Raw genomic sequence first — 70458 nt, forward strand, 5'->3', positions numbered from 1 at the left:
AGAAGCCAAAATTCCACTGACATTTAGTATAACCAGGCTCAACCACTAAGTTTGGTAAGTAAAAGGCAACAATTTACTGTTCTGAAACAGGTAATACCTACCTGCCATTTGGGCAAGGGCAGCTTTCCTCAAGCTTTAAAGCAGGCAAATGTCAAGAGAGATATTGCTGTGCATATGCAGTTATATTAATAAATCAAAAACACTGAGACAATGAGCCCTGACAGTTAAGAAGACGCACTAAGCAGCTCTCTTGTATTACCAAGTGCTCTGAAGATCTGGTGTAGACTCAAAATTATCATTTCCATCCAGCTGTTTAACACCACACATTACAGAAATAGTACTGCTTTGTGCAGTACAATTTAAAAGACCTTTAGTTGAAATTACCCAGTTTTGTATTTTATTTTCAGTTTCTTTCAGACACAGTGGAAAGCGTTTAACATCTTTAACACCAGGACAGACAAGCACCTTCTGTATTTCTGACAAAAATGCCATCCATTCACTTCAAATCTGGTAGAAGCAAGGGATGAAATTCATGCCTGAACTGCAAAAACAACTATTACATACAGCAGCTTGAACTGTAAAGGATGTGACAGAGGTATTTCTACTTCAGTTGTACTTTTGTAACATTTGTAATGGGGCCTGCCCAGCCTCAAGTCAAAGTCATTAAATTCAGCATCCAAAAAGTACTTTTCAGTTATTTAAATGCAGCCAAACCGATGAACAGAAGGTATTAAAAAGCCATCAGCTATAACCAGCTTTACCTAGTAAACCTAGTGACTTCAGGAAGAACCTTGGAAAACCCTTGGAAAAACTCCAACATACTCTTGACTTGATAAAGCAAATCTAGACCTTTTTTATTTTTTTGTTTGTTTTTCATTTTTTTCCTTTTTTTTTTTTTTTAACAATTTGCCAAGACTGGAATGAGAGATAAATAGAAGGCACAACAATTTTGCTTTTTTTTTTATACAAATACAAACTAAACATGAAAAAAACTCCCTATCTCAATAAAAAATTTTCACAAGTTCAGGAAAAGTGTTTTAAGAGTCAAGTTCTAGACATTTAAAACCTATCCCACAATCCAAAATTTTTAAAGTGGTAAAGCAGTAGTTCCAATTCCTTTCCGTGATCACGTATCAAAAGAAATAAAAGATTCTATGGATAGCCATTATTCCACTTTTACAGCGCCACAAAGAGAAAGGTGAATGTCAATTTTTCAAGTGGCAGTATCCCCGGACCAGAGGATGTTCACATGACCCTCAAAGAATAAATCAATAGTTTTGTTTTTCTGCCCTCGAAATACTTGCCAAGTACTAAGTTTTCCTACAGGCTCTTGAACGCATGCACGTGAAATAATAGTCCACTGACTGAAATGCACCCAAATTCAGTACAAAGGGGGGAGGAAAAAAAAAAAAAAGAAAAAAATAGACATTCCTTTAGGAAAAACCACTGGTACCAAAAAAATCCAGTCCATAAGTTTGAGGTGAACAAGAAAATTCAGTTCTTTTTAAAATCCACTTTTCCTAAAGCGTTGTTCCACAAAGCTGGAATCTGGGACAAGGACTAGAAAAAAAAATAAATCACAAAACCATAACACAAACAAAAAGGGGCCAAAATAGTATCAAACGTAGCAGTCTATAACAGGCTAGGGCCACATTCCAAGATACCCAAGGCTGAAATTCACAAATCTGCAGGAAAAAGGGTTTTCGCCACCATGTCAACATCCGCGATGCATTCACTGGCGTTGCCCGATCCCCCTTCCAGCTCCAAATCCTGGCTTCTGGGACATTCCCCCACGTGGAGGCCCTCGAATCCCACCTCCCAGCCCCCCACGAGTGCCTCCAGGTCCACGTGGTCTGTTATCTCTGCGGTCACCCTCCCTGGCAGCTCTTGTTTTCTTCTCCTCCACATTCAGGCGCACCTCTCCCCTGAACATGATGGGCTGCAAGAAAAGTAGGAAAGGTTCTTTCAGTAATGACTCAACAGTAACTGTCCAATGTCAAGCAGATTCCTGCAACCTTGTCTTACATCCTCCTCTCCATGAGAGAGAACTGAAGTGCTTTATGATTGGTTACTAGAAAGTAGCAACAGTCGAACAGTCACCCAGACTTTACTGGAGAAGGTATAAAAACAGATTTGAAAGCGATACATACTTGAAAAGCAATCTCAGTTCACACTGAGTATTCTGACACCTTTTAGAAATGAAATGGAACTATTATTTGGGCTCTTATATTAGCCCAAACTCAGACCAAACCTCAAGGCTTAAAAATCTGCACCCAAGTTACCTTTTAGCTGAAGAACAGAAGTATGCTGCTAAATCTGCTGTACAGTAAGAAATTAAAGATGTCCCTGCCTGGTGAAAAGCTAGGCTGTAACCAAGGACAGCACACAGGTGTTGTACTGCATCCAGATTTGTTGCCTACCACACTCTACAGTCATGCAGTGCACATTTTGCATTAGCAGTTGCTGGCAACAAGCTAAGCAAGTACCTCTTGCCTTTTTTAGCAGAAATTCTTTTCAACCTGCACACTAGCATAGCTCTCCCTTTCAACCTCTTCTCAACCTCTCTGACAAACAGGATTCTACTTGTCTATAGGGTCAGGTTCTCTACCTTGCTTCCTTAAAGTTACTTACCTGCTTCCCACATACAGTTCAGCTGTTTCACATTGGAAAAACGCTCTATAATGAATAAATTCATGTTCACCTAAGCTGTTTTAAGCTACATCAATGATAAAAGACTCAACCTGTTCAAACACTGCACAAGTCTTGAATAGGAGGGAAAGACACCACATCTACTTTAATATGGTCCCTCTGGCCTTTCTTGAACAAGCAGAATCTTTTATTATTAATCTGAAGAACAGTGCCTGTTATTAACAGATCAAAATTCACTGACTAGAATTTTATTTACCCTGCTGCTAAGGATCTTCTGAACTGGTTCAGGATCATCAAACACCACAAACCCAAAATTGGGGAGCTTTCCACCACTGTTGATGCGGAGTTCAACAACATTGCCATAGCCTGCAAGAGAAAAGCCGAGTTCTTGGGTCATACATTAGAATGCTCTGTTGACCACACTGATGGCTACAACCCCCATACCCTGAGACACAGCAGAGAAACTAACTTACTTTGGAAAAAGTCCTTAAGCTCAGATTTATCCACATCATGGGGAAGGTTCCCAACAAACAGCTGATGACTGTCTGGGTATCTCACAATCCGTCTAGTTTCCACATCGCCTTGTTCACCCTCACGAACTTGAACGGAAAAGTAAAACTTGTTTAAGAAAAGCCAGTCCCCACAACAAACGAAAAACAAGCCATGGTCAGAATTAATACCTTACAAAAATCAGAATTCACACTGTATTTATCCGTTCTTGTATCAAAAATAAGCATTTTATACTAGCCAGTTTGTAACTGCTTGCTTTTTATCACCTGAACCCAAACACTGGAGTAAAAACCTAGATACTTTGAATGCCAGTGAAATTCAGCTTTAAAGCTTGCCAGATGTTCAGACCAAGCTAAAATAATCATATGCACAATAGTAGTAGAAATCATTCACTTATTCACAGAATTAATGAGATTTTAAAAGCTTTAATCATTATATTGCTTCCCCAAAATCATCAAAAGGCAAAAAAGATTACTCTTTGTAGTGTCTCTTACTTGGTCTAGGACCCCTCTGTGGTGGGATGCTTGTTCGCTGCTCCCTCACTCGCTGATCCCTCTGAGGTCTCTGAGGTGGGGTCTGAGATTCAGGCTTTGCCTCAGGGCGGGGCTGTATCAGACAATGGTAGAGTTCAACTTTTAACAGCCCACTATCAAGTTGTTAAAATAAATTAAAAATACAGGAAAAAACACAGTTCTTTCCACCCGTGACTAAAATGCATGTTAATGCACGTTGGCTTACACACTAACAGCAAACATGCCACTTGAATTAAACAGAGTTTCACAGTCACCCCATTCAGAATTAAGTACAATAAACAGTGTCTGCCCAGAGTGCAGAGGCAGGTACACAGACTGTGTTACGCAAACTCGTTTGTGACAAAACCTCATTCACAAATAGACAGTAATAGATAGGAAAGAAAAAGTTGCCTCTTTTGTTAAAAGGGTGCAATCATTTTAGATGGCAGGTACTCAGCACTCACATGGACATTCCCTGCCTCCATGAGAAACAATTCATCCTCAACACAAAAGCCAAGGAATAATGTTTGTATGAAGTCTATCAGGAAATACTGAATTTTAAGTTTAAATCATAAGCAAGTAGATTTCAGTGTTTTTCCCCGCCTCAGTTTACTGTCAGCCAGTTTAGCACTTCTACTTTTCCAAGTGCTGGATTCCTACCTGCGAGACTGGTACTTTCACAACATGAGGTGGTATTCCCGATACTGGAACAGCTCCACTGGGAGGGAGGTTCTTACTCGTTACTAATGCCCAGGAGAAAGTCTTAAAAGAAGATAAAATTGTAACTCAACTCCAGATGTTTTTATCCTTCTGAAATATGTTCCTGATAGCACAGCTAACAGACAGAATGACAGTAACAAATTTTAACTTGTCCTTGAAATTTGGATTTTAGCCACTAGCAGTTTCCCAACTTAAGCCATTGAAATTCAAAATGACATAGTTCCACCCCGTTTCTAAATTCTACATGGAATTGAAATAGGACTGTAAGAACAAGTATCACATCAATATTAACCAAAGTATTGATTTCTTGTACACTAATTTGTCCACTTTTGCCTCTTTTAACACTGAACAGTGGCAAAAATCCCCAGGTAGAAATAAAGCTGCATTTCATCCCTTTTCCCAATTCAGCATGTTGGCTGCAGTCTGCTGAGGATTTCAGAAGCTGTTCATAAACAAAGAATCTGAGCCTCTCACTGCTGCCACAGTTCCCATACCCACCAAATACACAAAGCCTTACCTTAGCTTCTGATATTCCAATCAACTAGTTACTAGCTAGAATTTTAACTACCTGTTACTGTATAGGAACTAAGGGACAGGAGGCAAGTGGTCATGAGAAGAGTCATTTGGGCTTGTGGGGAGGGGGAAAACACAGAGCATTTAAACACTTCTAATTCAAGCTATTTTCCCTCTTGCCAGAAAGCAGATCATGCTCTGCAAAATGACAGGAGCATCAAACATACTGATGAAACTACCACATCATAGTAAAGAACCACCCACTGTCATTACCCTGGAGTCCTCTTGCACTGCAGGAGCTGGATCAGCAGGAGCTGGAGAAGGACTTTTCTCCACAGTCTCTTCTTGAGCTGACTCCTCTAATACCGGCTCAGATTTTTCTTCCTGCACCTCTGGTTCAGCTTCCTGTTCAGGTTCTGGCTCTGGCTCAGGCTCTGCCTCTGCAGCAGTCTCTTCCAGGTGTTCCTCAATGTCATTGCTATTATACAGCACCAGAAAAAGAAAAGAAGAGGTGCTACTTGCTACATGCTACTTGCCTAGTACAGAAGTCAAGCACATTGCATTCAAGAGGAAGAATAATCTGTCTAAATAAGGCCACACTGCACAGAGATGCAAGTTCCTCATTTTTATACTACAGAGCAGCAAAAACATTATGTCTACTGGAAATCTCAGATCTCCATGATCAGCCTAACAGCACTTTGGTTTCAGCAGCCCAATAAGCAGAAATCGCTGGACTATCAAAAAGGAAAACTGACAGTAGCAATAAATTCCTTTGACCTGTTCTACAAGCACTCTGTCTTACACAACACCTGATTTCATACCAAGATATTACCTGACAGCCTGCTCGTAATAAGCACCAGTATCATTAGGAACAGCCTCAGGTGTCTGCTGTCTTTCCTCAGGTTCCTCCCCTTCTTCCTCTGATTCTAAATGAAGTTAGAAAAGGAAAAAAACAAAAGCCACACACACATCTTTAGTACTTGGTTCAAATGCAAGACATTTTCCACAACATGCAGATGAAAGATAAGCAGGCCACTGGAAGCACTATTAAGACATGACATGGAACAAACATTTTCTCATACTTCTGCTGTCATTTCAGTTACTCAGTTTTGCCACGTTCAAATACCATGTTCCAAACACTTCAGAGAAGCAGATTTATATCCTACAGATCTGACTGCAACTGCTAAAGTCAGTCTTATGGTTCCTTTAATAGAAACAAAATATATCAGAAAAATAATCATCAGCATGTCACAACTCCTTGTAGAGTGAGGAAAAAGCTCAGAAGAACGTGAAGCTTTATGCTGATCTGCCTTCTCCAGCAGGAAGATTTCCACTGGTCTGGGAATGTTGGTAGAGACCCAGAAACAAATATGAGTAGAACCATCCAACAATTCCTCCTACTTACCCTCTGGAGGTTCAGTGTCAGAGTCACCAAAAACCTCATCTTGGTAGCGGAAGATATCATTGTGGACATAAAACTTGTTTGCAACAGAACCCTAGAAGCAAATCAAAGGAGGAACCAGTTCAATTATATCAACTGCAGTAATGTATTAGTGCTTTTAATTCTGATAGCTCACAACACTAAAAAGGCAGGAGCAAGAACTTTCTGGGGTCTAAAGTATCAATTCTTAGCTCCAAGTAAAACTGAAAAATAAGTGATCTTGCAATACTCCTTTTTTCTATGATTTTCAAATACGTGATCTGTTTTGCTCAAGAAAGTTGTCTAAAGAGCCACCTCAAATACTGTCATCAGTTCATACAACAACAAATTCTGAAAATCATCTCTTCAAACAGGAAGCATCTTCTTCTTTGTACTAGGTTCTTTTCAAAAAGAGACCCAGTTGCTAGGAGGGCAAATCAAAGATAAAGCAACTTCAAAAATGCTTAAAAAAAATATGCATTGCACATACCTAGTAGCCACAAGTAAGGATATTTACAACTGTAATTATGATATCCAAGCTTAATGTATGACCATACAGCAGCATTGTATTTCCTAAGAAATCTGCAGAACTTTACTGCTGAATTTTGTAATAAATTACCTTCCAAGTCTAACCCTGATTTCTAACAGAACCAGAAAGGTCTCAATCTTGACATGGTATCAGAAGCATTGTAATAGCACTAGCATGCACTACAGCATACCTCAGGTGCAAGTACAAATGTTTGCATGAATCTGCGCACAGGCTGCATGTTGTTGGAGAGCTCTCCCATCACCTGGACTACAACACCATCATTGAGAGTAGCATGGGCATCCACATGACGAATCTTCGTGTGGCAATCCTTGAAGTTTAATGACAGCACCTTCTTGTGGATATCCTATGAAAGAATGGCATACAGGTTGAACTGCAGAAGCCATTTTTGCTAAATTAGCAGCTTTCAAAGAAAGCAAAAGCATTGTTTCAGAATACGCTAACTCTAGAGAAAAAGGCTTTGCAGCATGCTCCTTAAGTCTACTTTGCAAACAATTTCACATTATTAATTCCAATAAAGGAAGTATATCTTGCCTAACTAATGCTAAACAGAGTTGGCAGTTCTCTCCCTATTTTTGACAGAAAGTACTTGGACAAAGGGGTAGGAAGCACAGGCAGATGTGTCTCTTCTTAGCTACAAAGGTGACAAAAAAAGAAGGAAAGAACAGCAAGGTTTTCTAAAAGTACTTACAGATTGCCCATACACTGCATCAGCTGGTTTTCCATTGGAATCCAAGCCACCATGGACATAGGAAGAGTTCTTTCCATAAAACCTGTTAGAAAGAAATACTTTAACACTAATCTTTGTTATGTAAGAACATTGAGCCTCTACATAAGAGTGCACTACAAATAATACTCTCACACAATTCAATCTGAATTAATGAAATACAGCCATACAATTAGAAGTAGCAAACAATACACTTTCGATTTAATTCCACTAACAACCAGAACACAGATACTCAGCAAGACATAGTAATAAGCTTATTCACCAATTTTAACACACAAGCTAAAGCATTCACACAGAAAGCTAGCTCAAAGTGAAGCAGAGCTTTACCTGTGCAAATAGTCAGGTGCTTGGTTCAGCAGAGTATAGTACTGCCTCACGAACTCCCGCCCGACCAGCAGGGGACTTGGCTTCTCCATCACCATTTCTTTGGTCAACTGAAAACTGTGGAAGAATCAAAAGCTCCATAAAACACAAGCATTCCACATTGTTGATCACATAGTGACAGCATAAGCCACATAATCATAGTGGAAAGCACACACCAAAACCCATCAGCTGTTTTACCACAGTAAGCAATTTAACCAGTATGTTTTCAGAGTCATCAGTCTTCAGTGCTGAGAAGACGACTGCGGGGTACCAAACCAGTGGTGGGAGGCTGCATGGGTGAGGAAGGTTACCCCAACATGCCAGCGTTTAATCATCCTACACACCCTCAGTAAAGCAGGTGGCAAGCAAGTATGGTTCTTCAAGAGGATTTGCTAAGCAGCTAAGTCATTTAGAGTAGATCCAAGTTCTACTTACCTCACTTGACTTCACAATCAGAATTAAAAGTCAGATGTTCTAAGGCAAAGCCTGTGCTGGTGTATTAGGGGCATTTTTAAAAGGTCAGAATGAGTCCAATCTATTTTTATCAGGACTGCAGCACTCCTTGCTTGACAGTAACAAACACTGTAGAGAACTATCAGATTATATCAAAATTACTATGCTACAAACAAATACATGCTGCTCTTCTCTTTCTTCCAAACTCAGCAAGTCATCTTTTATTTAAATCCAGACAACCAGTCAAATGAACAGCACCACCCATACCTAGGACCAGACACAAAGCTATCTAGCTATCTTCTACCTAATTTCCACAGATCTAAGTAGCAAAAGGGAAGTTTTTGTAGGTGGATTACACAATTTGTGAATCTTCAGTCCAGGACAGTCAAAACTAAAGCACATACCCATGTTTCCTTACTTTCAAATGATCAGACACGCTGTTTAAACTCATACGAAACAGGTTCAAACTGGTAGGGAAACACACGGAAATCAGGCCATACTGTTGCTACCTAATTGAGAAGCAAAAGTAGACTTTCTGCTTCACACTCAATTATATCAAGATGTAGCAGAACAGGTGCTTAGTTTTGCTGTTGATGTATCACAGATAATACACAAGAGCTAACTTTCCTGCAACTATTCAGGCCCTGTAGTGCTGACAGTAAAGAGCGAGGGAAGTGCTATCTGCACCAAGTCAAGCAGACCTTAACCAAAAGGGTATTAAAAGGCCACATGTAGCAGCTGGAAGAACTTTCTCCCTGTTACTGACCTCCAATCCCTTCCTCCCAAACACATGGCATTCAAAGTCAATATGCACATAGTTCAGGCGTGTTATGGAAATCTAAACTAATACACTACTAACTCCACAAAACAATTCAGGAGTCATCATTTACTGATCTCTTTTCATATTTAAGCCTGTACAACTATAAGTAGCTCCAAGAAGTGGCAGCATCAACTGAAAAAAAAAAAAAATCCCACTGAAGTGGATTCATGCCTAGGGAGTTACACTGGGACAAGCTTTCTCACAACTATACATAACAGCATCCTGTATCCGGGTAAACAGTTGCCCACAGCTACCATCTAAACAAAGTAAGGGGGAAAGAAAAACACTCTGTCTCTCCCTTGAACTAAGCCTCATCCCAGTTCATCCAAGGCTCTTGCTTGACACTTTCATTACACTTGCTGAATTCCAGAGTAGTCCTTTAAATGCTAAGAACTGATAACAGACTATAGCTTCAAAAGACAGAGGTGAACTACTGGGTTAGTGTTATTACAGTGACAGTTTCAAATGCACACCGTATACAGGCCTGCAAAGAAAGCTACAACTATGCTGCTGGATGTACAAGGAATGCAAAGCAGAAGCTTCAAACCCCAAACAGAACATCATACAAACAAACAAACAAAAAAAAAGACTCCATGGAAACTAATCTTTTGGACAAAGCAAAGTTCAAATACACCTGGCAAATTCCTTACATCTCAAACTGTGGTTTAGCACCCAACATACTGCAATTACAACAGTGTTTAACCATACTGGCAAAACATATTTGAGGATGGGATCACACCCAGACTCCCAGCAATGGCCAGCATGCACTGCATCCAGCTTAGCTGGAGATACAGTACACAAATTCCTACCCTGGGAGGTATACAGCTTAAGGTTCAAAAAAGAAGCCTCTGGAATTGTAAGCATAATGCATTACAGGTACATATGTCCAAGAACAAACACAGTCTGAAGTAACAAAAACCTCAAGGATATGAACTTGTTTCCTTTCTAGTGCATGCTAAATTAGATCCCCACAAAATATTATCAGATGGTAAGAAAATACACCACAGGCAAAGTAAGGGTAAGTTGTGGGTACCACTGCCAACTTCCTCATTTAACTTTGCTTCCTGTCAAGCATTTGTGAAGCTCAATCATTACACTGGGCAGGATGACCCTAAAGCAGGAGGAGTAGAAGTGGCAGACAGGCAAGACCTGTATGTTTAGATCCAGTCAGCTTAACTGACACTGTAAAACTTAACTGCTCCACAACAGCTAGACCTGCCTGTGTGTTTTGAGTTTACAGTTAGGAAGCCAAACCTACCATATCCCCCAAGACCACCATTCAGAGTACAACAAGAGCACTACACAGAAGAGCATACATACTTGCTTGTTTACTTTTCTGCCTGTTTGGGGCTTGGAGTTTGTTTTTTTCTGAGGGATGGGAAGGGGGGAGCAAGGAAGGTACAGGGGGTACTTTTAATTTCTCTCCAAAGACTAGTTTCGCCTGCAAATTAAGGCTTATTCCTATAGATGTCAATAGTCAGGTCTTCCACTCAATTCTGTTCAGTGCTGCATCAAGCTCTTTTGATAATTATTTTCAATTACTTTTAGAATACAAATGTACAAAGCTTGACATCCTCACATAATGGTAAACTGTTACCTGCAGCACTTAAAAGTTCAGCAGCTCATTCACAGAAAGCTCTTCCAGATTTCCCTTCAGTGAAAGAGTCTTCACCTCTACTATTCCACTAGCACATCATCTTCAGTGCTGTTTTGGGGTTTCCCAATGCTGTACTGAAGACTAAAAGTGAAGCGTCTGGTGCTGCTTATGTCTATCATATTTACATCCTAATAAAATAATCAAAGGACTTCACTACTGATAAGGGTGACAAATTTATCAGAACTCAACTCTAAAGATGAAAAGAGGAAGAGGAAAGTGTCTAGATTTCATTAAGCAGACCTGAAAAGAAATGGGGAAAACCTTTACATGACCTAATCAGAGGACAACAGTCTGGTTTTACTCCTACTACACCTGCTGCTACATTGCCAGTTGCCATCTGTTCCTGTTCTCCAGCCAGCACAACCTGAATGATAGAAGCCAAGCACCTCCAGAGAGAATATTTGCTCCCTGCCACTCAGAAGCAATTTATTACTCCACAATTCCCTGACCTAAGAATAACTGTGAATATTTTATACTGCATTTCTATTGCATAGAGCATAATAGTACCAAATGCTTGAACTGTCACTGAATCACTTCTGACAGAAGCTTATCCACACGTTTTCATGTCATTTGAGGTAATGATAAAAGGGTGAAAATTGACAGGAAATGCTGAAAATAAATTTTTTAAGATTCATTTATAAATATGTATTTATATTACTCCATATATGTAAAACAAATTGGATAAATCAAATTATAACAAATACACTAGAGTAATTCTGTAACATCCCTTTAAGCCAAGAGACTTAAGGGAAGACAAATACCTCCTTTACAGTGGTTATCACCTGGCTAGTGGAAAATTCCACCATCTGTTACAATGCTCCTACTTGGCAGAAAATCAGTGCTGGGCACTGAATTTCTAAAGTCTGGTTATGTAAATTAGAGCCATTTATGTAAATTCCACATTAGCAAATCCAGATTTAGGGCCATAAAAACCTATCAGCATATTAGTATTCAAAAAAGGAATACTCACAGAACACCTAACAGCCAGCATTGGTTATCATTTTATCACCAAACTGTTACACAGTAAAGTGAACTAACCATTGATGTCTCACATCACTTTTAAAACAGACAAAGCATTTAGTCTGAATCTTGTTTTTACCAGACTTCCTACACAACAAAAAGCTTGCTACATTACACTGAGGCTCCCAGAACAACTGGTGACTGCAGAACCCCCCCAGTCTGATTTAACAAGCCAGAGGACCAGACCCCATTGAAACAAAACAGGTTAGAAAATCCCAGAATTCACTTCCTAAAGTGTGTGGCAATTGTAAACAACTTCTGTCACAACAATTCTTAGTACTAACAGAAAGACAAAGTTAATATTTACACTGAAGCATATTTTAAACAGGCCCTGGTTTGTTTCCAATATTATCCTTATGTCTTTGCTCTTTGCCATCTTAATTTCTACAAACTACAATTCAGATCTTTCATTTCTCACTGTAGTAAAGCAACTCTGAAAGCACCACTGATATGTTACCTGGAAGAAGATTTTTTTTCCCCCCCCTAAACCAGGGTGTAAAAATTCTCACAATGCTACTCCCTCGTTATGGTATCAGTGAATTCCTTGACACAACAAGGCTTTTTGAAAACTTAAAAAACAACCAGAGAAGGTGACATGGAAGAAAGGTGTCTGTATCTAAGGCACATCACATTACAAAGCTGGCAAACAGCAATTCTGGTAGACATTAAAGGTCTGGTCAATAGTTAGTAGGATTGTTTAAATGTCATTTGGGATTTCTCCAAGCTGCTTAGCAACAGGTGAGCATGTTCTAAGCCACAAACCATGTAACTATACAGAGTAACCAGCACTTGCAGCAGTTAACTACTGCTGCTTTGGACAAGAGAAAAACAGCCAGAACAAATAAAGTCCTGAAGAAAACTGCTAATATGGCTCCAGCAGCACGATACAGATTAGAAGCAAGAAAAACAATTCCACTTAACTTGAACTCTCCATGCATTTTACACGATGAGAATCTACTAGTGCTGCTGACTAAGCAAAACAAAGGGAAACCACCGTAAGAGAAGCTGGTACCTGTGTGTGAACTACGATACAAAACACTAGAGGGTGAACAATGAAGCACAAACAAGCTAAACTTGCATCTCTAGGCAAATTCCAGTGCCCATTACAACTGGGGATTTGTATCATTACACCAGCTTATCTCCAGTAAGAAGAGTACCGTTAACAGTAATGTTTTAAATATGTATTTCCTTGAAAAGGAAGCAGACAAGGTAGCAGACAAGGTGAGATGTGAAATACCCTTCTCATTTCAATACAGCCTTAACTATAGAAGGGGAACAGGAAAAAAAAAAGAAAAACAGAAAAAGAAAAAAAACATCAGTTGTTGACCCCAAACCTAAATTATGAAGACCTGAAAAAGCACCTCAAATAAGTGGGCAACCAAGCCTCAACCACTAATCTCCCTCAAAGAAATGGGTCTCGTTGCCTCCCTATGGATGCAGAAATAGACAATGTCCCAGGAAAGAGCATCACAGCAATACAGCCTGTGTTTTACTTTGACAGATTCAGGGGAAAGTAAGGTAGCGGTCTTTCACAGAAAGTAAGATATTTGGAAGCCACAGCCTGAAAACTAAGTGATGGGATAAGTTACCCAATGAATCATGAAATATTTGAAGATCAGATGGGAACAAGTTGCAAGGTTACGGTCACTCTCTTACTAGCATCTCCTGGAACACAGCCATTTCTCCATTCACTGTAGCAACTAGTATCTGCTGTATGACAACACAACCAACAAAAACAAGCAGTGCCTCAGTTCATAGGATACTTGAGGTTCTACAAAGAGCTGGATCCTAAACAAATTACACAGCAATCAGAATGTGCATCCCCTCAGCTTTCTTTGTACTTAGTTATCTCAATACTGCCGAAATGTATCTGCAGAAAGGCATACCTGAAGCCCTTTCTGAAGCTCTTTGAGACAAACTGATGAGGAACAAGAAAAGCCAGAAATTACACCAACATATGGGTAAGAAGAGTCTAATTAGAAGCTTAATTTTGTCATCAAAGTATCCAAGAAAACAATTCAAATTTAAGTGCAAAAAAACCCATTTTCATTACAGACTAAAAAATAATTCAGAATTGCACATTTAATACTGCTCATGCTAGTACTGAAAGCCCCTCTGCTTGTCAGAGGCAGATGGGAAGCCTTACTCAGCAACAACGTACACCATAAGAATACAAATAAACAAACCAGGAATTGCTGCAGAAGAGCTGTCACTGTAGAACTCAGCCTGTGTTTTTGCTAACAAACCTAAGTGTGATCCACAAGTTGATGCATGCAATGGAGTCTGCCAGTTTGTAGACAAAATTCAGCGCTTCTTGCATTGTTCAGCTGTGCCAAGAGACAAACTTAATATTTCTACTGCTACTATTCACAATTTAGAAGAACACTTCTGAGAAATACGATTTTTAGAGCATTACACAAAAACACAACCCAGGAGAAACAAAATACAAAGATGACCACATAAAGTCTTAAGGTAGTTAAGAGGACCCACACCTGTACACTAAAGAATGTTCACCAGGGGAAGGAAGAAGATACTAAATATTATTCCTATGCATAAAGGCCCAAAGACAAACAGCATATTAGGTCCTGTCTAAAACGGGAGAAAAAAAGAATCTAGCCTAGAGTAATCTTAAGAATTTAGCATTAAGTGGTATCACAAGACTCTCTCACCAAGTTGTTTTTCTTCAATTTTCCCCTCAAAACACTGGCTTTCAAGTGATGGGCCTATTCTGGTGTGGACTTGGGTTTCTTTTTCCCTATCTTCAAATTTTCTACTTCATGTCACGCAACCATCACATCCACTAAGCAACAGAAACAGGAGGACAGCATTTCTGCAGAAGCAGCAGAAGCATTTGAGTCCTTGCTTAGAACTAGCAACAAGAAACAGATTTTCTTGTATATTAATGTTTGTAACAGCTGCCCTATGCCCATGACCCTGCAAGTAGCCAAATATCTGGAGTTTCCCTTCAGAGAATAGCTAAGGTATTTAGCACTGCTTTCTGGAAAGTTCTGCTGTACTGTGTCACAGGAAAAGAAATACTCAAAGATAGAGATCTAAGTTTTCTTATGTTACAGATTAACATAACATGTTTCACATGCAGTTTATTACTTTTTTTTTCAATACGCTGTAGATCTATGATAGGGGAAGTGAAATATTTTCATCTGTTCTCAGATGTCTCAATACAGCTTTGCATCTCTCAACAAGTCACCAGAATTTCCTACTCATTACACAAAAGCAATACAGAGTAGGCAAGGTGGAAGCTTTAGAACTTCACATACAAATTTAAGTTCCTATTACTTTAGATTTATTACCTAACAAAAAGCCCACCAAAGCACCAAATTAGACATCTCCATCTCTGGTACTTCTTGATGTTGAAAAGGCAGAAGAGTGCCCTTGACCGACAACTCCTTTACTAAATTCCTCTTGCAGCAGGATGCATGACATAAAATAAGACTTGTGCACAGCCTCAGAAGTACAACCTGAAGCTCAATTACTATTTGGGGATTTATCATGAGACAACTTCACCTCCAATAGATGTTACCATACAGGTCATTTGAGCTGCTCATGTCCTGCTCCAGTTCAGTAGAGAAAAAGCAGGAAATAGTCTTGTCACTGCAAAAAAGCAATGCAAGGCTGCTGTAGAGGGACCTGCTGGCACACTGAGCCAAGATGATCTGCCCTGAGCCTAATAACACTTGGTATCATCACAAAAATATGCCTCAAGAATCCACAGAAACATTACCACACTTTTAAAAATAATCCTACATCAGATTCTCCTAACCAGGCTTTCCCCTACCCCTAGGTGAAGGACTTGCTCATTTCTAACTAGACCTATTCCAATCTCATTTACCCTACAACTAGAAGCAGTGGGGTTTTTTCTGTAAAATTACATTTTAACCATGCAAATTTAATCCTAAAGGGTGGCAGGATTAGTGCTAGTCTCAATGGTTTGCTTATTCAATTTTTTAATGAAAACTAAGTCAGCTTTATGCCTATACTGCTTTCCAGACTGCTTCATGATAAAGTAGCTACTTAGACCCTATGATTCTGCCATTAGAACAGGTTTTGTTTTGACATCCAAGAGCTGTTCCAACAACTCGATGAAGTTGGCAGCAAGTCCAGTCTTCTTCCCTCTTAGGTCTGCAATTTTTCCACTTGGCTCCACTGTAGCTTCTTAAAGTAAAAAGCAAAAGTTACTCATCGGCGGTCAGAAGAGGCAGGTTACAATACCTAGCTACACAAGCATTAACAGTGAAATTCAAGATCCCTCCTGCTTGGATTAAAATCACCAGGATTCAGATTTAACAAAATATTTCCTGCATGCCAAGCAACCTGGACCTGCAACAGATACCTGTAAAGTGAGACAACTCTTTCACCTCTACCCATTCTAGCCACAGAAGACTCTCAACCTTCATGTATTGACTGGATCTGAGCACTTAATACCGATCCATCCTGGCATTGTTACATTGTCAGACAAAACAGAAAGTGAACCTAATAGCAGTCATAAGTGAAACAGAAATCAGTACAGGGCAATGCAGAAGAAATGGAAGATGGCCACCAGCATTTTAGAATGCAGCATTTCACACTTGCCTCAGCAAGGTATCAGGCTCATAGCAGATTATTTGTGCTTAACTAACAGCTCACAATCTTCCAGCTCTGAAATCAGTACTCCATCAGCTATGTCTTTCTGGAAGAGATCCAGACTTAATATAGCAAAACTAGGACCTCATACCAGTATAATATTCACTGCCTGCAAAGTTTTAGGGATTCTTTTCAGTTACAATAAAATCAAGACTTCTTTTATTACTTGATGAGGTAGCTGAAGATTATCAAGTCTACAAGAAACTTCATGTAGAAATTTTGACTTAAAAGGTTTTAGAAAGGAACATATAAAGAAATTACCAAGTCTTCTAGACAAAACTATCGCTTTTACCTTTGGTTTGTTTCAAGTACAGCAGACTAAGGCCAGGAGGACAACCAGCACCACCCTGCTAGAGCCCTGCTCCACTTTGATTCTTCATTCATCACATTAGTCAGACAAAAAGGCCCGGGTTCTATTATTAAAACCTGGAATAATCAATTCAAAGGTTTCCTAACTCAAAGGCCATTTATACCAACCTTATGAGTGCTCTCTCAAGAGCTACTACTGTTATAAACAGAAATATTAATATGTATTTACAGTAACATCATTGTTGCTTTACTTTCATTTCCTCTGAGTATGTTCACCTTCCAATCTTCAAGGCAAAAAAAGAAAACAGTATCTTCCTGAGCCAATAAGGAGCTTGCCATTTCATCAGGTGCAGAAAGATTTCATGTTTAAAATTAAGACATTCAAACTTCTATCATTAGTCGTGTTGAACTCTACTGATGCTGTTGTGCAAGCAGCACTAACAAACAGTACAGCAGTGGTCTTATAATCACAGTACAAGCAAGTCTTACTATGCTTCTGTTGTTTCTTAGACTGCAAATGCAAAGAATCCCTACAGAAGATCCTGATGTTTACACTTCACCCACACAAAAGAAATCTTGTCCATCAGGTCTTCTACCTTTAATTAAGGTTTTCTAGCCTTCAACTTCAGGAGTTCACACCTAAAAGAACACAACCTAGCAAAAAACGTTGTTGCTTAATTCACACAAGTCAAAAACTGGACACCACTATGTAGCACCTGATGTATAGAAGATTCTTTTTAAAATAAGATTTTTAAAGAATATTGACATTTTAAAATAAATTCAAACATCTTCAAATGTCGATGATTTTTTCTAACAGATTTTGTATAATTACACTTTACAGCATGGTTTAACACTGCCTGCTGTGCAAACCAGTCCCTGGAACATGTGATGCTATCAAAAAAAATGATATTATAATCCTAAAGATGCTCTATGACTATTACAATGTAAGACTTTAACCATGTAAATACAGCTACCCTTGAGTTTAGTTATAAATTCCATCCACAACTTTACAACATGAAGCATACTGACTGAAACACTCCAGGAAAAGGCGAGTCCAGTGCACAGGATGTGAACATGCTACCACTAGCACCACAGGTGTATTGCAGAACTATCTATTTATCAAAGTCATTAGGCTTATTCTTTGCAGAGCAGGAATAACAGTGAACACTTGGTCAAAGGGAGGATTGCAGAAAAGGTCTGAAATGCAGTTTTTGTCTGTTAACTTTTGCACTACCTTCCCATTACAGAACCAATCTAGAAAGTCTTGGTAGCTAAAATCAGTCCAACGCACAGCACACTTGATTTACAGCACGTGAAAGCATGAGCTTCCAGAGCTCAACAGCGGTGTCCACATTTCCTAACGCTGTCACTCCTGGCTAAGAGAGCACAGGCTGGACAAAAATAGCACACACTGGAAACATGGCGGCTTGCTGCAAATGCTGATTCCAACCAGTGGTGGGGGGGGAAATAAGTATCATTTTCTTTGTAAAGAAAACTTACTGTATACATGCAATTCTTAGTATAAAAGGACACCAGGTAAGCCCACTGTGAATTAATAACACATTATACCATCCTGATCAAGACTAAAATTTATCTGGAAGACGTATGCTAGCCTTTTTCTGTGTTCTTCCTCTAGTAAGCATATCTAGGGCCTTACAGGAGGCTGGGAACTCTTCACATCAGCCCCTAACTAACATTTAAATCTTGGCTTAAACTCACATCCAGCCAAGGTCATGCGGTAAGTCAGAGCAAGATGCACGCTGCTCTTCTGCTTGAATTACAGCTCTCCATCTATAAAGTTACAACAAGGGAGACACCTACGATCTGATACACCGGTGCGGGCGACCTCACTATATAAGCACGCAGGTTCAGTCCCTCAAACAGCTATTGAAAGGAGCTGTCTCAGCTGCATGCCAGGTACTGGGTCACCGCATACCTAACCCCCATCCCTCTCAAGAAACCACTCAAAAAAAACCACCCCAAAACAGCGAAGTAAGAAACACCACCATGCAAAGCCGAGAACAAAGATCGCAGCTCCACATCTCGGCTCGCACAATGCAGGAATGGCCGATATCGCCCCCCCCCCCTCCCCCCGCCATCCCCCGCAAATAACGCTCCCTTTTAAGCAACTGCTCGCCAAGCAATGCACCATCGAGCCCCGCTCCCGCCACGGAAGCCCCCGAAGTCGGCGTGGGCACAAGAGGTCCCTCGCGTCCGAGGGCCTCGTTCCAGAGCCCCACAGGGGGGTACGAAAGCCCGGCCACGGGGCCGCTTGGGAGGGCGCTCGCCACAAAGCGCCGCCAGAACCGGGCGGGCCTCACTCGCGGGACCGGGACGGCGGGAGCCGCCTCAACGGCGGAGATGCGCCGGGTGCCCCCACCATCAGCCGACCGCGGCCTACCAAGGTGGTGGGAAAGGGGGGGTGAAACGGGAAGCCTCAGGCCAAGCCCAATGCGTGCCGCCCGCAGCCGTCCGCCGGAGAACACGACCCGGCCGGCGGGTCCCGCCCGGTCCCTCTGCGGCCGCAGGGGCCCCCATTCCCTCACCTGCGGGCTGAGCGGGACGGGAGCGGGAGGCGCCGCTTCACCACAGGCCTACCCGGCGGACGAAATGCACCTCACGCAACGGCGTGCTCTGCCGCCGGCTAAATATATCCGGCGCGCAGCCTACCCCAACAGGAGGCAGCTCAGCCAATCAGAGAACGGCGGTAGCCTCCGCTCGGATGCTAATTGGTCCATAGGGGAAATGAGGCGGGCGAAGAGGTGAGAGACAGCTCAGTCTACCAACCATACGGCGCTGCTCCGCGGGGACTGTATGAGTGACCAGCACAGAGCTCGACCAATGGGCGGCGGCGCTCCCTCTGCCGGGGCGGACGATAAGCCGATAGACCTCCCTTGTAGCCAATAGGACGACGCTACCCGCGCTGCCAGGCGCGCAGGGAAGGGCAGGCGTGACGCGCAGTGTGGTTGAGCCGCACGGCAGCGCCCTTGAGAAGGTGCTGGTAAACCCCGTTATGGATCGGGGCGGAGCCCGCCGAGCGACACCGAGCGCGGAGGCCAATGGGAGAGCGCGGCGGGCTCTGACGGACAGGCGCTCTTAAAGGGACAAGGACCCCCGCCACGCGGGGTGGTGTTCCGCGCACAGCACTGCCCCCTGCTGGAGGGGGGGGGACAGGGGATGGCGCCCAATATGGCGGAGCGGTGTGTGCCGGTGTCTCACCCGGTGCTTGTCCCGGGGGTCTGGCCATGGCCCTGTAACAGTGAACAGGCTGTCGCCATCCCCCTTAATGGCAGCATTAGGGGCGCTCACCCAATCGGAGGTCAGGGCACGCACAGTCCCACCACTGACCCACTCACCCAAGAGAAACCTCCGGTGTGGGTGGGTAAAAGGAGCCTTTCACACTCAGCGACTCCTGCCCGGGCTAGGGCCACCTCCACCAGAAACAGGCCCACCGCTCAGGTGAAGAGAAAGTGGTGGGCACCATTTCCCATCATGGGTTGGCATCCCCTGCCTGTCACCAGGGACCACAGGCAGCACTGGGAGACTCATCCTGCTGCTTTTCCTTTGCAAAGGAAGGAACAAAGCAGGCAGGAGGTTCATCTGCCCCAGAAGAATGGCGATCCAAGCAGTGATATTCTAACCCACCTGGCAACGCCCAGGTAGTCCTACAAAGGAGACAGGCCTAGATATTCACATTGAGATGCTGGTCCAGGGAGCCCCAGGAGAGCAAGAAGGAGAGGAAGCAGACAGCCTGAGCCAGCCTGCTCCCAGAAGGCCGTAGCTTTCCATTTGTGTCACATCCTATCCCAAATGTATCCCTGACATGAAGCACTCAAGAGATAGATTTCACCCTATAAAAGTGACTTCCTCCCCACCACTGTATCCCTAAAGTCTGCCCAAACCCCTTCCTGCTATGCCTTGCAGCTAGAGATACAGTCCGGGGACTGGCATGGGGCCATGCTCAGCATTAATATCGTTCCCCCCCTGCACACCCGGTTATTTATAGCCTAAGCCACATTGCAATCTGCCAGCTCATAAATCAGCAGCACAGACTTTTATGAAGTTTAATGTGAGCCCAGTGACCCAGCACAACAGCCACCAGAATAAACACTGCTGGGGGGATCCTTGACATCTCTTCCCCAGCGCAGCAGGGGGGGACAAGTAATTCCTCTCTTATGAAAAGGTCATTACAACAACAGGGTGCTATGCGTGTCAAAATGAACACCCTCCCTCCTCCCATGCAACACAAGTTAACTAGGGAAGGCATTCACATCATCTTCATCCCGGCGAGAGCTCAGCCTGTTCAGTATCAACGCAGGGCAAGGGGAAGGGGTCAGCAAGCTGGCCACATCCCAGGGTACCACTCTATTTGGAGTGGTAGCAAGTAACCAGAACACGCTGGTTATTTTTCCTGCTACAGATTTGCCTTCTTAACAGGAAGATACTGAAACCCAGCAAATGGTCAGGAAGTATCATCCCACACACAGCGCTGGTAGCACTTCTCAGCCCTTATGTACAGCCCTGTCTCCTTTCCTGGTTGCACACAGCCTCCCAAAGCTGCTCCTGGTCCCCATTGCAGTCATCTCCACCTCCAGTGTTTAAGAAGCCCATTCTCCTTCCGAGGGCCAAGCAGCCAGGGAAGGCCAGGTTGGACAGGGCTGGGAGCAACCTGCTCTAGTGGAAAGTGTCCCTGCCCACGGCAGGGCGTTGGAACTGGATGACCTTTAAGGTCCTTTCCAACCATTGTATGATTATATGCTTAGATCTCCAACAGACCAGCCCAAAGCAGACACACAAACATCTTCAGGGACCAGCATCCTTTCTCTCAATTTACCCCCAAACCTCCCTCATTCGATAATCCAGGCTATCCTAACCCAGTAAATCTCAAAGCCTCACAAGCCTTCTGAAGCTGCGCTGTCAACCCTCACACCTCACGCTCCATCTTAATGGCTCTTCCTACCTCCGCAGCCCCTTCCCTGTGCTGCTCCAGGGTGCTGAAAGCCGGTAGGGAGCCACACCAGTAAAAAGTTTCTCCATTGCTTTCTCCTTATCCCTTTTTGGCATCTCGTGCCTTCCGATGGCTTCAGACTTACTCCAATCATCCTATTGGAGATGGCATCACTGCAGCCACATGCCGGAGCAGCAGCCTTTTAGCATCAGAAAACTGGGAGGATGAACATAAGCGCAAGAAGCAGGGATGTGCTTCAGCAGCCACCGTCCCCGAAGGGCTCCTAAAAGCGGTTCGGTCAGTGCTGAGAACAGGCCTGAGACGGTTCCAGCGCTTCCCCGGGGAACGGGGCGGGCTGCGCGGGGCCGGGGGCGCTGTGCGGGGCCGGCGCTCAGAGCCCGGCATCGGCCTGGAGGAGCCGGGCGCGGCCCGCCCCTTCCTCTGCGCAGCGCCGCGCCGGGAGCCGGGAGAGGGGAGCCGGGAGCCGCCGCTCCGCTCCGCTCTGCTCCGCCATGCCGGTGGGTGCCGGGCCTGGGGGCGCGGGGCGGGTGATTGCGGCCCGCTCCGCACAGCGCCTGGGCCTGGCGCATCGGAGCAGGCCGGGGTCGGGTAGGGCCTGTATGGGGCCGGGGGACGTGGCGGGCCCGGCCGGGCAAGGAGGGAGCTGGCCGGTACCGGAAGGAGCCACCGGGTCTGGTGGGGGGGGGGACGACTCTGCGCTGGGACCCTCCTGCTGCTCCGATCCGATCCCGTGTTCCCCGGGGCACGCTGAGCATTAAAAAGCAGGAAAATGCTGGTTACACAGCAAAATTCCAATGGGAACCGCCATTCCCGAACTGCTTTTCCGGGTGGATTGTGCCACTGAGGGTTTTTTAACCTCTCGATGAGAGGGAGCAGAGGGTAGTTTGGAATAGAAAGAAATATGGGTATCAGGTAACAAGAAGAATATAAAGACTTTATTTTTATAAGGAAAGTAAAAAGCATGTGCAAGAGAAGGGGACTGGGACCTGTCCGGTGCCAAAGGTTGAAAACAATGGTTAGTGTTACAGGCAAGCACGTTTCTGTTAACCCAGTAGTGACCCAGTGTTGACTGGTAGTGAAGATAACCCTGGGGGCCCGCTGGAGTGAAGGGGTGATAAAACAGCACTAACGGTCCTTAAATTTCAGGTTAGTTGATATTTCTATGAGTTTATTATGTTGGGGACAAGAGGCCTTGAAGGCACAAGAAGAACAGGATGGGCAAGCACTGGAAACCTTGCAGACCAGATCAGGTCAGTGGGTCGCTGGAGGCAGGACACTTGGTTCTCTGGAGCTTCCCAAAGAAGCTTTCAGAGACCCACAGAGGTGGGAACCTGAGCTGACCCTGAAGGTGGCCCTGCTCTGAGTGAAGGCCAGTCAGTCTCCAAAGGGTCCTCATAATTATCACTTGATGAAAAGCACAGGGATTCCATAGGGAGGACTACCAAGAACTCTCGATACCCCTTAGTGGCATGTGTGGACCTTTTGGCTGGGGAGGATCTACGCCCATCTCCCCCAGGGAAAAAGGCTACTGTGGAGGATGAGTGCTCGTGGTGTGTTGCCAGCTTCACCCTCCCTGACCCCTCGCTTGTCTCTTTTCAGAAACACGAGTTCTTTGTGGACATGACCTGTGAAGGCTGCTCCAATGCAGTCACCCGTGTCCTGCAGAAGCTGGGAGGTGAGTCCATGCTGGGTGTGTGACAGCACCAGCTCTGGGGCAGGATATCAGTGCCCGGGGATCCTCCGTCTTGCAAGGGTAAAAAGCTGAAAGTGGCAGGTTTGAAACCTCTGCCCCCTCTCTGCTCTGAGCCTGCAGCTTAGTAATGAGTCACTGATTGTTGGCAGGACTTGTGTGACCACTGGGGAGCTGTCAAGGGAAGGAGAAGCTGCCATGGCTGCAGGGGGCTCTGAACCACCAGAGCCTCATCCTGAACCCTTTGGGAATGATACTGGTGGACCCCTACTCAGGCTGTCAGAAGACAGTGACCTTCCTGTATGTCCTACCAGGTGGTGTTTCCAGTGAAGCCTGGGGTGTCTGGGGTGCTTCCCTAGATGTGTCATCAGCAGTCACAGTGAAGAGCTGCTGAGCAAAGTGTTTGGTGGTTGCCTGCATAGCCTGTTTTTAATACCACCTGGAAAATTATAGCCTATACCTCCTTTATGCTGACATTACCGAGAGAGGGATCTAGCCTGTACTCACCTGTTGTAAGGACCGGTCCTCCTGCACCCCTCTCCTTACTGTGTAGAAACAGCTTTCAGTCACAACGTGAAGGCCTTGCAACTTCTTTCAGACCTCGTTACCAGACTGTAGTGATCCCACTTCCTCTGTGTGTGGTTCCCAGAAGCTCCATCACTCTTCAGACATGCTGGCCAATACCAGCCTTGTGATAAGAGACTTCATGTCCTTTCACTGTGCTGAGTGTCTCACCCTTATTAGCCACTGGGAAATCCACATGTGAAAATGTCTTTTCCGTCCTCCTAGTTACAGCTGTTAGCTGATGCCACCACTGAGGAAACCTGTCCTGACCCTGTCCTAACCCTGCACTATTAGTTAGTCCCTATCCATGCTAAACCACAGCACAGGTTGAGCTAGTTGGAGGTTGGTTTAAACTCAGCTCATTCTGGTTATTGCGTGAGTGATTGTGTTGATCCAAGGTGGAGTGAGCAGATAAAAGCAGTTCAGAAACTGCAGTGGGCAATGCACATCTGCAGGAAATCTGGCTTCCTTCATACCATTGCTGGCAGGGCACCAGTTTGGTTTTGCCAGCTGGTGGTGGCATCAGGGTTTGCTGGCAGGAAGCATGTGTACATTTGACTGATTGCCTTGGGAGCACAAATGAAGGTGAGTTTTCCCCGTGCTCACACCATTTGGCTGCTTCTAGCTGTGCAGAATTGTTTTCCTTTGTCTGTAGGTGTCCAGTTTGATATTGACCTGCCCAACAAGAAGGTGTGCATCGACTCAGAGCATAACGTTGACACCCTACTGGAAACCCTAAAGAAGACTGGAAAGAACACTTCCTACATTGGGGAGAAGTCCGCGTAGTAGCCTTGCCTGGTGTGAGGAGGCTAGGTATATAGCAGGTGTATGAAATGCTGGAGAGAGAGATCTGAGTTCGTTCCAGTTCTCCCAGTAAAACAGGCTGCTTCCTGGGAAGCACAAGGTAGTAAAGACCTGCAGGTCCAGCTTCAGCAAACCCCTCCTTATCAGAGATGCAGCTGGGCCATATACAGCCAGCCCCCCTTCTGTGTGGGACCACTTAGCTGCAAAGAACACGTGATCCCAACCACGGCTGTAGTGCAAAGGTAGAGCACAGCCTCTGTGCCATGCTCAGTTGAACCTAGAGTTTGACAGAGCGTATCATGCATGAAAACAAATCCCAAAGACATTCACCAGCTTACCAGAGAGAGTGGTGGCCTCCAGCAATACCAGGGAGGGTGATGAGACACAAAGACCCCTGTGGGTACACGATGCAGGGGGTTGGTTGATAGCACATGGACCTCCAACATCGGATTCTGTTGATACGGCGACTAAACTCAAGAATAAAAAAAGAGCAGCACCCTGCTACCCTCAGGGATGTGAAATGTTGGGTGTCAGAATAGCTCCCAGTGTACACAGTCCCTGGATATCTATCCCAAAGACAACCTGATCGTTGCAGTGTGCCCATTTTCCAGAGTCTCAGCACTACATCTGGAGAGGGACTTTTTATGAGGGCATGTAGTGACAGGACAAGGGGGAATGGCTTTAAACTGAAAGAGATTAGTCATTAGGAAAAAATTCTTCACTATGCGGGTGGTGCAGAGAAGTTGCCCAGAGAAGCTGTGGCTGCCCCATCCCTTGCAGTGTTCAAGGCTAGGTTGGACAGGATTTGGAGCAACCTTGATAATGTAAGACTAAACTAGGTTGCTGCCCATTGCAGGGGCTTGGAACCAGATGATCTTTAAGGTCTCTTCCAACCCAAACTGTTCTGTGATTCTATATACGAAACTTTCGTGACCATGAAAATGTTTTTGCAGACAGGGTTCAATTTCAGTGGAAAAGACTGAAGTGGGAAGAGAGGGCTGTACTGTTCTTTAATGTCCAAGGTTATTATACTGCATCTCTTAAGAGCTTGTTTGTGCCACTGGAGCTTTCTAATCCAACAACATTGTTTTAAAATAGTCTACTTTGATCATCACAAATACCCAGCATGGATGCACTGAAACCAGTTCATGCTGATTTAATTCCCAGTCAGTAAATTAAATCAGGGATTTACACCAGCAGGAATTAAACTGATACAGAAAAGAGTTGAGCTGAGACTGATATGCCTGTGCAATAGAGCTGCATTTTTTCATAGACTAATGTAACAGATTTAAAGTCTAATTTGTATCATTAGAGCAAGCTCTCAGTACTTAGAAATAGTTTAAAATCATAGCTATAATCAGATAACACTGCTATTTGAAACAGAGGGAGAAGCATTCTCTGAATTGATTGGTGCCTCAAATAGTTTTGAGCTCACAGTACTGCCTGCAAGAGCTGTTTTCAACTTGCAGAGACTTGTGGACTATGTCTCAAATGCCTGCAGAAGTTAACCATTCCAGCAAACCCAGACTCAAATCATGTGGATGTGGCCCTTTTTTTCCCCAGCCCTGTGTTCTCACCACTTTCCTTGTATTCCATCAAGGCAGCTATGTAGTTCAGCTGATCGATCTGGCAGAACATTTCTATCAGTGCTTTTGGTTTCCAATTGGATTTTAACTGAAGCGAGTTGACTTACCCAAGGACTCTGAGATCCAAACCAAAGTTGAGGGCTGGCTGAGCTGTCTTTGCTAGTAGTCTGCTGCCGGATCACTTCAACTGTCATGGGGAAAAATACCAAGCTTAAGTTTTACAGCACATTTACCTCCATAGGGAATATTTTTAGGGCTTCCTCTATAAAAGGGCGGGGGGGGAAGCTGCAAATCAGTGGCATAGGGTCCAGGTGGATGACTTTCCTTTGGCTGATGACCGGCAGAGGGCACCTTTGTATAACGTTGTTTCCTCTGTGCCTTGCTATTTGTTCCATTTATTTACTTATGTACTTAATTATCTTGCAGGAACTCAAACATGACTTCAGCAAAAAGATGGCTTAACTGTTTGCATATCTCCCAACTTGCTCTGGTGTTTGACCTTTACTACCCTGCCAGATGTTGGAAAGCAGAGGGCTGGCAGGAGAAGACAGCTGCATCGTGGACTTTATACCTGGAGAATTCCAGGGGAGGTTATATGCTGTTTCTAGTCCCACAGTAAATTGAGGTGCTTCTTCTGTTTTTTCAGTGCATGTCTGTGTGTCTTGTGTGTCTTTGTACTGCTTTAAGTGGTTTTCTGTAAAAGAGATGGCTCTTAGGGATGGGAAACTACCCATTACATGCAAGGCAGGTCTTCCTGGAAACTATTTTAGGAGTTGAATGCAACCTCTGTCTAAGGGACATGTCTCAGGAGAACTGAGATTGAATGTCACTTAAATTCGGGGAGTCTGTGTCTTGGCAGATTTCTTCCCATTACAGAACTCCATTTGGGATGCAAGTGCTGGGAAGAAGGGAGCCCCTCTAAGTCAAGGATAACCAAATGTCCTTTTGAGGTAGATGGGGCCACAAGGCAGAGGTGTGCAGAAGACAATGCCTCTGCTGATGAGAAATGCAGAAGATGGAGGAAGGAGAAGGCTGTGGGAATCAATCCAAGATCTGTCATTTCTCAGCCCAGTGACCACTGTTGTGGGCTGTACTGTTGCCTTGCCCTACTCCCATCCATTTAATTCAGGTTTCAAGCCAGTGAAGCGATTGCACGTGTCTGTCCCAGTCTGCTGTCTGTCATTTCACCTGGAGGATGTCTCCCATGCCTACATGTGACTTGTTCTGCAGAAAGAAGAAACAACTAAAATTTGAAGGAAAAGATTATGTTTAAAAGATTTTTCACACTTGTACGATGAGACTGCTTTTGACATAGTTGCAATTTATTGTTTCCTAGAGTGGTTTAGTACTTCAGAGTCCCTTACCATTACAGTAATGCTATTACCATCTATAGCATGCTTAATTGCTATAGATGCACTTGCAGGGGCTGGAGACACTTCAAGGAATCTATGGCAGACACTTTTTATTACTTCTAATTTAAGGGAAGCTAAAGGATAAACATGTAACATCACTGCATTATTTTCTTGCATTAAAATCTCCCAGTGGCAGGAAGTTTCCTGATCCAAGGCCCAGTACCACAACCTATTTCTGCTTTGTGCCTGTGCACTCAGATGCACAACATGACACCTCCAGGGTCCCGGGTGAGTGAGTGAATCCCTTTCCCTAGCTTTCCCTTGCTGGTCTGAGCTGGTGTTTGCCAATGTTAGTTATTATTTACTGCTTTCAGCTTCCTCCCAGGCATGTCCAGTACATCCACCAGCAGCTGGCTGCCCAGTGGCCCAGCTCTGGTGGCACTGGGCTGGGAGAGGATGTGTGCTGTTAGTTTGGCATGGAACTGGATGGCTCACGGAGGCACGGCTGGCCTTGGAGCCAGCAGTCCTTGTGGCACTTGCTGTCTGCCAAACAGGACTGGCAGTGCTGTGCCCATAGAGGATAACTCCCAGTCTGTTTTGCTGTGAACCAGGCTGCTCATCCTTGATGTGTGGGCTGCAGCTTACGCTATACATACTCCTGCGGCTGCTCTGCTCCCTTCTCCCTGCTCTGCTGAACTGTTTTGGTTAAAGCCTGCTTATCTCTGAGCCAGACAAGGAAAGGTTTCTACCCACAGCCAGCCAGGAGGTTCATGCAGATGCCTGAAGTTTTAGCACCCATCTGCAGGGCTGCAGCCTCCTAAGTCTCCCCTCTGGCATTCATTGGTGGAGGGGATGGATACTGCTTTAAGCTCTTGCCTGCTGCAAAAATGACATTGCAGCTTTCCACTGCAATTTCCATTTTGCAGTGGAATTTTGCAATGTTGTAATTTCCATTGCAGTGGGAATTTGCTATAGTGATGAGATGTGATCACCGCAAGCTGGCTGCAGAGTTTGGTGGGGATGCTCACTGCCCAGAGAGAAGAGGAGCAGCCCTTCACAAAGTGCCAGGAGCTGGTCTCCATCCACCAAAGCAGTGATGTCCAGACAGGGGACTCTTCCCCTCCTGGTCCCCACCCTGCGCTTTAATAAATGCCTCTAACTCCCTTGCAGCAAGCAATCATGAAACTAGGCAGCTGTGCTCTCCCTGGCCATTAGTGTCATTTACGGTCCCTATAATTTCCCTGTGTGCACACTTCCCTGAGGTGTCCCTGCCACTTGCTTTCTGATGAAGACTGTGTGTGCAGGGTTTGTGGGCTTTTATACCTCATGGCTCCTGGCATTTGATGCCCTGCTCCTCACTTGCTGTTCCAGAGCAGAGAGAACAGAAGGGTGACAAGTCTGCACAGGCCACCTCTCTCTGGTGCCATACCCTGAGGATGGTGATGGGAGTGAGCAGTTGGGAAAGTGCCAAAGGCTTCCATGAGCCCTTCCTTAGGCGGCCCCAGTGCTCAGACCCTCCCATCACATCCCTCTTTGTTTCCCTGCATCCACTGGAGAAGAGATGGGAGCTGCCAAGGTTTCTTCACCAGCCAAGAGGAGGGAAGTGCTGTGATAGTTCCTAACCCCAACAGTTCAGGCACATATAGTGAAAATACCAAAGAATCAGGACAACTCCTGTTAAGGAGGGCAAGAGGATGATACCCAAGCTGCTGCTTGTTTTCGCCACCAAAAGCCCAGCAGGGCAGCACTGTGTGTGCTCTCCCATCAACCTTGCAGGGTCATCAGTGAAAGAGAGCATTTCAACCAGACCAAGCAATCTGCAGAACGTTCTTTTCTGCCTGCTTTCCTTTCCTGTGGATAAGATAAAGTGTTTGGGTAAGATGACCTGGTGGTCCTGCCTCCTCAGCACTCCTGAATCGGTGGCTCTGCAGGAGCACAGAGTACCTCCCAGAAGGCCACCTCTCCGTGAACATGCAGCCAGAGCTAAGTAATGACACCCTGAGACTGTCCTTGCTTTGGTGTGTGGGCTGCCTTTGGGCTGGTTACAGCTGACCTAGGGAAGTTAAGGAAGGATGGTTGAGTCTGAACTGAGCAGCAGACCTGCAGGGTGGCTGGCTGAGAGGCTGATGGAAAAACACTGGGAGAAAAACCAACTCCTTCATAGAGTCTGAAAGGGTAAGACAAGACCTAAGCAGTTTCTTTGCTCCACAACTGCTCAACTTCAAGTCCTTCAAAATCTGTGTTCGTCGGGTTGGCCTGAAATGGTCCGCCAGGTTGCATGCCATCAAGAGGGACCCCAAAGAGCCTGCACAGATTATGTGGTCACAATAATTTCCACAGGAAACAATATACCAGACACTGAGGCTGTGTGGCTGTTTTCAGACACGGAAATGCTCAGTTTGCAATGCAAACAGGAAAGGGTGGCACTTGGAAAGGGAGCTTTCCTGTACCACAGACACCCTGGCTCTGCAGGACATCTCAGTGACCTGCTGGAAGAGGGACGTGTCAGGACAAGCAGCTGGTGAGGTGCAGTTTGGTGCTTTGCCACCCGTGAAGATGATCCCCAGCAGCAGGATCTCACTTCTCGTTTCTTCACAGTGTTCTCAGCCAGCTCCAGCTAAGCTGTGAGAGTCTGTGAACTGCCTCAAGCTGCAGCCCCAGTAAGAACAAGGCAAACGCAGAGGGATGGGCTTTAAAAGTTCCTTTGTTTCCCCTCCCCATGGTGTTTCCACAGGGTATTTGCTTTATTCATCCACCTCATTGCATTGCACCATTGCCCTTCTCATAGTGATGCTCTGCTTCTGGGTGTCATTTTTATCCAGTGGCACCTTCCCCCACTTTTTAACCCCAAATCTGATTTCACTGCAAAATGCACAGCCTCCAAAGCTTAGTACTTCATCTACAAAAGAAAGAGCTGCCTTAAGCACCACTGGCTTTGGTCACTTTCTCATTACCAGATGACAGGCAGGGGATGGTTTTAGCCAAAGGAGCAGTTGTACTCAGTTGAACCACCCAGTAAATGAGAGAATTTCCAAAATAGCACCACAGGCTGCAGAAAGCAGACAAAGGACGGGAGATCCCCCTCTGTGCCTGCAGATGGTGATCCCTGGTGGCTTGGAGAGGTAAACTGCTGTGAAATTTCAGGGTGGGAAAGAAGGGTTCAGTTTGCAACAATCCCAGGAATTTCACAGGCGTGTCGTGTCTGGATGTTAAGATTGTTACATGGGGGATTCATTACCAAAAGACGGGGATTTTCTAGTCTTACTCTGCTTCTAAATGCTTGTTGTAAGAAACAACCTGCCTCAAGCTTCCTTCTTTACTCACCTGCCTGCTCGCATTCCGGGCATGGCAGTAGCTGGGAGCTGGATGAGCACCATGACTGATGTTTGACTTGCAGGGAGGACCATACCCCTGTGCTTTCAAGGGTTAACATCCGCAGTGTTGCCCTAGCTTTGAGCTAGAGGCATCCAGCTGGACCTGGAGGTCCCCACTGCACTGGGCTGAGGGTCTATAGTCACGAGCATCACCTTCCATGTTCATGCATCTCTGCTGATGGAGAGCAAGCATGATGAACAGACAGATAACATGGTCCCTTGGAGGGACTCAAGCTCCCAAACTGGCTGGAGAAAGCTTGATGGTCTCTGAACTAAATGCACTGGTCTTGCATCTTTTCAGTAAGGTCTACAAAGACCCAATCTTCCTTGTCATGAGGCCACAGCCAAGCTGAGGCCACTGTCACAGGTGATGCACTGTGATGTCCTGGTGCTTGCTGCACTGACGTACAGAGCAACACCAAATGCCCTTGCTAGCTCCCGTTCTCCTGTTGATACACTCAGGTTCCCTGTGTGACCATCCCAGCTTTCCACATCGCAGCTTCCAAACCAGCAAAACACAGGGGCCCTGACAGACTCCCCCTCTGAGACTGTGGCAGTGTCAATAGAAAGAAAACCCAAACAAACAAAGAACACCAAACAAAACCCAGACTTAATGAAGGACTTCAAGGGCAGGAAGTGTGCACGTGTGTGCTAGCCAGAGCACAAGCGTTTTCTTTTGGAGCTGCTTTCTCCAAGGGTTCAGCAAGGTGATGGAGGCTGGGTTACAGAGCGAGGGTAGCAAACAGTTCCCAGCCCCTCCGGAAGGCAGCAGCCACAGGGCACTGCTGTTCTGCATCCTTCCCTGGTGCTCCAGCCTTTGGCTTCAGCCTCCTGCAGTATATACTGAAGCTATTCAACCCTTTGGCTAAAAGCAGATGGGGAGGGAGAGAAAACAAAGTCAAATGAGAGGGAGAAAGGCAGCTTTTGTGCTGCCTCTGTTTGCAATAGACAGCCCAAGCCCCTTTTGGACTAAGGTTTAATTTATTGGACTCTGAAGAGCTGAGGTTCACAGCTCCACAGCTGCTGCAGGCAGTGGCATTTTGGGGCAGTGATAGTGAGCAGGAATAAGCTCTCATGAGTAAGGAGCTCCCTCAGAGGGGCTGTGGGATACCCAGGACACAAGGCAAGGTCCCTGGCTGCTCTGTTAAAGCAAATCTGCTCCATGACGGTTCTGATACATGGACCTGTCCCAAGACACCTGGAAGGGACAAGGGAAACTGGTCTGTGTAGGCAGGAGCCTTCAGCCTGGCCCTTCCTGCTCATCATGCCTGTTCCTGAGCAGCTCCTGAAAGACTGCTGGGTGCTGGGTTTGGTTTTCCTCTGCACCAGGCCAGCTGGTTGCTGTGCTGTCACTGGGGCAGAGCACAGCCAGAGGAGAGATGCTGCAGCATTTCAGACTTCCCCACAGTTCCCAACTGTCATGAAATTCCCAGGGCAGGACTGTCTCTGTCAGCCCATCCGAGAGCTGCTCACCCATTCTCACTAGATGGGTCAGAAAAGGGTGAAACAAACACAGCTCATTCCCTTGTAAATGGGATGCTTGAATGGAGCAGGAATCCTCTGTGCCCAAGTACCCTCCTGCCCCATTGCACATGAACCAAATCCCCCCCCCCTCCAAAGCTTGGCCGTGAGCAGAGCTTGGCCCCACAGAAGCCCAATGTCAGCACGATGCACAATGCCCAGCAATCACAACAGGGGCCGCTGGCTTAGTCTGTTGTGCACAGCCTTAAAAATAAAACAACCCACACAGCTATTGTCAGGGTGATCCCACCAATTGCATCAGGAGTCTGCATGGGACACGAGGCTGTCTGGAGGGCCGGCAGGGCTCACTAGAGGGGAGCTGATAGGGGTTACTTCTTTGTGTCATCTCCACAAAGGCACAGGGCAAAGAGCTTAGGGTATCCCTTTGATGAAGAAAACCCCTATGTGAGTATTTGCCTCTCTATTTTCCTTTATTTTTCCTTTTCCCACTTCCTGTGCCTCTGACCAGTGCTAAATGCTTGTGCCCTCCCAGGAGCAGCCAGCAAAGCAGGCGGCTCAGTGGGAACCATCCAATTTCCAGGGCAACTGGGATGGGATTGAGTCCAGAGCGTCCTCGACTCACAGAGCTGCTCTTATTTCCCTACGGTTTCCTCTCCATTTGCTTTCTTAATTCAGGCTGTCCTTTGCCAGAGGAGAAGCCAAACAAGCAGCGATGTGGCACATCCAGCATCCTCCCTGCTGGATTTACAACTGCCCGGGGATTTTTAGCTTCCCAGTTTCAGGAGCAGCCCTCCAAGCTTGATCTGCCCTGAGGTCAAAATATGTCCAAAGCATGGACAAAGGAAGCCAAGAAGCTCTGACTCTTTAAAGGCTCTGGGCTGAGCTGTTGGCTTCTCACCAAGGGTCCATGCGCTGAAGACAGGGACATGTATCCCCAGGTAAGGATCACCATCCTTTCCCACTGTCACTGGCCACGCAGGGTCACCTTCACCATGAACCCATTGGGCACAGCTGGAACTGCAATTTCTGATGTTTTCCAGAGGAAAACCAGAAAGGATGTGCCTCACCAATCACCTCGGCTAAGTGTGTCCAATCCCCCCCATCATCCGCTTGCTTCCCTTCTCCCTGGCACAGCCAGTCTGTCCTCAGCTCCTCTAAAGAGGGTCTCAGTATGCCGTGCTCAGCTGCATGCCAGGCAGCTCAGCAGAGAGCCTGGGTTAGCAAGAAGCCAGCAAACCCTCCCTGTGAGCCCAGAGCATTAACAAACAGCAGGAGCCACACTTGGGACAGAGGCTGTAAGGGCCACGTTGAGGCAAAGGGAGCTGGGTGCGAACCACTCTGCCATGGAAAACAATAGCCCCAACCCAATGCAACCCAGCGCAGGAGGGGTTCAGAATTCATCCCTAGAGGAGGATCACGCAGGAAACCTCCAGATGTTATTTCCATACTTACAAACCCAGCAGAGGAGCTGCCAGTTCCTAACAGAGAAGCAAACTTGTTTGTGTGTGTCTGCATAGAAATGAAAGCCAGGCATTGCTCCCCATGCCTGGCATTGTCTTTATGTCCCCCGGCTGGGCAGCGGCTCAGCCCCACAGCATGGGGGAGAGTGGGGTGGAAAATGTCCCTGTCCCACACTGAAATGGGCCCTCCCAGGCAGAGCAGAGCAGAGCAGAGCTTGCTTCTGGGCTGGGGGTGAGTGGCTGGAGCCCACTCCCAACACATCAGCCCAGGACCATGCTCAAGGTGTAAAAGAAGGAGCCAGGAGAGGAAATCTCACTTGCTGTTAGTGTCTCCCTTCCTTTTCTCCACAGAGCTCCAGAAAAATCAAAGGGAGGGATGCAGTGATTCTACTGGAAAAGGTTGAACACGAAGGGATTTGGAGAGGATAAAGAGATGTCTTTTCTTATCCAGCCTTTTCATCCATACTTCCCATCCAGAAGCAGCACAGATTCCCTCAGTGCCACTCGCTATTTCTAATTCTGTGGAGGAAAACCAGCATGGATCACCCAGCCTTCAGTGAGATGCCAACAGTGTCAGTGCAGGCACACCCCGGGCAGTGAGGACCTTCACTGCTGGGGGTTGGATTGGGTGACCTTTAAAGGTCCCTTCCAACCCAGACTATGCTATGATTCTTCATAGTTACCCAGGGGAAGAGGAGCAGCAAAGGAGCCTTTGAGCACACACAGAAGCCAAGCTCCATCGCCCACTGCAGGGATGCTCATGCTGTCCCCAGCTGCATCAGCCCCTGTGTGCATTAGAGAAGGAAATAGCTGAACATCCCCATGGCAAGTATGGTGTGAGCTGCCAGAATCCAGCTGGGTGACTTTCTATAATCCCAAAGCACAGCGTGGTCTCGCTCCTGCTTTACAGCAGGGTGTCTCCCTGCACCATCCCACTCATAGAGAAAGCTGGTGTTTCCCTAATTTCCCACCTGGACACTAAAAATCCACACCATTGATCTGGTAATATATCCTGAGTGAGCTCTCTCCCTGGAGTGACAGGGGCCAGCACAGGAGAAAGGGTGCTGTGGGCACCTTTAGGCAAGTCTGAAATGAAGGGGCTGGGGGAACGACATTGCCAGTGCTCATGTCTCATCGCTGTAATTTTGTGGGTACTCTTTACAGATACCTGGTTTGATTAATGCTCATTAGCAGTCTCAGCATCACACAGGAAAGAGTCCAAGGCCTCTCCCCAGGGCTCCCATTTCAGGAAACGATTTTTTCCATCAGCTTTTCCCATAAAAAAGAAGCTTAAAAGGGAGTTCTCCAAATCTGATGTTTTCCTAAACCGCGGTTCTGGCCCCTCCGTCTCCTTGCACAGCTGCTGATAACAGACGCAGGGCTTTCGGCACAGGGAAATCTGCTAATTTTAGTAGAAGATCCCAAGGGGATGACCCAGCTCTGGGCCAGGCGCAGGATGGAAAGTCCCAGCGCTGGCCCGGGGCCCTGCTCGACCTCGCTATTTTGGGGCTGACCACGTCCCACCTTGCCCCAAGCCCACAGTGACGGTGCAGCATCAGCCCCGAGCCTTCCCACAGCCCAGCTATTGCTGCCCGCAGTGCCGCTCCTGCCAAACCCTGGGCAAACTGGATGGGTTTTGAAGGGATGTAAACATGTTTCATGGCTAAATTGAGATCCCCAGAACCCATCACATTGAAGCAATGGCACACAAGGTATTTTCTGCATATGCCCTGATATGGCAGCTGTATTTTCATCCAGCTAAGGGGGCTGTGCCCTCTGGGGTTTCTTTCACCCTCTGATCAGTGAAATCCCATCAAACCCAAACGTGAAGTGGAGATTCCTCCACTGACAGCCCCTTGTGAGGAGCAGAATATTTATGCATGGCCATAAGGATCTAAAGTGCTCAAGTCGGAAGATTTTTAAGGAACCTGAACTGCCCAGAGTAAAATCCAGGCTGGGCAGGGGAGTTTATAAAGGCTCCGTATTGCACTTGGAGCTGATTTGGAGGAGGACAGGAAGCAGACAGGGTAAGGAGGTCAGTGCTTCTGCTGCTGGTGCTGGCCCGGATCAGCTGCGTTTGTAAATCAGAGTCATCAGATGCTAAAATGCTTGAGCAGTTGTCAGCAGTGCCCCTACCAGCCCATCCTACCCTGTCCCAACCATCCTTCACATGGCTCCTTCACAGCAGCAATGACACAGTCTCCTAATACATCCTGCCCCAAAGCTTTGCTGTCAAAAAGCATTTCCTACCGTCTCCCCTATATCAACTTTGCCACCTTCTAAGCCTACCTGTGTACAGGATCCTCCCCAGTGCACGTTGCCAAAATCAATCCCACTTTGTCTCCTTTGAGGGACACCCTCTTAATGGGGCCTCCTGCATCCAGCAGCCTGCCTGGTTCATCTCATACATCGCAAGCCAGGGCTTGTTCTAAACTGAGTTCAAGCAGAAAGCGTCAGAGCAATAGATTAAAATATGTGGATTTTCAGGCTGGATACATGCAGGCTCAGCTGGGGTGGCCTCAGCACCCCCACACTGCACTGTGCCTCCTGCACTGGGATGCAGCCACAGATCCAGCACGGCCTGATTCCCATCCAGGGATGCTGATCTCATCTGTGAGCAGTGCTAGAGGGAACGTGGCCTCTTGGGATCCCTGTGCACGGCGTGAAGCTGCATTTCCTGGCTTATGCAACAGCAGGACAGTGGAGCTGTACAGCTGGCAGGAGATGGGGATGGGGATGGGAGCACCGAGCCATACACAGGCTGAGTTACTGCAGGGCAGAGCTGGCGAGGGGGGAGGATATTTTGATAGGGTTTTGCCAGCAATGAGGGTTAATAGGAGGACAATAAAGTCCTGTGCTTCAGCCTCCACAGGGAACTGCTGAACTTTACAGGCTTTAATTCAACAAGCAGCCCAGCTCCTGGTCACTATGTGCCTTGCCCTCCCCAAGGCCATCTTTCCCTTCTCTTTGCAGTGCAGAAGCCTGGAGCAAAAGCAGCCATCACTTAGAGCCCATGTTCTCAGCTGCCAGGCTCCTGGGAATAGAGAATTATGCCGAAGAGAGCACCAAACCCTGCTGCCTGCTTTGCCTCAGCCGTGATCCCAACCCATAGCAGCTCTGCCCCTTCACTGCTCAGCCTCACTGAACACTCATCGTTCTGCCCCCTGCATCGTGTCCCCAGCAGAGGTGTCTAAATGGGCTCCTATCAAACCACTAAGGAGCTCCCAGCAAAGACATGGCCCAGGACAAATGCTGCTTTCATTCCCAAGATGTAATGCTGTGGGGCTGAATAAACTGAATTAAAAGGGGTCTGATTATCAGTGGTTGAGGAGTAAGCAGCCAACTCATCTGAGAATCAAGCTTTTCTTAGAGGAGCTCATCACATTCGTGACCCCCAAAACAAAGGCAGCTGGCCCCAGGGAGCCTTGTGAACCCTCACGTTTGCCTTTCTGGTCTTTTCCTCAGCCATGGTTGTTGCCACTGCTTCCCAGATTGCATTTGGATGTTTTGGAGCTGGCACAGCTTCACGTGGGTACTTCCATAAAGGCTGCCTTTTAGGAGAGACTTAGGCTGTTTATCCATGAAAAAAATGCTACCATTGCAGCCCAGGAGCTTCCCTCTCCCCGCATGTCCCAGGGGCCTGAAGGTGAAGGTGAATTCCTGTTTATTTCCTTAAGCAGCTCTATTCATAGCCTTCAAAAGCTGCCAAGCCGCATCTGTCAGGCCCAAGAGGACTCAAAAGTGCATCTTAGGTAAACACCAGGAGCAAGGTGGGACTGCCCAGAGTTAGCGGTTCTCCCTTGGAAGCCTTATTGCATCCTCTGAAAGCCACAGGCACATCTCCAGTGCAGGGTCTCCAGCAAAAATGAAGCCAGGCTCAGACACCAGACTGCAGTTCAGGCACACAACATCCCCATGTCCAGGATTAATAGACAACAGCCGGGGAAGAGGCAGGGAGGTTCTTTGGGTATTGGAGATACTGGGTCTGGATGTGCCCAGGTTGTGCAAAGGAGCTTCGAAGTGGATGAAGACCTGTCCCATGTGCTGGTGCCTGGTGTGACAGCTCCAGGGGACTCTGCCATTGGACATGGTGGGGATCTACAGCCAGAGTGGTTTCTATCTGCCACTCGCTCTGGGTGTAGCTGGGGACAGGCACAGATGAGATGTTCAGACCTGATGCCCACAGGAGGCACCGAGGGCAGTATCTGCAGCACGTATTGCTCTTTACTTGCACCACTTATTTTGCCCCTGCTTCTCTGGGCTCAGTTTGGTTTCAGAGAGAACTGATAGGCTGCATCCTGCAGCCCCACATGCTGCCAACTGAGTGAGGTGATCATTGCAGGGATACAGGACATAAGTTGGACCAGAGACAGGAGGACAGTGTGAGAGCCCACGCACAGCATGGAAAGAACAAGCCATCCTACAGCAAGTGTGTTCTGTGTCCTGGCTCCACAGCTTGACTCACCACAGAGCCATGCACAGCTGGATTTCACCCCCAGCCCCGCAGACCTGTGGTGTACACTGAAAATCCACAGTGATATCCACTGCTCCTTGACCATCTGCTTCTGACAGAGCCAGCCCCCATCTGCCTTCATTGCCCACTGAGCCAGCTCACCCCCAGGCCATCTCAGAGCACATCCAGGCACTGGAAGGGACGTTGGCTGTGTTTTGGTCTGCTCCATCTGAACCAGGCATAAGTCCTACTCCTGAGCCCAAAGAGAGAATCCCATCCCACACAGGACAAACACAGCCACTCCTGGACAAGTTCCCAGGACAGTTTGGGTTGATCCTTCCCTGAGCAGCTGGTGCTTTCAGTGTCCATGCATGTGAGTCTAGAGAGCAACAGGCTTTCTGCCTCTGAGCTGCTGCTGAAATGGAAAAAGCCAGAAACCCTCCTGCAGGACCTGCTGACACACTCCCAGATAGCAGGAGAGCTGCGACATTCCTCGGATAAGCAGATTCCAGTCTGCTCTGCACTTAGTCATCTCACTTGCCTTCTGCTCAGCTGGGTGCTGGGCTCCCACTCCAGCAGCCATTGCCTTTCCCCATGCTGCCCTGAGCTCAGCCTCACACCCAGCAATGAAGACAGTAAATGATATTCCCACAGCGGTTCCAGGGCATCCTGTTTATACACTTTGGGTTCATTGTTTTGCAGCAGCATCCAACAGCAATTAATACAGGAACATCCTCTGCAGAAAAACTCATTAGAGAATCCCTCCCAGAGCTGAGAGGAGGAAAGACTTCTCACACCGACAGGTTGGTGACTGGGAGACAGCAGGGTTATTGATCCACACTTGTATCCCTTCACTGAGCTCTTGCTCACGTTTCTCTCCTTCTCTTGCACAACTGTTGCCCTTTCGGAGAGCACTGGGGTTTTCTCAACTGCTCCAGTCCAGATCTGCCCAACCTGGTTTAAATTGGGAAGAAGAAACGTGGATTTTGAGCTGGGGTTAGCTGCAGCTCCAACCTCAGCCCTGCAAACCCCTTGACTCTGCTGTGAACTAAACTCCCGGTTCAAGGGGTTTTGTCTTGTTTGCCATTTCCATCAGACTTTGTGTGGTTGCTTGACCTGGAAGTGAGTCCTGGGAGCCCTAGGGTGCATCAGTTGTGCCCAAACCACCCTCTGGCATGTGGTCGGAGCTGGACCTGTGAGGCCAGGAGCAATGGGAAGGCTCTTGGGGCTGATGGGGGCCTTGGGCAATCTCCTGCCCAGTGCTCCAGACAGCATAGGAGAGCCTTGTAAGCATGTGTGAGGTCCACTTTTCCTCCTGGCAGCCTCACACCAAAAATCTCCTCTTTGACAACCCCACTAAGCCTTGTAAATGTGGAGAGGACTTCTCAGGCCTTCCTCTGCAAGCTCTGGAGCTTCTTAAAGCTGCTGAGATTAAAGAACCAGCCACTTGCTCTGCACTCATTTCCCTCTCTGTGCAATCCCCCTGCATCCCACTGTTAACAAGGCACACCTAGTGCTGGCACTGTGCCCCTCACAGCGTACAGGACCCAGCTGTCCCCACCATGTACATGGAGGACCATGAGGACCCTCACTCACACCCCCCCTGGGCTCACCACCAGGAGCTCAAGGGCCTTTTCCAGATGTGGCTGCATCACTGCACAGGCTGCTTTTTGCTTTCACCCCAAACCAGGGTTGAAGCCGCCACATATATAAAGAAATCCCTGTTATAATTATCTCCCTTGCAGTGTCATTTGTCTAAGCCCTTAGAAGAGGGCTTAGCTCCGGGCTATGGTGAAGAGCACTGAGCAATTGCCACGTTGTCAGTTAGAAAAGTTGTGGTTTCTTTTCTTTTTTCCTTATTTTCCCCCTCCCTAAAATTTTTTCCAGATGTCTTTTTGGCTTTTTTCCCTTCGGAGCGGTACCAGCAGCTGTGCAATTTCAATGTGAGCCGTGACTAATCCAGCGCAGAGAGCATTCAACGGGAGCACTCAGCTCCTCAGGGTGTGAATCAAGCACATGAAACTTTGGCTTTAGGGATATGTGACCTTTGGAGTCAAACTGGGCCTACGAGTGGCATTGAGCTGCATGTGGGAGCTATGGACACCGGTCGTGGGAGAAGATGCTCCAGATTTCACAAGTAGTTTGCTGTGCTAGAAGGACCCATGGGGTCTTAGACACAAAACTATGCTTCACATGGACCAGGGAGTATTGGGTGTTTATGGATGTCTTTGTGAGTGATATCAATAATCACCTACCAGCGCTCAGGGGTGGCTTTTGAGTGGTGTGTAGCCAAGTAATAGGTGAAGAAGACTGTCTTCTCTTTGCCAACAGAAGCTGCCTGATCACAGAGCTCGACCATCTCACTGGGGAGCGATGATGGTTCTCACAGCCACCTCCACTATCTTTCCCCTCCTCTTTCCCTTTCTGTTTTGTTTGGTTTTTGTTTCTTGCTGGCCATGTGGCTATTGAGTTTAGAAAGAAACATCTGCTCCTTTCACATGCAGCAGAGGTGCTGCAAGGCCGAAAGAGGGGTGACCTGATAAAATAATCACAGATCACAAAGTAACAAGAATCCTATAGAGCAAGGAGCCAGCACAGCCCAGCAGCTCATTACAGGCCAGTTCCTATGTTGACATCTACAGCCTCAGCAACATCAGTGGGAAGAGACACTCAGATCAGTGTCTCAGCCCCTCTCAAAGAGTGTGCAATCAGGAGGAATAAACCCAAACCCTAGGCAGCCAAGACAAAACATGATGTTGCATTTTGTCATGGTCTTGGGTTATCCTTCACACAGCATCCACAATCACACTGCTGGTGCAAGATAACTTACCCTCAGTCTCACAGGCTACACAAGCCACCATGTTTCCAGCAGCCCCTGCAGTGCAACCTTGATCCCCTGGATGTGTGAGAGTTAGTGCCATAGGTGGATCACAAGCTGCAAAGAGCTGGACTATGTGCAGTGACTATGGACAGCTCTGTATGTCATTAGAGACACTATTGAGGAATGCCCAAATTCCAGCAAAGTGACAGCATCTCTTTTTTGGCCACTGGTTTTACTTTGCAAGCAGTGCCATGGTCATGCTGGTGCATAGAGGCATGCTGCCTGGTTCTGCCAGGGGAGCAGGTGAGCTTTAAATCCTCTTGGTCATGGTGAGATGCAAGGAGAGAGGAGCTGGGTTTTTCACTCCAGGCATGGAGAGGAACAGATGGGAAAAGTCAACCCCAAACAGCTTTGCTGTCTGCCTGCCTCTGGCTGGGTAACTCCAACTGAGTTACGATCTGTAAGGTCAAAATAGTTTGTGATGTCCAAAGACACCATTGGATTCAAGTGATCAGCAATTCTGGCTGTGGGTTTTGCTCAGTCAGTCCATATATGCTGGACAGTAGCCACAGCAGAGAGTCCAATCTGCTGAGGGTCACATCTGCCAGCCCAGCATTTCTCTGCTTAGCTGGAGCACATTTCAGACATGTCATAACTCTCCGCACTCTCTGGATCATTCTTTCCCCTCCCTTCCCGCAAGGCAGTCCCATATGGCAGCACTGTTAAAGAGAGAGGATGGAGGAACAAGAAATATCCTGCCTTTCTCTGCACCCCCCTGAGGATGGGAAATAGCAGCTCTGGGACTGAACTACACTGTTGTGAAATGACAGCAGTTAACATGTTAAGCGCAGTAGGCTAAGGTGCCAGGAGGTGCTAAAACCAAGCAGAGATGGTATTCCTCCCTTCTCCCACCGTGTTCTTAATCCGAGAGAGCCAGAGAACTGACAAACTCATTGCAGCAGTGCAGGGAGCTGCTGTGACAATGACTCTATGCAGAAGGTTGTGCTGGGGGGGCTGCAAGAGACCCCCTTGATCTCCAGCCCTGCTTGATTTCTCTGGTCTACCCCTTGGACCCAAGCTGTGCCTCAGCCCTGGGTGGGACTGCCCACTGGGGAGAGAGGGAGAGGAAGAGCCCCATTTGAAAAGATAGCGAGGAGGAGGAGGAGGAGGAGGAGGAGAGGCAGCAGGAAACCCAGCCCACCCTTTGGCTTCCTCCTGCCTCCTTCTAAAACCTGCAGACTCCTCCAGCCCGTCCAAGCGCCTGAAGTTGCCTCAGCCCCGCTGCCGGACTGCGAGGTATGGCCCGAGAGCTCCGCGTTGGCCTTTGCTGTGCTCTTTCTCCCAGCACTGGGGTCCTGATTGCCCCTCTAATGGGGGTCCCTGCTCCGGGAGCTGCTGTCCCATCCCATGGGGTGCACCCGGTGCTCGGCAGCGCATTGCTTGGGATGGGGATGTGGACGCTCCCCACCCCAAGTGTTGCATTCAGAGACCCCTCCTGTCCTTCTCTTTCTCCTCTTTGCAGCATCTCCACTCCTAAACCGAGGCTGTTGCTGTATTTCACTGCCAGGTTACTAGCTTTAGCACTTGGATGGCATCTGTAAAGATTTAACCTTCCCTAAGGTTTTTCTCTTTTCTCCCTTTTTCCCCTCTGGGTTCTCAGCTGTGGGGTATCTCCTTAGCAAGGTGTGCAAGACCAGTGTGTGCACATCAAACTGACCTGCAGAGCAAATCAGATCTAGTTACAGACCAGTCCCGAGGTGTGTTGGCAGGTGAAGTTTTACTCACCGGAGTTACCGAGGGGTAGAACAAAAGAGCTTTCGACTTCATCTCAGCATTTTTATTCTTTTCAGTGCAGCCGCTCTTGTTTCTCCTAAGAAAAAAAAAAACACCCCAAAAAGACACTCAGCTTTTTGTTCCAAGCAGACTTTGAAACCATTTCAAGTCCTGCTGCCCTGGTTTGTTTAACTCCAGCTGATCGCCCGTTAGAGAGACAGAAGCTGCAGGAGAGGAGGAACAAGGCTCTCTTGGGGTTTCTTTTTAGGTTTTAAGAACTTGGGCTCAGTCAGGCACGATTTTAGGTCCACGCAGAAGGAGTTAAGAGCTTGTTGCCTTTAAAGGCAGTCGCTGCCCTTGCCGTCCAGTGACATCTAACTCTGCTCTTTGTGTCCCTCCTCTGCTGCATCCAGCTCAGAGAAGGAACCTTCACAGGACGGGGGCTAAATTCCCACCCAAACCCAAAGGCAACTGTGTGGGGGCACCGGGAGGGGTGCCAGGGATCTGAGCCCTCACTCACCACCGGTTTGAAACAGCCCCAGACCTCTACAACACGGCAAAAGTAAATCACAGCCGTTTGTTAGGCTTGAACGGGCGAGTGTGAAGTGGACATAAAAGGCTGTCGCGTCCTGCACAGCAGCTAAAGCCAAGCCATTGTCTGTCACATAGGCAGGAGCAGGGATGCGGGCGGTGTCGGGAGGGGGAAGAGGAGAAATAAACTTTTCAGGCTTTTTTTTTCTTCCAAGCCCCTCCTTCCACAACTCTGCTCTTCCATGACTCAGCCCCAGAGGAATGTCGGCTCCCATGGAAACCCTTTCTGGGTCCTCTGGTCGGAGGGATGTCGGGGCTGCTATCGCTGGGAGAGCGCAGGGAATGCTTTGAAGAGGGTTTGCATTTTGAAGATACTCAGTGAACAGTTTCTTCTCTCCCTGCTTTGTGGGGCGGTGGGAGACCAGCTCGCTGCGTCCCCCGGGAGCCAGGGGGACCGCTTGCACTGGTACAGAAGCATCCCGGCTGCTTTTGACACTGCCACGCATCCAGACCAAGCAAAAGAGCTCAGTCAGGACAGGAAAGTGCTCTGTCGCCTGGTTTGTCCACTGAGGTGTGCAAAGGGCTCACTGGTGCACATCTGCTTGCAGCCCAGCTCTCATCCATGCTCTTGGTACTAATGTTTTCCATTATGGATGCAATTTGCAACCAGGACAAACTGTGACAGCATCAAGCCAGCACATAACACCAGTGGTGTATGAGCTCTTGCCCTTATAAAAATAACCCTGTAAGTTCTAGCGTGTTTATAAGCACAGAGCTGCTCAACCATTTGCAAGGGGAATGGGTTAATAGTGTTGTGCTGTAGATGTGCCTTTAGTGACTCTGCATGGACAGATGTGGTACCTAGATTTTTTCCCCCCTGTGTTTTACCCAGAGCGTGCAAGTGTGTGCATGAGTTAAAGGGAGCTTCACTCCCATCTAAACTTAGCCTGGCTTTCTGAGCCTGCATGCTGCATGCCAGGGCACTGCACAGGAGCCAGGCTGGTTTCTATCCTCTGCTTCTGCCCTGCCCTTCTGGGTCTCAGTGGGTGAGCTGGCACCCCCAGCAGCACCCCCTGACACACAGGGCCCTGTTCAACAGGGAGCTTCATGGGGACTCACACAAACAACTCTGACTTCAAACTGAATTTCAGCCTTTGCCTTGTCTCTTGGTCACCCATCTGCACCTTGAAAGCTATGCCCCATTGTGGGGTTTGTAGCAGAAGCCTTCTTATGGGCCGGTGCTGCCTTTACATTCAGCTGGAGGTGCTGGGGCATGTCAGACCCTGCAGAGCCTTGGAAGAGCAATGAGCAGATGGAGTGAGGGTTGGCTGCCTCCTGCATGGCCAGGCTGGGTGCTGGTGGGGAGGTGAGACATAAAGAGGGGTTTTGCCCAACAATTACCCACTTCTGCTCCTCACTGCTGGTGATGGGAGGTGGTAGCAGGGTCCCTCTCTTGGAACATGGAGGCATCTGAGGTTATCCCAGTGGCCTCAGGGAGGAGCTGTCAAAGTGGCCAGGCAGAGACTCCTCCCCACGCAAACGTGGCATCCCAAAGGGCTTATGCAACCCTGGCCATGGCCAGTGCCACATGGGCCATGCTCCACCATCCACAGAGCCTCCTTCAGAGGCTGCACCCTTGGTCCTTGGTCTCCTCCAGACCACAAAGGGTCCCAGCATAGGTGGGAGGAGAAAAGAGGGACCTATAGAACCCAGGGCACAAACTCCTCCATGCATCACTCTGGGGTGTTTTCTCCAACAGGAGAAACCTATGACGGTGCTACAGGACTGGGGTGAGGGTGGTAAAGAGCTTGCCAGAGTAGCCTGCTTTGAACTTATGGAGGTGTTGAGGATCAGCTTCAGACCTCCCTATTCCCTGTGGCTCTCTTGTTAGGGTCATGTCTGCAAAGTGCAACGGGCAGCCGGCACTGAGGGATATCCTAGACCCTGCTAGAAAGGAAAACTTTCTAAGTAGAGAGAGGTTTATGGGAGCCACAGGACCCCATTTACACAGTGACTATGAGTTGAAGTCCCCACTTAGGATGCAAGTGAGAGCAAGCATTAGAAAGGCTGCAGGCCATGGGTGCCAGGCTCTCTTCTCTCTCATCAGCAGTCAGAAGGGCAGGCCTGAGGAGGGGATGGTGACCACGGAGGCTTCTCTTTTTCATATTCAACATCCCTCTCTGTGCCTACATCATCCTGGTTTCCAGCATCTTACAAAGTGCTGGATTCTGTTGATTCCTGTAGGATACGGAAGGGTCTAAGCCCCAGCTTGCTCAAGTCTCACAGGAATACCCCTCAAGCTGCTCTGGCTGGGGAATGGATGCTGAGCTCATGGTATGGCCCAGCTGCCAGCTCCAGAGAGCATCCTCTTGGACAGCAGGACCACAGTAGGTCTATACACAGACTGGCACCATGGGCCAGGTTCTTCTGCAGCACAGCTCTGAGCTGCACAGGGCTCCTGAGCTGTTATTTCAGGACTGTGGCCACCAGACAGTGAGGAATGCCCGTGCCTTTGCAGAAGAGCCAGGGGCTCACAGACACTGCAATGTGCTCTGTGCACAGGCTCTGCCCCCAGAAGGATGTTGTTTTTCAAACAAACCTGTTTTCCCATCTCTGGTGTGAGACAGCTCTGCAGAGCGTGTTTGCTCAGACTCTTCCATGCTCCTGCTTCCTCCAAACACAACACTGGCAGCTCCGACTGTCTGCTGGCTCCTAGCAAGTATGTAATTCCCTCACCCCAGCCTACTGCATGGCCAGGCTTTGAAATTCAAAGGTTTTGGGGGGCCTGAGGAAATGATCTGGAATGGCCTTGGTCTGGAGTTGGGTCCTTCTTAAAGCCATCTTCCACATGTACATCTCCTCAAGGCTGGGCACTGACATGTTTCCACCCAAAAAGCATCAGTGAACCTCAGAGCACCTTCCAAAGCAAACAAGCCCCTTGGGAGAAGCCCAAGAGGAGCCTTTACAAGCCAGGAGATGGCAGCAAAGGAGGAGATGGCCAGATTCACTGGTACTTTTCCACCTCCCCACCACAAACCACCCCTCCAGAAGCGAAGAACCAGTGATCTCTCCTGGCAAATGCTAGAAGAGCTCTCAGCAGCCTCCAGAGTAAATAAAGGCAAGGGGAAGGGACAGCATGGACCAAGTGGGAGAGGAGGGAGCTGCTCAGCTGCAGCCCCTCTCCCCGCAGGTCCTCCATCCCACTGCACCAGCCATTCCCACCAGTTCCAGCCTTCCAGCATCCCTTGGGAAACTGCCCTCCATGCCCTGATACCTACTTTGCATGGGCAGCCTGCCGGGGCAAGGTGAGGCGTTGGGATTGGAAGGAGATTTCAGCCTCTGTGTGGCCAAACCTTGCTAAATTAGGAAGCAGAGCTCAGCCTGGCTGGTGCCCTGGCAGCACAGCATTGGCACGGTTTTATACCCAGAGAGCTGCTGTGTATGGGGAGGATGGGAAAGGGTGCACTGACAAATCAGACATCCATCCATGCTCAGGGAGAGAGAAGATGACACCTTACCACAGAATGGTTTGGGTTGGAAGGGAACCTTCATAGCTCCTCCAGTCCAAGCCCCTGCAGTGAGCAAGGACACCTTCAACTGGACCAGGTTGCCCAGAACCACATCCAGCCGTGCAGGTGGAGAGGAGGAGGGCGAGCGGAAGGGAGGCAGCAGAAGCCTTGGCACGGGGACAAGTCCCCTCACTGTCAGGAGACAAACCAGGGGTGTTTGGCTCTCCCAGCGGGCGGAAGGGAGAGGGCAGCGCTAGCTGTCAGGAGCAGGATGCCGCTGGCATATTAAGCTGCCATCTGAGCTCCTCTCTGCGCTCACACAGAGGGGCTCAATCCTGCCAAACAGGAACTGGGAGGGGGACAAGGACAGGGTGATTTCACCAGCTGCATTCTCCTTTTGGTTTGTATTGCAGGCAGTGTTCTGGATCTTTCATCCTACACAGTGCCTGCAACAGCCCAGATTCGGAGGGTGGAAAGGAATCACCCTCCTCGAGCTCAAATCACAGCATCCCAGACTGGTTTGGGTTGAAGGGAGCTTAAAGCTCATCCAGCTCCAACCCCTGCCACAGGCAGGGACCCCTTCCACTGGAGCAGCTTGCTCCAAGCCCCTGTGTCCAACCTGGCCTTGAGCACTGCCAGGGATGGGGCATATCCCAGCAGGACACAATCCCAAAGCATCCTGGATCCCTCAAACCCAGCTGGGGGACCCTAAGGTCTGAGTAGGAAAGGAAAATCTACAGTAAAGACCCCAACATCTGCGGGTGCTGGGGAAGGGAGACTGGTCCCTGATACCCCTACAAATGTCTGTGTCCATGTAGGAAGGGGTTTTCTAAAGGAATTCTCAAGTGCCCCATTTCACTGACTCTTTGCTATCTCTTTCCTTCCTCCACTTTCATGTTTCATCTGATTGACAAACCAAATGCTGGAGTTTCATTGCTTGTACCTGGGGCTCATATCGGGGCCTTTTAACATTAAAAATTGAGGGTTGGGTCCAAAAAACTTTGACTCCTTTCCTGTGAGGAAAAGGGGAATTGCCATTTTGACTGCAGTTGTTGCAAAGGCATCCAGGAAAGCAACAGAAATCTAAACCCCTGCGGTCCCATTTTGCAAAATCAAAAGAATTTGTGTTGGAAACACGATTTAGCTTAAGGTTTTGGCTAGAAAAGCCAGCATGTGGGTCTGTAATATTGAACAGATGAGGCAGAAACAAGAGAACACCCTTTTCTAAGTGCCTGACTGCCAGCCCTGAGCTCGGCCTGGAGCCCAGCGGCACATAGTGGCCTCCTTCCTCATCCCTCCTTTTCCTCTCCTTTGTTCAGGGTCTGCTGAAAGATGAGGGCCTGGATCTTTTTCCTTCTCTGCCTGGCAGGCAAAGCCCTGGCAGCTCCGGTAAGTAGAAGGGACAATGGAGCCCCTTGCTGTCATGGTTGTCCATCTGATGTATTTGATGGGGATTTTCTTCTATAAGGAGTAAAACCCTGAGGGATGGAGGGCAACAGGGGGAGAGGAAACCCAGTGGGTCATCCCCCCCCACAGACTCCATCTCACGGTCCCTTTCCCCTACAGCAGGAGGCTCTGCCCGATGAGACAGAGGTCATTGAAGACCCCACCACAGAGGTAGGTGACTGCTCCTCCTCATCCCATCCCACCCACCACTCTGGGAAGAGCATCTCTAAAGCATGAGGGAGCAGGGGCAATGGGGGGGATGCTCTGGTACTGAGCTCTTTGTGCACCCCCAGCAGAAACAGTGACCTCTTTTGCAGGAGCCTGTGGGGGCCAACCCCGTCCAGGTGGAGGTGGGAGAGTTTGAGGAACCCACAGAGGATGTAGAGGAGATTGTCACAGAGAGTAAGTTGCTCTTCCCCTGCCCTCCAGCAGGCAAAGACATTGTCCCTTCCCTGGGGGAGCTTCAGCCACCCCTAACAGCAGGGAACTTCTTTGGGAAGGGTAAAGCACAAGGACAATGCCAACCTAGATGCACATTTAAAGCAAGAGAGGTGTTTTCTGCAGCCCTGCCATTGCGTTGTGTGACTACAGAAGGGAGCCCAGGGATAGCCTGAGGGCTAATGCAGACTTCTGGGAACCCTCACATCTTCCCAGTGCAAGAAGAGGTGCTCAGGGCTCTCCCTGGTGAAGTTCCTGTCTTCCCTCTGTGCTGAGATACCCTGGGGAGCTCGTGGGAGGTGAGGATGGGGCAGGCTCTGACTTTGCTCGCTGCCCTCTTGCAGATCCCTGCCAGAACCACCACTGCAAGCATGGCAAGGTGTGCGAGGTGGATGACAACAACTCGCCCATGTGTGTGTGCCAGGACCCCTCCAGCTGCCCAGCCACCGCCGGTGTCTTCGAGAAGGTGAGGACAGAAGCTGCTTAATGGACCAGAGCAGGGAAAGACCCCACATGGGACATCCCCAGAGGTGGGGGAGCCAAGCCAGGGTGACAGCTCCCTCTCTGGCCTCATCAGTGGTGATCAAGAGCCATTCTTCACCCCAGGAAATAAGTTAAACATCTCAATTGGAGGCTGTCCCAGCTGACTCCCCAGCAAGGCTGGGCTTCGCTGCCTCTCACACAGCATCTCCCCACCCTGTGCAGGTCTGTGGCACTGACAACAAGACCTATGACTCCTCCTGCCATTTCTTTGCCACCAAGTGCACCTTGGAGGGAACCAAGAAGGGACACAAACTGCACCTGGACTACATTGGGCCTTGCAAATGTAAGTGGAGCCATTCCCTTAGATAAGGAGACCCCTAACCCGAGCACAGTCCTCTTGCCGGTGGGCTGAGGGAGAGCCAAAGGTCCAGGCAGGCTCAGGGATGAGGTGGGAGGGCTCTGGGGCTGCATGTCCAGACACTGCACTGAGCATCCCATATGGTTTGCAGTCATCCCTGCCTGCCTGGACACAGAGCTGACCGAGTTCCCCCTGCGCATGCGGGACTGGCTCAAGAACGTGCTGATCACCCTGTACGAGCGCGATGAGGACAACAACCTGCTGACCGAGAAGCAGAAGCTCAAGGTGAGGGACTGGGGAGGGAACCTGGGAGCTCACCCCACCTATGGAGCCCAGCACCCATGGGAACCCATCAGAATGAGCTGTGGGCACCTCCTAAGGTTCCCCTTGCACCACATTCGCCTTCTGACAATGTCTCCATGGCCTCTCTCCTATGATAGGTGAAGAAGATCCATGAGAATGAGAAGCGCCTGGAGGCTGGAGACCACACCGTGGAGCTGCTGGCCCGTGACTTTGAGAAGAACTACAACATGTACATCTTCCCCGTGCACTGGCAGTTCGGGCAGCTGGACCAGCACCCCATTGATGGGTGAGTGTCAGCAAAGGATGGGGACCGTTTCCTGCCCAAGGACCAGGGTGATTTGGTGGCAGAAGGTGTCAAGGCAAGGTGGAGATGTAACACAAGCTGGATGGTGGCAGAGGCACAGGCAAAGGGACAACGCATGGAGCAGGGGCTGGGACAAACCAGGCTGGAGTAGAGGCAGTTTTACCTTCATTTCTGCAGAAAGAGAAGCCTCCCCCTGCCCCAGCTGCTCCCATCTCCTTTGGGTGTGGAGTTTCTGCCTTCTCAGATTTACTGTCCTGTAATAGTTCCCTGAAATATCTTAGTCCAAAGGCCTTAGGATAACTTCAGCAGCTGAAAGAGCAGCTGCTGCCATCGCTGGAAGCTGGAGATGGGCATGAGAGTGATCACACACCCAGATCCAAGGGATAGAGGTGAGGGGGGACCATCAGCTGCTGGCTATTTTGTGACTAGCACAGTGGGCTGCAAAAGCAAACACCAGTCCTCGACCTTCGTGACACCCAGTGGCTGATACTGGGAGGGCACTGGGACAGTGCTCAAACCAGAGGGCTGGGACCAGCGTCTTGTCCTGTCCTGGCCCCTGCACATGCCAAAGCATCTGCCTTCCTATTGGGAGGGCAGCTGGTGCTGGCAGGCGATGCACTGACCATGCAATCACCTTGCAGGTACCTGTCCCACACCGAGCTGGCCCCTCTCCGTGCTCCCCTCATCCCCATGGAGCACTGCACCACTCGCTTCTTCGAGGCTTGTGACCTGGACAACGACAAGTACATTGCCCTGGAGGAGTGGGCCAGCTGCTTCGGCATTAAGGAGCGTAAGTACTGAGTTGGCAAGGAATGGGGAATGGAAAGGACGTGGAAAAGCACCCCCAAAAGCCCACACAAAGCAATGAATTACAGCCGGTCCTGGGGAGGGAAAAGCAGTGGAGAGCAGGGAGCGGGGATCCCAGCAATGGGACTTTGTCAGTATCCACCTCCTAACCTTGTCTCTCTCTTTTCCTTCCACAGAGGACATTGACAAGGATCTTGTGATCTAAACCCCCAGCTTCCTCCTCTGCTGCCAACTTTGTCTTATTTTAACCTTCCCACTTCCTTTGGTTTTTAAACCGCTTTTGTTTTGTTTTGTTTTGTTTTTCCCTGGGAACAAGGTGCTAATATAGACCTAAACATATGTAGGAATGGTGCTAAGAGAAATAACAGCCCTCATTCATAGCCTAATCTATTACCACTAGATTACTCACTCTGTTTCCACAAGCTTCCACCAGCTGTTTCTCTCTCTGACGTGTCTTTACCATTGACTGACCCTGTTCCTGTCCTAAATATCCTCTCTGTCTCAGTATCCGCTCTCAGATCGACTTCTCTTAACATCTTACTAACAGCACGTTCTTGGACACGTCCGCATTAGACGCAAAGACCTCTCAGCTGATTCACAGCCCGATATTGACCACCAGCAAGGGAAGGCAGAGCAAGGGAAGGCAGAGGATGTAGGAGGACTGTGCTTTTCCAGCAGAGCAGCTGTGGGTGACACTGAGGTTGCCCAGCTCGTGGTAGGGGGATGGAGAGGGATGAGAAAGATACAGAGCGGTAGGATTTTGTTTTTCCCACTTCCCCCCACCCCATTCCCAGGGATTGAATTGAACAATCACTAGGCACAAAAAGAAGGGCTAATCAACCAAATGGATAGGCAAGTGCACAAAATTCAGAACCAATGAGATGAAATGCATCCCACCCTGTAAAATCCTCTCCACCAATAAAGGTTTGAAAGTGCTATGTGCTTTACCATTACTCGATGACCGTACTGCTGTTGTGTTTCCTGTGCTGCAAAGGGCGAGCGGGTGCAGCCGCCTGTTCCCCTGGTGTGTGGGGCTGACCTTGCTGTTGCTGAGATAAAGCTCTTGGCTCTCCCCAAATCACAGTGCCCCTGAGCACTTCCCACCTCTGCCTTGGTTGTGCTCAAATTCCAGCCCTGCTGTCCCAGGGAAGCTGTCTTGGAAGGGACATTTCTGCATAGGGAGAGTTGTGCTTGCCACGGGCTCGAGGGAAAGGCTGTGATTTATTTTTCCTGTTGTGGATTTCAGGGTTTTAGGGATGGGTGGGAGGAAAGGGAGAAGATATTAAGGTATTTGGATTTTGCTTTATAGAGAGCGTCCTGACAGGAGCGAAGGGATGGTTATGTCTCGCAGGCTGAGAACTCCTTTTTTACCTCTGAATGTTCCCTGTGCCTTATATTATTAAATTCCTGCCACAGTGTGAGCAACCTGATGAGCCTCTGTAATAAAAAAAATACTGATTTGAAACACTGACAATAAATGAGCTTGCAATGTTCCTCTGTTTTGTCTCATCCCAACGAGGGGGATTGCACATGCATCACCAACCTTGTGCGTGTGTTCAATAGAAGTATCCTACCCACGGGGAAGAGTCTGGTCAGGGTGAGATGAGGTGCTCCTGCCAGTCACAGCCCATCCCCTCACTGTAAATGGGGTCCTTGGGGTATATTAGATGGGTACTACACAGGCAGACGGGGTCACTGCAACAGCCAGCACAGACACTCACATGGATCTGAGGCCCTTGCTTTAATGAGCAATAAAATCCATGGGAAAGGTGAAGAGGCACAACAGCAGGAAAATAAACACCACCATTTGCATGGGCTAAAAATACCCACATTGCAAGAGCTCTGCTTGAGCTGTGAGGTGCCCTGCCAACAGCCCCTGGCTGGATGTGCTGTGCTCCAGGCAGAGCCGTAGGACGGATCCTGCTCATGGTGTCTCCTGGCTGCAGAGGCCAGAGCAGGTCCCACTGGGGATGGTCACTGTGCCGCTGCTGTTCCAAGCTGTTTGGACCCAGTGGGAAAGCTGATGGCCAGAGGGGCCAAATAAAGGTCTTCCCCCCTGCCTTGAACCCCAGGGGTTATTCCATGCAGCCACACTGCTTCCCAGCAGAGCCATTAACCAGAGAGGGGTTTCTCACTGGAGATGCAGCAGATGCCACCTTGGCAGGTGAAGAGGGGGGATTTGGGCAGGAAAAGCACAGGGAGGCAGGCAGGACTGAAGGAGATCGGCTGCCCTGTGTGAACCTGCTTTCCAGTCACTCCCTCTCAGCCAGAAACTCCCACTCCTGCTCCTCTGCCAAGACACAGATGCATTCCTGCCAGCTCCAGCCCTCCCCACCGGCACTGCCGGACAGCAAGGGAAGGCTCTGCAGCCCTCGTCCCCTCTGCCTTCCCCTCTTGGGAAGGAATCAGCTCTAAACCAAAGCAAGCTCCACTGGGAGAGAGATCATGGCTCAGGAAGGCAATGGGCTCCATCTCTACATCCATGTCCCATCCCAGTGGATGATACTCACGTCCAACAGCCTGGCAGAGCTCAAAGGACCCCCAGCTCAGTGCTACTACAAGTGCAGCTATCCTGGCTTTAACTCATCATGCTCATCCTGAGCATCAAAGTGAACTCAGGAGGTTGCAGCTGGGCCTTCCTTAACCCTTCAAAGATCACAGCCTGAAGTCTCAAGTTGCTGGAATTTCCCTGCCTTGGGGCTAATGCCGTACATGGGGTTACATCAGGACTTGAGGAATAAGCTGGCCTTTTTAAGCTTTCGGAGCTAGACGGTCAGCAAGGGTGGAACAGAACAGCCCTTCCCCTGTTACAGCTGAAATCGAGCTTCCCAGTGCCTGCACAGCGCCTGTACTTTCCAAGTGGAAATTCTCCTTGTGGTTAGTGCTGACTGAGGACACAGTTTGCAAACTTGAAAAACAGAGAGAAAAATAACAGAGATTGGGGTCCAAAACCAGCCCGACACAAGCACAACCTGACCCGAGTGCTACAGTACATCTGCAGGCAGACATGGTTGATTCTGCTCTACTCGGGGCAGCACAAGGCAGCAGCTCACTGAGCATTGCCCTGCATCCAAAAGAGAAAAGATGGGAAAGACAAGGATTTGTGTAGGGATTAGTATTTTCCTGTCTGCTTTCCTGACCCTTACTTTTACAAAAGAAACAAACTATGGCATAAATGCTACATTAAGGTTTCTGGCTGAAATACTTATGCAGGGGATGCAAAAAGAGGACACTCTAGGAGCACTGATCACTCCAGTCACATGCCTAGGGACAACCTGGGCTCCAAGTCTCACTGTTTGCAAGGTGTAGCTGCACCCAGTGGTGTTTCTGCTCTATCTAACAGTGCCATGGGAAACCCACAGTGTTAAACCGATGTGAAAACTGGTATTTCATAGTCCTGAGCCTTGTTCTGCAAACAAGATTGAGCCATGTAACTGAAGGCTTTGACCCACATTCAGCTGCCCCACAGTGGTGGGGTTGATAGAGCTTCTTTTGCTAGTGCTTAGATACTTCACAGCAGTTGAAGCACAGCCGGACTTGCTGATGGGGAACCTCATCACAGTCTGGTCCAGCGTGGGTCCAGCCCTTGGCAGCGCCACCACCACCCTTCTGCCGTGCTCCAGCTCGTAGAGCAGCTCCTGAGCTGCCCATATCCACTGCAGAGCCTTCTTTTGGCTCAAACTGATGCGCGGATTGACTCCACAACTCGTTAAAGCTGTAAAGTAGGTATGCTGAGACGCACGGGGGTAATTCCTCAAAGTCATGCGTGCCTCAGTGTTGTTTCCCTCTACATTTATAAGGTTGCACCATACGCCTATACATATTCATGTCCTATCCCTGCTTCATATTACAATGAGCTAGAAGGTCCTTTGCGCCTGCGCAGTGCCCCCTCTGGTCATGGGCAGGGGTCTCAAGATGAAGTAAATGAGTCTTCCTCCTGTGGGTAGGGGTCTTCAAGATGAAGTAAATGAGTCTTCCTCTTCTTGAACTTTTCACCTTTTAGTCTTCACGTATGGCCTTAGGGTTTGGTCCCAGCCATCAACCATCTGCTTCTCCCCCTTAACAGTAGATTCAGGGGTCTGCTTTTCCCTATCAATAGGTGCTTATCAGTAGAATCAGGTGTCTGCTTTTCCTTGTCAATAGAACCAAGTGTCTGCTTTTCCTTATCAATAGTTAGTGCCTTTGTTCTGCTTAGTAGGCATGATAGGTACAGACAATACCTTTGTTTAAGCAAGCAGATTCCTCTAACCCCCCTGTACAACCCCCCTGTACAACCCCCCTGCATCAAAACCAGCCTAGGTATCTCAAGCTCAGTCAAAACAAACCCAGCCTCCGGTGGAGAGAACGCCGGGGGAAAACGATTCATGGGATGCAGCTCCCTGCCCGAAGGAAGAGCAGGAGGGAGTCAGAGCATCCTGCTCCTGCATCCCAGCGCGGCAGCAGCGGCGCGGCGCGGCCGGCGGGGGGAGCGGCAGGGCAAGGGACGGAGCGGGGTGGGATCGGACGGGAGAACCGGGGTAGGAGCTGGGGTCTGTATCTGCCGTGCTGGCGGTGGAGAGACCCGGTCCCACGGGAGCATCGCCCAGCCCACGGCTCTCCCCCTCGCAGCGGAGCATCTCGGCAGCAGCGAGATAAATGCAGCCCTGGTCCCTTTAGGGGCTACATCCCCACCCTGCTCAGCCATCCCAGCCAAAGATGCCCAAACCACCTCCAAGCCTTCCCAAAGCACACAGCACTTTTTAGTCTAAAGAACACATGGCTTCTGTGATGCTTTGTCTTTCGTTGATCTGCCTGCCTGCCGCAGTACCATTCCCTCTATTTTTTTAGCCTACTGGATCGTTTTAACTTGATTCAGTGGGGCGTAAAACTGCAAAGACATCACATTCCTTCAGGTAGGCTTAAGACAGAGTGAGGACACACACATACAGACAAGCACTGCTACACAATGATGCTGAAGTCAAATAAGGCTCAGTCTGCCTCTCAGATGCTCTCATGCCAAGGTAATTGCACAGTAGGTAATTATTTGTGTTGGGGACTATCCGAGTTTCTGCACTGGCCACAGGGAAGTTACACTGCTTTCTATTTCATGGCCTACCACACAAACCATGGCCATTTCCCAATTCAGCCCACTTTTTGTTAGCCTCAGTATTGCACTCCTAAGAATCACAGAATCAGTTTCTGTGATTCTTGGGAAATATCTCGCCCCAGGATACATTTTTATGTGCGTTCCCTACATTTTTCTTAATTTCATAATCCTTTTGATCACTGCTTCAGTTGGACCCAAAGGACTGTACAAGTCTCTTGTTATTTCTTGTCTAAACACCTCGCTGATCACCTTTACCGCCTGAGTTTGAGACTTCGCTGCTGTCAGCTACAGGGCTGAAATTCCCCATGCACAAAGCCAGGCCTGACCACAGCCTGATGGCAGCTGCCTGTGGCCTGCTATGGGACAATCCCCAGTGGCTGGGGCTCATAGGGCATTCCATAGCCAAGAGGAGTGTAAAAGCAACACTCAAATGAGCATCCAGTGCTGACCAGCCACGTGGTGCATTTCCCTCCCGTGAAATGAGGGGTCTACTGGAAACCAAACGCTCTTTCTCCACCAACCCCAACGTGCCCAGAAAAACTGCTTTGTCTCAGAATTGCCCATGCTTGACATTGTCTGAAAGCTGTGTTAATATCTGGGGCAAATATCACCACGTGTTTGCGATACTGCCTCTCCCTGACGCATCTGCTGTTGAGTGCAGAAATGAGTCAAGGCACACCTTTGGTCTGACCCATGTCCTCCTACTCTTCAGCACTAACCACATCTGCAGTCATGCCCTGTCTGCTTGGGCTTGAGCAGCAGGATGCATCCTGCAGGATTCCTGTTGTTTCCTCTTGGTCACGGTGTCCCTAATGAAATCCTTATCTACCATCAGATGATTCCTCCATCACTTAGGTGCAAGCTCCAGGTTTTAGCTCTGGTGCAGATTTTCATGCCCTTCAAAGAGCCGTTCCCTATTCTGAGTACTGCCCACATGCAGTCTGTTTGGTGAGCCTTTATCCTGCTCCACAGGAATAATTTCATTTTCCTTTACAGCTTGCTCATCCAGGTTGGATGCTGGAGTATTTTACTTAACATGTCTTGTTTGCATCCTTCTCCTTAGCCTGGCACCTGATGAACTACCTGTGGCAGGAAGAAACATGCTATAATAATCAGAGAGGAAATCTGGAGGGCTCTGGTTCACTCCCAGAGGCAGATGCCCATATTCCTCACACATTAACCATAACACAAGGCCTGTGCATACAGATGCTCTCAAGCCAGTGCTGGCAGACTTCAACCCCTGGCCATGGAAGCTCACTTCCCCTGGAGATCCTGGCATGCTGGACAGACTGGAAGGAGAATGAAGATAATATTCCCTCTCTATATCAAAGAGCAAAAGGGAAGGGGAGGAGAAGACCGTGCTCCTCTCCTTGGCTGCCTCTACCTAAGAACTGGCAAGGGTGAAAATGCTCCACATCCCGCTGACACCTGCAACCCCCTGCCCATGCTGCTGCCCACATGGGCAAGCCCTCAAGGGAGGAGCATGCCAATGAGTGCCAAGCAGCCTTGGCAGTCCCCAAAGCATAGCCATGCTCAGCTCCCACTCTACTGCATCCATCCATTCTCGAGCCCCTTCCAGACCCCCATCACCACCCTGCAGCGGCAGTGCCATGATAATGAAAAGCCCTCCTCATCCAGATGGTTCATGTCCCAGGGAAGCTCAATCCTGGCTTGAAAAGCTGAATGTTAGATGAGGAGATGATGGGAAACCAGGGTACGCATTGCTGCCCCAGCAGCCAGTCCCCTTTTCACAGCCATCACTGTGTGCAAGCACCGATCTCTGGGCTCTGCTGATAGCTCCTCTTTTCCTCCACGCTGGAACTGTGGCTGGCTTCCCCTGCTCTCCGCCTCCAGCCGTACCTTTAACATGTGTGGGCAAACCCAGGCTCTTTAACGCAATTCGGTTCAAGGCAAAGGTGTCGGGGCACGTTCCGCTCCGGAGAGGAAGAATGGTTGAATTGCTGGGGAAAGGCCAGCCTTGGGCTGCCAAAGCTGGGAGAGGCCTGGCTTCCTGGTCCATCCCTGTCTGGGGAGGCTTGTGAGTGGATCCAGGGAGCAGCCAGAGCAGGATCAGTTCTGCCTGCCAGGCACAGGGACAGAGGGAATGAGGTGTGGACAAAGCAAGACCCCTACTGCAGAAGGTTCCTTCTACATGGGTGCCAAAGGATCTACACAGAGTGAAAGAACCTGGCTTGGCATCCCTGCAGTTGTTCTTTGTAAATATCTCCTCTGCCAGGTGGGAGAGGAAAGATTCTCCCTTTCTGTGCAGTGCTTAACGTGCATACAAACAGGGTTATCTGACAAGCTTCCTCTCCTTCCTTGATTTCTTTCTTGGCTCTCCCTGAGCTCAGCTCATCCCCTTCCATCCCAGCTATGGTTACACCAGAGCAAAGCTGAGCCCAGGCAGTTCTGACTCTTCCCAGCTCCACATCAGCCCCACAGGGCACAGGATCAGGGCTTGTTAACCCAAACAACCACCCTGTGAGCGCCTCTGTGTGGGAGTCGTCTCTTCAAACCCTGATGCCAACAAACCCCATGCCCATTTCTGCACACCCTCTCCCTGCCTCCATCCCATCACACAAGCTCAGGGAGGCTGCTGCCCCACACGACCCTCTGTATAGGGCTGGAGAGCTTCATTGCTCCAGGCTCTGTGGGGCTGGACACCCACCTCTCCTGCTTGTTTCCCAGCCGTTTCCCACAAGGCTTCCCAGGAAATGCTGGGAGGGATTTTCTGCCTCTCTATGCTGGGGTTTCCGGGAGCCAGCGCAGCCTCCTCTGTATCTCCAGATCTAAATCACCAGAGACGTGCCACAGCCAGCAGCCACCCCGGCTCTAACCCATCCCTCTGGAGTGAAGTCAACCTTCCCCCTGAGCTAAACAGGAGGCTCTGCTTCCCACCTCCCTGGCAAGCCCATTGCTCACCCACAGGCTAATATAAGCCTGCATTCTCCTGGCCCCATCAGTCTCTCCTTCCCCATTCAGACAAAGGTGCTGGGAAGGAGCAGGCACTGATCTCTTGAGGCTTGCTCCTAACCCAGAACCTGTCTGTGACCTCTCCCTGGAAACCTCCAGAGGAGCAAGGGTGAAAAACACGAGCACAAATCAAAGGGTCCCAGCTGCCCACCCCAATCGATTTATATTCCCAGGAATGGGATTAGCTACCAGGTCTTAGATAAGTGCTTTTAGTTTGATCCTGAGCTGCCTCAGAAGAGATGGGTGGATTCGTGTAGATTATCCAGGGGATTGAAAGTAGCCTGGCAACACAATTGTTTCTTCCTTGCAGAACCCAATGTGCTGCTTTGGAAGTGGTGATCACACAGGTGATCGTTTGCAAATAAAGCAACTCAAAACCTCCCATTGGCTTTTACTCATTTCCAGTCTTGCTCATGCTGCTCACCTCCACTGCCTCCCATTTCTCCTGGTGAAGACAAGAGCGATTCCAGCACAGAGAGGCATTGACTGACCAAGTTCTTCATCCTTTTATTTACTCTCTCATCCACCCACAAGTGGCCAGGCTCTGATTCTCTGTAGAATCAGCCCGTCAGCATTCTTGGAGGCTCATCTCCAGTGATAATCAGCACAGATGCCCCCAGCAGGGTTGAGCCGTTTGCAGGAGGGAGTGCTGATTTCTTGGTGGGGATCCAATGAATGATCTCATGCTAGAAAGGAAGCCAGAAATCACCATCTCCACCGGGCCAATCATGGTGTTGCTGACTGCACAGACAACCCCATGCCCTCTGCAGATGGTCTGTGGTGCCTCTCTACTGCTCAGTCCCACCATCACCTCCACCTCCTTGAGCTTTGGTTGCTTGGCAGGAGTGGCCAGGACTGTCACCACTGTGACTACTATTAGAGCCACTGTACCACCAAACCCCAACTGGACATCAGGCAACCTGGCCAGACAGTAGGGTAAAACCAGGTCAGTGTTGGAATAGCAAAACAAACCCCAAAGGCAACAGCATAGGCAAGCAGTCTGACTGCCAAGGGCCAGATTAGCATATGCGATGTGGCAGATACTGCTGGGCAAGGTGCAGATCATATATCTCTGCAACACCCCTGCACTGACCCTTCTCCGTTTCCCTGCCCTCATGGTGGCAGGGCAGATCATCACAGAGCTGGGTGTTGTTCTGCACCCCAAGTGTTGTCCCAGTCACCATGGGACTATCAGTAAGACTTTCCTGGTGTCTGCTCAGGCAGAACCACATCAATGGAACCATGTTGGGGTATCATGCCTCTTGTGAAGCCAACTGTCTTCAAGATGACCCTCCTCAGCCCTTTGGGAGGAGGCCAGCAATGCAATGACTGATCTTCCCAGCTCACCATGCTTTAATTTCTCATCCAGGTCCCATCCTGCCCCCAGCCCACGCCTGTCTGCGTTCCAGCTGTGCTTTCCAAACAGGAGCTTTAAGTCCTGTCTTTGAAACTTAGGAGCCATCCAGGCCTTACAATGGCCACTCTGCCTCTATCGCACTACAGCCACAGCTCACAGTCCTTGTGACCTCTTTTTCCTGCTTTCTGTGTCTCCATTCTCTGGTTCATTGTTCCAGACACAGTCACTGTTTTAGTTCTCCATTCCGGTGTCTCTTGCCACAGACACCCATTTCACACCTCGTCTCATTATTTTTGCTCACTTACATCACTCACAGCTATATCCCTCACCAGCTCCATTCCCTTTCCAAGTCCATCCCAAAAACCACCTCCACCACCTTTCTCTCTGCTCTCAGCTGCACCCTCTGTCCACCTCCACCCACATCTCCCAACAACACTGTTGGCTTTCCCAGCCCACATTCATCCCTCCCATCCTCAAGCTCTACTGGAAGGCATGAAGCCACTGGAAAGGGCCTGCCCAAGATCCCCTTCCATGAGGGTAAGGGCCAGCCAGAAGGGCAAGGTACCTGATATGGGTGCCCCCCCTTCAATGGGAGGAATTGGGGTCCACAGGCAATGTCTTTTTGCCTCCTAGGCTAGAAATCCCTGCAGGACCTCCTACTCTCCTTGCCTATCAGCTACTCTTCCCGGAGAGCGCAGGGTACCCTCTGCCAAGCTCAGTGCAGCAGCTCCTTCTCTTTGTTTCTATTCCAAACCTTTGCAATACCTTTGCTCACTGTAGATTTCAAGCTGCTGAAAGATTTATAAGACCACAGTAAATCGCAAGGTGTAACACCCAAACGGGGCTTTAATTATCATCGCAAAGGCATTAAACGCACATCCAAAAAGAGAGGGGGACTGCTCACCTCTCTGTGGGTATAATTCCCTGTTGATGTGTTTGGGTACATCTCCTCACCCCCACCTGCATATTTGTATACCAGTGCACGAATTCATCTTTGAAGGCTTTACAAGAATGTGTAATCTCCCTCTTTAATGTGCTTCCATATCTTTTCTCATCTCGATTAGCAGGATTACTCCCCCTTAGTCATGTTCATACCATGCTTGAAAGGCATCTGTGCACATACATGGAGGAGAGAGTAAACTGGTGTTTACTAACTCAAGATGTATTTCCACATAAATACATTCTGTATAAACTTCTGCTTTAGGAGCTTACAAAGATGTTTTGACATATGTGTGTGTTCATGTATTTGTTCTGTGCACCTAAACCCACTTATTTCTGTACATGCACAACTTCGGCATTGTTTTCTCCATCACTGGTGTCATACACACATCAGGACTGCTCCCCTGCCAACCAAAAGAGGATACTTGAGCCTCTGCATGCCAGTTGTCTAGCAGAAGAGGGAGCAGAGATGTGAAGACCTGCTGTATTTTCCAGGTCACTTGTCTTATTTACACCACCTACCCCGGGTAAGCCCGAGATGCCCAACCAGCTTTGAAGGCGATGCCTTGATCCTGAAATCACCCAAACATCTGTATTCTTTCCCTTGAAATTAACTCTGCCTTCAGAATTGGTCCTCATCAAAGGCCCTGGCAGAGAACACGCTTTCCCCCACCTTCAGTTTACTGTTTCCTGAGCCTCACACAGGACGGCACATCTTCCTGAGAATAAAAGCACATTCAGGTTGACTCTTCTGTGTAACACCAGCACCTGCTGCCACTTTGCCTTTATGCTCTGTTTACACAGTCCATACATGCATAAATCCACAGCAGAAAAACACTTTCCTTTAACACAGTACATCCATGTTAAGAGTTTAGAGGGTATTTGTCCATCTGGTGCCCACTGGAAACCCATGCTCTAATTGCCTTGTGAATGCTGGACCATCCCTGTGTAAGCAAGAGCAAGCTGTGTCCATGCTGTTCTTCCCATGTCCCCTACAGCCATTCTGATCTCTGCTGATTTTGGACAGAAAGGCTTTGGAAATGATAAACCACAAGGTAACACAGAGGGCTCTTTCAGTGCTGCTGGCAGTCAGATAAGAGGCTTTCTTTTCCCTGCCCTTAACCATCTCGGGCATTGAGATGAAGGAGATAAACCAGAGATATCAGAGCTCTTGAGGATCCGCACATTCTCCTGTTCTGCCAGAAAACAAAGAGCAGAAGGATTTCAAATCCTGCAGCCAGGAAGCAAATGTCCCTGCTGTGCACTGTGGGGTTCATGCCCATGCACACACGCTATGCTGGATACGCTGGACCACATTTGGCCAGGTCCTTAGCACTGAGCATTGCCAGATGCCACAGAAAGCATCCTCCGCGCCTGCCCTGCTCTCCAGCAGCACTGCATGCTCTGGCTCAGTGCACAGGGTTTTGGGAATGGGGGCTTGTCCCTCACTTTACAAGAGCCTTGGTTCAAGACGCTTATGCTCATGGATGTTCTACTTCCCAGGTTTCACAACCAGCGAATGCCCAACTCAGTCACCAAGCACCTGGCTTACCCCTGAAAACACATCTACACACCCAGAGGGAAGCATAAGCCAGCAGGTAGTTCCTGTCCACCTTAAGCCCCTTGGATTTAGTGGCTTAAAAAAAACCCAAATCGGGGCCCTTCAGGGGTTCAGTCACAGCCAGTGATGCCTCAGCTTTCCTCAGCCCCAGAAGATGCAAAGGCTTATCTGCCCTGGGACAGGCTCCTGAGGGCACAGAGAACCCTCTGTGCATGACCAGGATGCTCAGCTCTCCCTCTTCCAGCTCTGGGTACCCCAGGCTTGCCTTTACCCTGGCCCAGGGAGCTTGCACAGCTGCCCACAGCCACTCCACTGCATTTTCATGTCCTGCTCTGCTGCAGAGGTGCATTCATTCCTAATCCCTTTGTAATTTCTCCCATTAACACAGTATTCTGCTTTTGCACAGGGAAATCCTTTACAAGTGCCTAACAAAGCTATTCCCCATCATTTTCTATTCATTTGGGTATCCTGCATGTTGCTGAAACTATGATGAGCTGTGCTAAAGGCTGGCAGGGAACACACAGTAGTGTCTAAAGTAGAACTTCCACTATAACCAGTTTAGGGAGTATCAAGAGGACAATAATAGCAATCCAGGCCTATTTAAGGATTGGCCAGTGCAGATCAACATCTGAACACCTCACACTACCAGACTACCCAGCAGCAGCAGAGCCAAAGTGCATCTACACAATGGGATGTATTCGGAGCTGCAGCCAGTATGGGCTCCTTGCACCCTGGGGCTGTGAGAAGTTCTCCAGATTTAAAACTGAATGAAAACCTTGGCCCCAAGCTTATCTGAGAGCAGTCTTAAATCTGCTGATGGCATCTCTGTGCAACAACCATCGCTCCTGTGCCGTTGCCCAGCTCTGGCTGATGCTAAATGGAGGGACAAGGGCTGGCTGATGGACAGAGGGACAGGTTCCTCCACCAGCAACATGTCCCTTAGAGACAACACTGCAACAGAGACAGGGTGCAGGATCTGTCCTCTGCACCCAGAACAAGACATGCCATTGAGGAGCACTGTGTGCCCTGTGTTTGCTCCCACAGCATTGCTCAAGTGGGGTTCAGCCGAGCAGAGCCACAGCCACTGGGACACCTGAATTACCCCTCCCTGGTTGTGCAACATCTGTGTGATTTGTGTAACAGCAAACTATTGCCCAACAGTCATGTTGAGGCTGCTCACAGTCATCCTATGTAGGCATACACCGAACCATGTCAGTATTGGCCAATATTTATTAGAAGATCTCAACCACCCATCTGCCTACATGGCTGCAAAGCCTGTGCTGAAGCTAGCCATAAGGAACCACAAGGCTGGGTTTCTCCCATGATCGGTCCAAAAACTGGTTATTTCTCAATTCCTGATGCTTGGAATCCCTCATTTCAATGGCTTTAAGCCCTCTGATTTGATAGCCAGGATGTTCAAGCTCTTCACCTGCAACACAGGTACATGCCCAATAGAGATGGCCTTTACTTCCTTACCAAAGACAAGTTCAGACACTGGTGATGAGGAATAACCCCATGCTCTGAGGACACAAGTGACCTTAGCAGGTACCTGATTTATCCTGAGAATAGACCCCAGATATTGCCCTCTCCTTTCCAGGTTGGGATGTCTGCAGAATTACTCATTTTGCATTAAGGAAATCCAACAGCAACAAAATGCAATTGAAATGAGGTGCTCTCCAGGTAGCAGGGAAAGCCCTCTGAAGGCAGAATGACCCTAATGGCCCACTCAACCACCTCAAGCACAGAAGCCCCTTCCAGAGCTCCAGTGCTTAAGTCCTTAGCTTGATTCCCTGTTAAAAGCCACCTAATACCAGATTACCTCTCCTAAATCTCAGTGGCAAATCTCCACCCTCAGCCTAGCCAGGGCAGTGAAGGCACATGATGTTCACTATTTAGTGCAGCACTGGGCCCCATAGAGTTACACTCCCTATACAGTCGTGCACAGAAAAGGCCCATCAGAATCTGGCAGAGGTGGGGATGCTGAATGAGAAGACAGCTCAAGCCAATATACCAGCCTAGGCTTTAAGCCACAGCCCAGGGTGCAGTGGAGCAGCCCCTTTGCTGCTTCAGTGCCTTCTGCAGAGCCCGTTTGCTAGCATACATCCTTGGGGAAGGGAGGCAGGTACAAACGCTCTTACTAATGCACAGAGTGGGGTGATGCAGGCTTTACAGCAGAGCTTTCTTCAGGCAGGTTCTTAGATGTTGGGTAAATAGAACCCAGCAAGAGCTTTGCTCTGGGCGTTACCCACAGGATGCAGTTGCTGCAGGATATTTGCCTGGGGCTAAGGAGAAGTTCCTCCAGTGCAAAGCTGCTCCCCAGGTACTCCTGCTCCTTTACATCCAGATCTTCCTCTTCCAAACTGCACTGGGGAAATTTGGATTCATTGTGCAAGCACTGCGAGAGTGCTCAGCAACACAAGAGCATGGTCAGATGAGGTGGGTTAACCTGCACTGCTAGCATCAGGAGTCCACCACCCAAAGGAGCACTCTCCTATACAACCCTGCTCCCCTTGCCTGGTGGCTTCTGCTTTTCCCGCTTCCCCCAGACGAGTCCTGGTTTGTCCTGAGGTTTGCTTGCTCGCCTTGTTTATATGAAGGATAATTTTGGATGTGGTAATGACAGAACTGTAGCAACATGCCTCCCTCCGCCCCCCATCCTGTTAGCAGCACAGGGCAAAGATGCACACTGCCATAGCCCTGATATTTCAGGTCCTGGGAAGGACCAAGCTCCTCACAACTCATCTCCCAGCCCTTTGTTCACATCCTCTCTTAATCCCAGGTCACATCAGCAGACCCCATCCTGGCATGCACATGAAAAGCCTACCCGCACGCTGCCATGCATCCATCACCCTCGCTGCAGTAGCAGGGGTTGAACCAGCTCAAGGGCAATTCAGTGTTCCACCTGATTAATTCCATGGGTCTTCTACAGACCTATCCTACGCAGGTCCAATAAATCACAAACAAGATCCTCTCAGAGTAATATTAATGGCCATGTTTATAGTCAGCAGTTTGCAGGAAATTCCCTACCCACAACTACCAGTGTCAGATTTATCATTTAGCATTCAGAGGCTGTGATTTTACTGGGACACTCGACTCCTGTGCCAGAAATCCATCAGCTGCAGGTCTCTTGCCTAGCCCCAGAGATGTCTATCTGAGGTTCATCCCCTGCAGTTATTGATCATGTGAATTACCATAGCACCTCACAGCCCTTGTCCTGGGATGCCTCATTAGCAGCTGCATGCACGTGCATGCATAAGAAGGTGTCTGGAGGATGATGACACCACCAAGGGGGAGGTTGGGTGCCTTTTCCCAAACCCAGGAGGCAACAGCCCATTGCTTTATCAAATAAGGGATGCTTGGCTGGAAGGGATAAGCATCTTGAAAATGAAGGCAACAACCTGAGCCTGGTGTGACACAGGGTGGGGGTAGAGACAGGAGCATCAACACCATCCTTTAGGGACCTGTTTCCACATCAGACACAACTTTGCTATTGTCTAGGTCACTTCTCAAACAGACTGAATGAACCTGATAGTGCAGAACTGGGTTTGCACCAAGTGAGTAACGCTACAGACTGCACCAAACCAGGCAGGTCAAAGAGGAAGACTCACCAAGTGGCTTTCTTTTAAAACTGATGTCATTACCACAACTTATTTCAGTCATTCTCAGAATAGGTGCCCTTAACTGCACAGCAAATGCAGACCACAGCCAGTGAAATAATACAGCAGAAATAACACAGTGAAAGCTCACTCCCTCCACTCAAAATGCCTGGTGGAGATGATGGCTGAGCCGGCAGGATGGCCCCGTATCAGCTCTCCTGCTTGGAAATTCCCCAGGCTCCAGTTCCAGAGAGCAGCTGTGGGAATCAGCTGAGAGATCAGCCCAGCGCCAGCTCAACCATGACAATGTGGACATCCTCTCCATGGTGGCCATGCCCCAGCTTGCCTGAAGCATCAGCAGAGAACAAGCCAACAGGCTGCACTGCAGCAGAGCAGGCACTGGCGACTCTCTACTGCAGGAGGACGCACTGTGGTGGCCTGCAAGCCGGTACAACAGCAACCAAATGCTCCCACTCTTCTTCCTTTGCAGCCCAAAAACCATGCGTTGCATTGCAAAGTGGTTCTGGTCCCAAGTGCAGGAGGAAGGTTTCCATGCAGCAAATCCTTCTCCTCTCCTCCCGCTTCCCTTCCTGCTTGCAGCAGGCAGGGCTGGGTAAGCCACTCCTGGGTGATTCACTCCCTACTAGGCTGAAATGCTTCCTTGGATACACACAGCTGGGCAGAGGGAAGAGGAGCAGGTCCTCTGATCCGAGCTGAATCACGGCACCTCAAATGAGCTCCTGCATGCAGGGACACGGCTCCCTGAGAGGTCGTGGCAAGGTGAGTATTGCAACAGAGCAACCTGGGACTCATAGGCAGAGAAAAATGCCATTTGGGGTAGGAATCAGGGAAGCGAGAAGGAGACAAACCTGCAGGGGCTCAAACCAGGGGTGCAAGTGATGGGAACACCCAGGTTTGTCTTAGGGTGAAGAGGAGAGAAACTTGTGCAGAGCAGCGAGAAAGTAGAGGAACGGCATCAGATGCAACTGGGAGCGATGAGCACCTCGGTGCACTGACGAGGCTGCTGCCTCCCAAGCCCACCTGAGCTCAGGTGGAAAAGGTCCTCATCCAGGCACAGTGATGGGAGCTATTTCTTCTCTTTTGGGAGAGGTTCATAGAATCAACAAGTTTGGAAAAGACCTTTAAGATCATCAAGTCCAACCATTACCCCAGGACTGCCAAGACCACCACTAAACCGTATCACTGATGGCCTCATCTGCCCATGGAAGTACCCACATGAACAGGACAGTTATCAAAGATTCAGGCTGGATGACTGAGTTATTGCTGAACTCTGCCATGGAGCCAGGCTCTGCAGAGATGCCCCCATACCAGACAGCAGCACTGGTCAGGCTCTGGGTAAACCAATCCATGGTATGTGCTTCCTCCTCCTCTGCCCTGGGGCAGCAAGGGCAACACCTGCACCCATGTCCCAGCAGTGAGCCAACATCCCCAGCACCAGGGTGCCTCCATGGGCACTGCTTTGGGTAATTCCAGTTGCATGCCCTGCACTTGCCCTACAGGATAACAGACTTTTTCCCACACCCATGTTTTCTTGCTTGTCCCTGAAGGCAAGGCAGCCTTGATCAGCATTTCCATTCTGTGTTGCAACAAGACACAAGCTCCTGGTCAGCTGCCCCAACAGCTTTGCCAAGGGCAGCAAGAAAAATGGGCAGAGGTTTGAAGGTGACCAGGGCTTCCTAATCCCTGTCCCTAGTCTGGGGCACAGCCTGGTCCTTACTTACAGCTGGTTGCAGCCAAGGGGAAGGTGTAAGCTGGGAGCATCAGTGCCGAGATGATGACAGTCATGATGGAAAGCTGGCAGAGCATCCTCCTGCACCCCTCTGAGCCAGCTGGAATCGTTCCCGGGGACCGCAGAGGAAGGGAAACAGGGTGCCCATGAATCATTCACACCCAGGCTACCGGCTCCCCTGTCTCCCTCTAGCGACTGCATCCTTGGAAGATACCAGGTTAATTAGGCTGCATCGTCAGCACAAGCTCCATCCTCTGGTTCAAGGGGCCCTTAGGACTTAACTCTCCCAGAGGGCAGAGCCTACAGCATTCGTGGAGCAGTGGAACAGGAATGTCCCCAGACCTCTGGGAGTGCTTACGTGTATAACAACAGCATGTCAGAGCAGGGGTACGGGGCCAGAGCCCTATTGTGCAAGATGCGGTGCAGAATGGAGAACAACAACAACAAAATATCTCTGTATAAATAAACCAGGCCCATCTCCACTGGGAATTTCTAAAAAATCATCACCCTTTGGGATGCAAAGCAGCCAGGCCTGGAGAGCAGCATCATTATTAAATAAATTAATTAGCTCAGCAGAGCCCGCCAGGTACTGAACACTTTCCACTTCCAAGCAGGTAAATGAGTCCGTGGGAACAGAGGCTGCTCCGTGCTTGCCAGGCAGCACAAGCTGCATTTTAATGGCAATGCAACTTCTGCAGCTCTGCCCCTGGAAGCAGCACACCCGGGTGTTGTGTGTCCTCAGGAGGGAGGGAAGAGCCTCCTGATGCTAGGGGCTAAAGACACCAAGAGGGCCCCGATGCAGGAGATGGGGCTGGTGGCAAAGGGATGTCTGTCCTCAGCCTAGCCCAGAGCTTTCCCCCTTGGGGCCTGGAGCCAGCAATGCGGTCAGGGGGAGCTGTGAGCATGGCTGGAAGGGTGAGGTGTGCCTGGTGCGCAGTGCTGAGCATCACCTCCGAGAGCACAGCCTGCGCTTTGCATCGCCAACTGCTTCTGTAGGCAGGCAGGATGCCTTTGATCCCCTCCCCAGCCCTATCTTGCTGCCTATAAAACACAACTTTCATCACCCTTGGGGTCTGGCAGGAGCAGGGTAAGTAAACTCTCCTCTCCCATCCTGACTGGGGACATTGAGTACCACTGTCAGGCACAAGCTGGGCAGTCAGTGTGGAGGCAGGCAACAGGGCAGTGCTGCCCTGTCTGCCAGTGCCATAGGTGCGAGCTTGGCTTTGATCCCCAGTTATGACAGAGACCCAGGGCCAGGCTGTGTGTCAGAGCTCGACAAGAGAAGGCAAAGGAAGTGGAAAACTGGGGAAGGAAGGCAAAAGGTGGAGGAGGTAACAGGGACTCCCCTCCATCATCCCTGCAGGACAGGTCCAGTTGTGGTGGCCCTTTCTGCAACTCCCTCTCCAGATGTTGTCCAGCAAAAGGTGTCCAAGTCCCTTCCCTCCTTTGCTAGAACTCTGTGAATTTCAAAGAGGACTATATTTCAACCCACTGAAAAACAGCAGCACCGCACCAGCTTCCATTCCCAAGTGAGCACTCACCAGGGAAGCAGGGAGGTATATCTCTTTGTAAGAGGAAGTTCACAATTACAGCACAAGTCATTACTGGCAAGTAAAATTCCCTGGCATGTTGTAAATAAAATCTGAATTCCCCAGTGTGGGGTACAAGACAGCCCACAGCCTTCATTCCAGGACCCGTTTGAAAGGGAAAATGAGAAGATATTTTTGATGGCGGAGACAGATAAATGTTGGTAGGGGGAAAATTCCAGGAGGGCATTTCAAACAATGAATATTACATCCAAAACAGCACAAGATTCACTCGCAAAAAG

The 70458-nt window shown here is 48.8% G+C and overlaps 3 protein-coding genes across 4 annotated transcripts; 2 read left to right on the forward strand and 1 right to left on the reverse strand.

The window, feature by feature from the left end:
• Window positions 1-380: 380 nt before the first annotated feature.
• G3BP1 (G3BP stress granule assembly factor 1) lies at window positions 381-19561 on the reverse strand. 2 transcript variants are annotated; one of them, XM_061360060.1, is made up of 12 exons: window positions 19408-19561; window positions 7926-8039; window positions 7563-7644; window positions 7044-7217; window positions 6310-6400; window positions 5737-5830; window positions 5178-5382; window positions 4332-4433; window positions 3654-3765; window positions 3123-3248; window positions 2906-3015; window positions 381-1939 (listed from the first exon to the last, which is right to left on the reverse strand). In XM_061360060.1, the coding sequence occupies exons 2-12, from the start codon at window positions 8018-8020 to the stop codon at window positions 1733-1735; spliced, it is 1398 nt and encodes a 465-aa protein (XP_061216044.1). In that variant the 5' UTR covers window positions 8021-8039; window positions 19408-19561; the 3' UTR covers window positions 381-1732. The 2 variants fall into 2 exon arrangements, with proteins under 2 accessions (XP_061216044.1, XP_061216043.1); XM_061360059.1 differs by having other exon boundaries at window positions 2906-3036.
• Window positions 19562-20050: 489 nt separating this feature from the next.
• Window positions 20051-27124, forward strand: ATOX1 (antioxidant 1 copper chaperone). The gene is given in 6 exon segments (XM_061360313.1): window positions 20051-20239; window positions 21949-22262; window positions 22264-22327; window positions 23430-23505; window positions 24740-24897; window positions 26901-27124. Coding segments are annotated over 5 exon segments (774 nt in total). The 3' UTR covers window positions 24871-24897; window positions 26901-27124.
• A 15444-nt stretch (window positions 27125-42568) lies between these two features.
• On the forward strand, window positions 42569-52321 carry SPARC (secreted protein acidic and cysteine rich). Its single transcript, XM_061360062.1, has 10 exons — window positions 42569-42712; window positions 48549-48618; window positions 48796-48846; window positions 48993-49077; window positions 49458-49579; window positions 49819-49939; window positions 50106-50239; window positions 50395-50543; window positions 51203-51351; window positions 51545-52321. Exons 2-10 carry the CDS (start codon window positions 48562-48564, stop codon window positions 51571-51573), a joined length of 897 nt encoding a protein of 298 aa, XP_061216046.1. The 5' UTR covers window positions 42569-42712; window positions 48549-48561; the 3' UTR covers window positions 51574-52321.
• Window positions 52322-70458: the final 18137 nt, after the last annotated feature.

This window comes from Neopsephotus bourkii, unplaced genomic scaffold, assembly GCF_033783945.1.
Source record: "Neopsephotus bourkii isolate Nb327-2 ecotype Australia unplaced genomic scaffold, CSIRO-AGI_Nbou_v1 NB_1016, whole genome shotgun sequence".
Taxonomy (NCBI): domain Eukaryota; kingdom Metazoa; phylum Chordata; class Aves; order Psittaciformes; family Psittacidae; genus Neopsephotus; species Neopsephotus bourkii.

Bases quoted from the DNA above. Each gene is read 5' to 3' on its own strand.
- G3BP1 (XM_061360059.1), bottom strand. From the start codon at position 8,020: ATGGTGATGGAGAAGCCAAGTCCCCTGCTGGTCGGGCGGGAGTTCGTG. The intron at 5,831-6,309 runs GTAAGTAGGAGG...AACTTCATTTAG, and splicing joins TGACACTGAACCTCCAGAGG to AATCAGAGGAAGAAGGGGAG. The intron at 3,766-4,331 runs GTAGGAATCCAG...TGTCTGATACAG, and splicing joins TGAAAGTACCAGTCTCGCAG to CCCCGCCCTGAGGCAAAGCC.
- SPARC (XM_061360062.1), top strand. From the start codon at position 48,562: ATGAGGGCCTGGATCTTTTTCCTTCTCTGCCTGGCAGGCAAAGCCCTG. The intron at 49,940-50,105 runs GTAAGTGGAGCC...TATGGTTTGCAG, and splicing joins CTACATTGGGCCTTGCAAAT to TCATCCCTGCCTGCCTGGAC. The intron at 51,352-51,544 runs GTAAGTACTGAG...TTCCTTCCACAG, and splicing joins CTGCTTCGGCATTAAGGAGC to AGGACATTGACAAGGATCTT.